At 41.2% G+C, this 72,089-nt stretch overlaps 1 protein-coding gene across 1 annotated transcript; it reads left to right on the plus strand.

The window, feature by feature from the left end:
* Window positions 1-9,142: 9,142 nt before the first annotated feature.
* LOC150099148 (chondroitin sulfate N-acetylgalactosaminyltransferase 2-like) lies at window positions 9,143-53,888 on the plus strand. The gene is made up of 3 exons (XM_090403631.1): window positions 9,143-9,483; window positions 35,943-36,204; window positions 52,387-53,888. The coding sequence occupies exons 2-3, from the start codon at window positions 35,968-35,970 to the stop codon at window positions 53,752-53,754; spliced, it is 1,605 nt and encodes a 534-aa protein (XP_090259757.1). The 5' UTR covers window positions 9,143-9,483; window positions 35,943-35,967; the 3' UTR covers window positions 53,755-53,888.
* Window positions 53,889-72,089: the final 18,201 nt, after the last annotated feature.

Below are 72,089 nucleotides of genomic sequence, written 5' to 3' on the forward strand. Positions count from 1 at the left end.
CTTTGTTCTTCTTCTCCCTCTAGTGGTACGGAATCACCCCTCCTCCCCGTTCAAAGGGAACTCCTCCCCTGCAGTCCTTGCTCAGATGACCTTATCCGCTGAGGGGTTTCTTCAAGGTGAAGATGGCTTCCTCACCATGCAACGGCACACAAACCTTCCTTCTGTCTCCGAACTCAAACAGAACAAAACAACGGTCGTGTACACCGTCAACCATCCGCAGTTTACTTCTTCCCCCAACGATTAAAGTGAGGTCGTCCTTCTCCCGCTGCTCCTCACAATCGAAGTTTATTTTTAGTGATTGAAAACTCTTTCACTAAGACGTTGGCTGTCTTCCTGGTGCGCGCATCTCCAGAGGAATGTGAAGCAGTTGACCCTCCCTATAAGTTACCCTTATTCATTCCCTGATGAACTCCCGTGGAGTTCATCTAAGACTTGTGAAACCCAAGCCTTTCTTTGTTTAAAGCATCCCCTAATGCCAGACAAGTCAATTCTCTTTTTGTTTCCTTTTCTCTGTACAGCATCCAGTCGGTCTCCTCCCTCCTATGGAGACTCCTTTGAGTTCGTTCCACAATCGTGTGTTTATTGCCAACTTTTCATCTTTCGTTCTTTTAAGCAACAAGTAGTTGTGTTCGACAAACAGAATTTCTCTTTTGACCGCCATCAGCAGCGCCATCTCGTTATTGATTGATTTATTTGGGAGGAAATATTCCCTGCTGGAAGCTCAACTGCGATGTTGGCTGCTCTTTGAGCGAAATGGAGTTTCCCGGATGGAGAACGAAATAATTGAGCTGAGAGGGAACGGGAGTGGGATATTCGCATAGGAAAACTACTTCCTTGATTTTTCTGTTTGTTTACGAGGAGGAATCTTACAAGGGAAGTGGTTCTCATCTCAGAAGAAACAAAACGGAAATCTTAGTTTATTTTCTTCTGTTGTCTTCGAAGAACCGTCTTTCGAGGCCCCCCCAGACTACTGTCTTCACCCCCCCATCTCCGCCAGTTCTTTTTATTTTATTTTCAAGATTTAATTTTCCTTTCTCTTCTTTTATTATTCTTCTGTCTTTCCCTTCCCGTAATGCGAGGTCAAATGACATCCATCCGTCAGCCCTCCCGCTACGGAGCCGCCAAGGCGGATGACAGCCTGCAGGTGGTCACAAAAACGGACTCGTTCGTTAGGAAAGGGGGGGGGAGCATTTCGGATGAGTGCGTCTGCTCGCGATCCGATCCATTTAGTGCGTGTTCGACTCTCCGTGTCTGTTCTCCGCAGTTAACCCCGACGGGGGGGGGAGCAAGTAGGAAGAAAGTTTATGCAAAGCGATGACCCCTTGACGATCCGCCAAGAATACAAATCTTCGAAGTTAAACGATGTACGGGATTGGCAGCGGAATCTTCGTTGGCTTCGAGGGACGCATTAGTAAGAAGCAGAAGAAGAAGGAGTCAGTCCAGTGATGCGTCATTAGTTACTCCTGGATGGCTGCAGCTCAACCGTTAACTGCTTCTCTAAAAGACCGCAAAAAAAATCCCCGCGAGGATGGGCACGTGCGTTTTCTCCATTGCGCACGGTAGTTACGAGTGGATCGGATCACTACCGCCCGTCACTGCAATGAAAAAAAAAAAAAACCTTCCATCAATCTACACGGAACAGAGGAGGAAGAAGAACATGCCACGATTCGTTTCTTTAAGAGTTTTTTTTGTCAATGCGCATTTAAAAAGACTAAAAAGTGAATTAGATTGAAAAATCAGTAATATTGAAAAGTAAAACAGGGGAACATCTTAGACGAGAGAGAGAGAGAGAGAGAGAGAGAGAAGAAATTCGTGAAGATTATTTTGGGATAAAAAAAAAGAATGACAGAATGAGATAAAGAAACAGAACGAAAAGAACCATGAGATAGAAAGAAAGATAGAGGCAATGCAAAAAGAGAAAACGAGAGAAACATCATGGAAAGACTGAATAAAGAATTAAAAAGAAAGAGAGACAGAAAGAGAGAGAAGATAGATCTTTCTGTACGTACTACTGAAGTTCTATATTTTCTCTGTTTCTGATAGACAGATAGATGCAAGTTAAAGAAAGACAGAATGAGGAAGGAAGAATGAAAAGGAAAAATTGAAATAGAGAAAGATAAAGAGAGTTAGAAACAGAAAAACAAAGAAGAGGGAAAAAAACTGTAAGAAGGAGAGAACAAAACTGACAAAGATGGAACGAAGGGTTGATAGAAGAAAACAGAGTAAGTAAAAAAAAAAAAAAAGAAAAATTAAATTTTATCCTTGAATTGGGAGCAAGAGAGAGAGAAAAGGAAGACGTCACGCACGCGCCGCGCACAAGCTACATTCTGTGCATCAGAAACCCCACCATGTGTGGGCGAAGCTCTTCATCTCTGGTAACTCCGGTTTTTCTCATTCCTTCAGTCAGCTAGAAAAGCTCAAAGAGACGTAGGCTTCTTTCGCATCCTCCCCCCCCCCCACACTCCACTGATGGACATTTTGGAATTAGTGATTTGTCGGATGCTTGAGACTGTTTCAACTGAACCGATGACGTCACCGAAGTCACCACAACCTCCGAACACGAGAATCTACTGAGCAGCAGCTGCAGCCCAATTTGACACATCTCGTTTTTTTTTTTTTTTTTTCTAATTCATTCTACTTGAAACAGAGAATAATTATGTGAAAAGCCATAAAATAGTCAATGTTTACGTCAACTTAAAAAAATGATAAAATACACTGGCTGTGTGTGTGGGGGGGTGCACTTCATTAAGTTCCTATTAAAGTGGGCATTCAGTGCATTTCCCACTTATGCGGTTTTCTACACGGAGTTCGATTCGTTTTTAAAATATCAAAGTTTTGATATTTTTACCTATTTTAATAGCAAATGGATTTTAGGAAATTATTTATTTATTTATTAAAGTGAAGTATTTAGTTTAGTATTAAGTAAAGTATTTAGGGTACAGTGATGAAGTCAGGACAGGACGGAACGTTGTTACTTTAGCAGAAAAGAAAGAAGAAGCTCAGAAAATGCTGAACGAACGTCAGAAGAGAAAACAAATAGGGGGAAGGTTTAAAAAGTAGAATCACGAAAACGAAATTGAGGGCAAATTCAGATCAAACTGAACTAAGATTAGCAGATAACCGCATTGAATTGTGGAGGATCAAATACAGGACCGATCAGTTGGCGTTCAAAAACCCCGCAGAATTTTTACGGTTAGCTTTTTCCAGTGCGGGATCAATTTTATGCAATCCCACCTCATCCTACTCTCAAAGTAAACAGCAATGGGAGGGAGAGAGAGAGAGAGAATGAAATGTGAATCAATTCTCGGAGCAAAGAGGTGACTCAGAGCATACGGGGGGGGGAACGGGGTACGGAATTACTCGAACTCCACGCGAGCTCTGCTGACTGCACACAAACCAACTCCCGCTGTTAAGCACCCTTTAACAACGTTATTCGCGTTCACCCAACGTCCTCACGTCCGCCACCTCGCGCTGCACCAACAGCTCCTTAATTCTGTTCATTAAACGCAACCCTTCCTCCGATGACCTCCGCACGCTCATCTTCACGACCGGCAAACAAAGGCAACGTCGGCCTGCCGAGATGAATCGTCTGGGGGGAAACTAAGGAGGTGAAAGCGCGCGCAACATGCAACAGTCATCTCGTGCGTGGTTTAAAATCCTCCGTCAGAACTTGATTCGTTCGAGCTGCCGTCAGGGAAAAACGCCAGGAATAAGTGAGTGGTGCGGAAGCGTAAGGAGGGGTCGGAATAAAATGCCCTGAACACGAAGGATGGGATGCAGAATGGCGGTTGAGGGGACGAACACCATTTCGATAAACGAGGCGAACATCCGCTGATGCCATCTCACGAAAAGACGGAGTGATCCATTGGTTACCATGACGACGCTACCTGTAAATCACAGAGAGAAATACTAAGAAAGAGGAAGAAATAAAGAAACGGAGGGAGATAAGAAGAGACAGACGAGAAGAAAGACAGAATAAAACAAAGGAAAACTGAAAGGGAGACAAACACAGCAAAAGATATCGAAAAAAAAAGACAAATCAGGACTTCCAAATAAACGATGAGAAATAAAAGTACCGAGAAAGATAGAAAGAATAAGAAAAAAGAGGGAATAAACGAGTTCTTCTCATTTCCAGGGAATAACATGAAAGGCTGGGAAATGAGAATGAACTTCTGGTTGCCCTCAACTTCTTCACCGACAACTTCCTCTGGTCATCGCGGTGCCCTTTACTTTTTCACCGCTAGTGTACTGTAGCCTCAGACCACATTGAGAGACAAACTTCACTCTTATTTGCAACCCGTGACTTTTTCTTTTTTTGTTGTTCTCTTAAACGTTAATCCACGGACACACGCGATCTAATCCTCTCGGTGTTCTTCTTCGGCGCGAGCGAAAGGGAGGCTCCATCGACGTGAAATTAACAAAAGTGTTCGCTGGCACGGAAACGCCGATCAAAGGAGGAAGTCTGAGGAACGCAAGATAAATGGAAGCTTGACGTGTTAGCTTGCTCTTCTTACGGTCGGCTGCTCGCGCGTGCACCGAACGGATTAGGGAAGTCGGTCGTCGATAAATAACAGCACTGCGCACTCTCCCTGCCGACTCCATCGCACAGAAGATCGACACGCACAAAAGCAGAAATAAACGAACGCTGCTTGCTTAACAGCGGAGGAGATGTTCGCCTTCAAATCGTCTGTTCCGTCGGTGTACGATAGATGGACGACCTGCGTCCAAATTCTTAAAGAAGGGAATAACACGAAGGGCTGTTTGTACGCTGAATGAGAAGAGGTGAACCCAAGCCGTGGATATCGCGTTCATCTTTGGGGGAAGAGGAGAATCGTATCGTCTGGTTTGATGACGTCAGAACTCGGTGGGGAAGAACCGCGTGAAAGAAACGAGCGGAACCGGGAGAAAGTGGGGAAGATGGATTGACACACCCGACGAATTTCACGATAGCTTCTCTAAAAACACAAACATTGATTTTTTCGGTATTTTTTTTTTTTTTTTTCATTTTTATACGGCGTACGATGGTCGTGCGTGTCCCTCACTAGTGCGTGCCTCCAACTCTTGAAAACTTTATTTAGGGGAATACCAATAAAAGAGTAACGCCATTTTCTTTTTCTTATACTTCCTAAGACGTCATTAACACATCGAAGGGGCAGAGAATGAAACCAATATATTACGACTGGGATAAAATAGTGTTGGATGCGGCGTTCTCCTCTTACTAAACGTAGAAGTCCTCTTACGAGCCTCCATAGCTCAATCGTTATAGAACAAGCCCTTTGGCCGGAAAGATCTGGGTTCGATTCGCGTCAGTGACGTAAGGAACCTTTATTTGCCTCTTTTGACTAAAGGTGAGTTACCAGGTCTCGTACGGAGGTAGAGGGTTTTTTTTTTCACTCGCAAACTCAGGTTTTTCGTTTCTCAGAACAGCAAATCAGCCCTGTAAACACACACGGATCTACAGTCAAAAATACTTAAAAGTCCCTCATTGGAGGGCACGACCTCAACCGGTCCTAAGGGACGGATGAGGAAAATTGAAGGGACCTCCACACGACAAAAATAAGTCCACTCACAGACCAGATTAAGAAGTTTCAAAACGGCGCAAAAAATTAATTAATAAATTAGATGTCTTTGTTAATAAGCCGTGGGACCACCATTTGCCTTTAATAGAGTTGCCAACCATCTTGGAAGATTCATAGAACTTTTTAATAGTCTCCAGTGGAATGTTGTACCGTTCGTTGATCAGAAGATCTGCCAATTGCTTGAGAGATGTTCAACGAGGGAATGTGCCTCTCACTGTGAAGTCAGGTGATTGAGCTGGCGAGGGAAGATGTTGAAGTCCTTGGTTCTTGTCCGTGCTCCTTGAACGAAGACTGAACTGTCCTGGCTATGTGTGTGTGTGTGTGTGTGTGTGGGCGCATTAGCATCTTGAAAAATTTCGTCATGTTGGAAATCAACATTTGGACCTTAGAATGCACCAAGAATGTCCACGTAAGCGATGGCAGTAACTCGACCATTTAGGGTTAGGAAAAGGCCAGCCGAATACCAAGAAGTGGTCGACTAAGTCATCACAGATCCTCCTCCCCCTCAATATTTGACAGTTGAAACGAGACAGTCCGAATTGTATCCTTGGAGGTACTCCATACATAAACCCGACCTCTTGTTCGGAATAAAGTCAATGCTGACCCATCGACCAATCACTCGTTTCCACTCATCAGCTGTCCAAGTGGTGCGTTCTTGACATCATCTTTTTCGAGTTTCGCTTTGGATTCTGGGATTAAAGATTTAACTGGGATTAATCGCAAATCGTCCATGGATGTTCGCTTTGTGAAGTTCTGTGCGGACTGCTTTGGTGGAAATAGGTTCTTGAAGGTGGATATTGAGTTCGGCTGTCACCTGCTGCAGTCTTGTTTGGACATCGCTAGTGTTCGAATGTTCCTCTCATTCAATTTCGATTTCCGGCCACTTTTCTTCTTCTTCGCCGATGAAGTCTTGCCATGCTTTGTGTACGCACTCATAACCATGGAGACTTGCTCTTGACACACCGACCAACTGGGATGTTCTACTAAACGGGCTCCCACGATTGGTCCTTCTGACAAGTCGCCCATTTTACCGACAGCCGCTGATGAAGACAACTTGCGGAACACTTGGTTCATACAACAAGCTTCGCAAGTCCTCAACGTATGGGAATTAAATGGTCACTCTGTCACTGTTTTTTTTTTTTTAGATTTTTTTCTCCTTTGGCTATTTAGATTGTTTGAGGTTCGTCTACATTGTGTGAGAGAGGTGAAGGAATCTCTCTCGATGACGTCACACTCACGTGATGTGGCTCATCAGAATTGCACGAAGTGGAGATGAGCGGGCAGACAATAAAAAGTGTTGCGAAGGACGATCAGCAAAAACCCGGGCAAGGGTGGTTAAGATGGATGATCAGCAATACGGAAGAGACAAGCGAGGGGTGTGACCACCCCCCAAGTGTTAACTTCGTGATTCGGCGTCTGATTGCCGCTTCGTGAACTCTTGATGTTTGCTTGTCGGACCGATTTTTTTCTTTTTTCTTTTTTTTTTTTTTAAGCGGACGTGATGGCATTTCTACGGGGCTTCGTCACAGCAGCCATGGAATGGAACTAACCCCCGTCCTCGGTGAATTCTTTAAGGTCCGGACCGCCTCGAGCCTCTCCACACCTTCTCTCGTGTTCCGAGGGACTCTTTCCAGAAAGGTCGCGTGTGTACACACCTCCGGAGGTGTCGGCTGATAAGGGGGTTGCGCACGATATGAATCTCTCCGTCCAGGGCAAATCCACGATCCCTCCTTTTTGTCTTCTCGCAGTCGGAAGTGGATGCCAAATCTAAGAAAGCGAATTTAAAGAAATGAAGTGAAACAAGTTAACGAAGTCGAAGTGATAATGTTTGTGTGCACGCGTCTACACACAGAGGATTGCAGAAGATCGCGGGACTGGTCATCAATCATGACGATGACCTTCGTCTCTTGCACTGGTAACGGAATTTCAGGAACCTCCCCCCCTCCTCCCCAGGATTTGCTAGTCTTTTTTTTTTACTTGCTTGCCTTTTTGAAAACGTGTACTCATCCATAGAGGGCGTAGCCATTTTGGTTCGTGTTCATGTTTACATTTTTTTTTATTCAAAAACGGTTTATGCGAAGAATGAAATGTATCGGAAATTTTAATTTTATTCTCTCCATCCCCTTCCCCCTTAGTAAGGATCCCCAGTGGAATTCGCATTTCGCGATATTTGTCGCAAGTAAGGTCCGGATAACAACAATGAAGTCTATTGGTGAAATGGAATTTGCAAAACTTTGACTTTATCATTTGGTAGGTGAAATAGTAAAGTCAGCGGGTACCACTTTTCAACAGGATTTGTCAATAAAATTTCGAACGTAATTTTAATGTTAGGAATAACTTCTTCTCCCTTCTACGTATTAGGCCTACTGGCCTGTTACAGAGCTGACTTGAGCTCTAGCCCCATGCCTCTCGGTACATCCCGTGGCTATAGCTCGTGTGTTCACGGGGCCGGTTTGTGGGAGGAAAAACCTCAGATGAAGTGGAGAAAAGAACCCTGCTGTCCACGCCCAAGACCGGCTAACTTGGTTATGTCTGAGAAAGATCCTTAAGTTCTTCACGTCGTCGACGGGAATCGAACCCAGGACACTCCTTTCCAAGGCATTCCTTGAAGTGAAACTCAAGTAATGATATCCTCAACGTTGGGGGGTTGGAATTGCAGGACTGACAGTCGCGATGTCAACAGACTGAGATACTTACAAGAGCCTTTCAAGGTGGTTTGAGTAAAGCTCTAAGTTCTGTTTGATTAATCACATTTATTCATGGTGCTGAGTGATACGCACGCACACACACACACACACACACACACACACACACACACACACACACACACACACACACACACACACACACACACACACACACACTCAAAACAGCCCCATCAATAAATAAAAAAACAAAGTTTGTAAAAGCTCTTTGATTTCCGGCTTATGCAAATAACCATTTTTGTTACCCAAATATCGGATTTCATAATTTTTCTGGGGTCCTAAACTGGAATCCTAATTTAGTAGCGCGTATATGACCCCATAGGGGACATTTCGCACCTGCTGTTGACTATTTCTTTATTGACTTGGTGTTCGACGCTGACGATGTCCTTCTTGGATGAAAATATCTTGAAGCTCCTTATATTGTCCCATTCTTCATTAACCCTACGATTAGCAACGGACGAGCCCTTTATTTGTGGCGGTTGGTGACTCAGATGACCTCTGTATTTCTTTTGTCGGCATCCAAGGTTATCTACTTGACCACGTGGATAAATCACGCGGACCTATCTGTTCGCTTGAGAAGGGGGGGGGGAAGTCTAAATAGGATCACAACGGCCGTCTGGATCACCGATGGTTACTTTTACTTCTAAATCCTCAACGCAGCCATAATTTTTTCTTCTCCGATAAATCTCAGTTGGTCGATTGCTAACGAATGCTGTTCATGGCTCTTTCTACCAACAGAGGGCGTCAGCATCTGCAGTCGCTTTCACTAGAGGCTCTTCTGCATTTGCTTTCTCGTTTTCTCAGGGCTTCGCAACGCCGATATCACGTGCGGTTCTCCTGCCCATCTGGGTGGAGAGTAGACAGCCGATCACTTGTAAGCGAACCGTCAGCGTTCGACGCAAGCGTTCGCTCCACTCGAGAGACACAGAGAATGTGAAATCCGTTCGCTAGAGGGCGCCACTTTGGAATCAGGTGATGCGAGTGGTGGCACGACGCTCGTGGTGGAAGGAACAGACGATCTCTGAACGCGAGGAGCTCCTGATGGGGCGTCCCCACCGGTACTCACAATTGTCGCACCGTCTTTGAACCCTTCGCCATGCCTCGCATCTACTAAAGGTCGGCGACGATACGAACTACGAGGACAGCCAACAAGTGCTCTCCGTGTTCCTGTGACGCACATCCCCATACAGGAGTTTAAGGTAAGAACGTCTTTAATGCATTCCTGGTGTTCTGTTTGTGTGCCGTGGAAGTATTCGATTGATTTCTAGGAACGAGAGAGACTGCGTTAAATACAGAGACTCATTGTTAACATGTTTATTCGTTTTTGTAAGCTTAACTGCGGTAGAAATGTGTCACCTGTCGGACACCGTAGTAGATTTATCAATGGATATTTTTACAGGATTGTTAGGTAACCATTTCGTTGTTGGTTGTTGCCATGGGTATATCATGGACGTAGTCACATTTCAACAATAAACTTTGAAACAATCGCGTGCTTATTGGTCGAGACTTTTCTCTGTTGCCTAGCAACCATTCTATTTCGTGTTGCTGGATGATTTCGCGAGCGAGCATTTGGCAGAAGGAAAAATTAATCGTTCTGGAAAGAACGAACTAAACAGAAGATGAAAGAAACAAAGCGAGGGATGTTGTTTTCATCTAGCTAAGAAAGAGGACTGTAATCATAAAGCGGAGAAGGAAATAAAAAGAGAAAATAGTAAAACATGACGTCAGTGGGCTTGTCGACACAGCAGGAATAGGATGAAAGAAAACGCGGCGTTGTACTTCATCAAAGACGCATTCAAGTGAGGAAGCCGTTTTCTGATGACCTTGCAGTCTGAAAAGCACTTCCTTCTGCCGTTGGGTGGCTACGGCGAGTGCATGCTTGCCGACACGCTTGTAAACAGCAAGAATCAACTGGGAGGAATGCCAGCGGACCAAATGAAAACATTGAGTGGCTGCGCTTATTCTGAGGAACGCATGCAATCAATTCTTGCTGTTTGCAGCCTGAGCAGCTCAATGGGATGCATTTCCAATGAAGTAGATGGCGCTGCAAGCAGCGGTTCTCTTCGTGATGAAGATGAATCTCATCCAAACGAAACAACGGGAGCCCCCTTCTTAATTCGGTGTAACAAGGGATGCTTGGGAAACACCCAAGGTGGTCAAATGTACGGAAGGAATGTGTGGCTGCACTGACTGCGCTATTTGACCCGAGGACCCCCACTAAATGCTACTCAGGGATCAAATGACGACATCCTGTCAGACTCTTCTACGGACTGCTTGTGCGGAACGCCCGCTTGAGTTTCACGCTCGTTTAACGTGAGACGGGAGTTCCGCTGTCCCCGCGTCCTTTCAAGGAGAAGTCGCATCCCAACAAGACGTGTCTGCATCGCGATTCGCTTTTTTCTTTCTTTCTTTCAGCTCATGTAACCCACTTCGTTCTCTTAACCCCGTGCGGGGGTCTTCTTTCTCAAGCTTGGCGGCGCATCTGTCCGTATGAACACGTGTCGACCTTCTCACGCATAAAGCAAATGTTCGTGGTGTCAAGAATTGCGTTGTTCCCCTTGTGCCACGCGCACACACTTTTTCGTTCTCCCAGGACCAGAAGGTCCTTTTCGTAAGGACTGTGATGATTCCTTTGGACTTTTTAAACTTGGAAAATGAAGGTGGGAAAAATTACTGTGAAGTTAGATTTAATTTAAATCGTGTTTTGTGCCTCCATTAAGATGACTTCATGCTAGTCGGTTCCCAACTCAATGAGAACTTGGAAAGTTTAAAATCTGCCGTAATTAAAATCGCTTCCTGGAAACCGATGACATGGAATTGCAATCCAAGCAAATAAGACTCAAAGACCTCGTGTTGGGTTTGCCTTTTTCGTGGGTTCTTCGTATTCTGGAAGAGATTCCACCTCGCGTCTTTCCAGTCCAAGTCCAAATGCGTTCGCACTCTCCAAGCCCTTTTACTTTGCTTTACATATGAGATGAGGAAGAGTCACGACACGACTGTGTTGCTGTTGCGTTTATTCTCTTTTAGAGCCGAAGCATCGCACGCGTATCGGCGTAATTAAAACGGTGAGACCAATGAGTGCTTTCAGCACAAATGCCTCAAATAAAATAAGAATGTACGCAGTTGTACGTAACGATCTCGACCCTGGTTATCGTGGTATTGCGCTATTTAAAAGACACGATCTCAAAAGATTCTTTACACTGATTGGCCTGTTTTCTTGTCGTTTGGATTGAGTTCGTCGTTACGATGCTAACCACGAACACTTCAAGCACAGTTTTGATCGTTTAGATTAAAGCTACCCAACCTGGAACACTTTACCGATGATTGTGATCTGAATAATGGATTACTAAAATCATTATTCAGAAACAAATTATAAGATTAGCGCATTTCGATTATTTACGTCCTAACAAACTCGTGAGAATTGGCCTCGCACAATTCTTAATAAATGATTCTAAGTAGCTGGTTCTGTGTGTCTGATGGGAATGGGCGGGTCGTTATCTTCTAATTATGCAATAAATGTCCAGGCTCCCTTATTTCATCTTCCCTTTTCTTTATATAGATTCAACAGTCTACTCAACGCAAATCCAATCCACATTTGTGCTGATGATGCCTGCACGCGACACTCTGCTATGTCATTTGACAAACCTTGTACTCCACATTTCCACAACCAGAATGTGGACGTCTACAATTTTAAATTTTAATCTCAAACTCTTCTTCAGTGGAGTTTGTATAACCATGTGGATCATCATAAATGGAGGGAAAATAGATGGCTCGTGATAGTACGCGTTGGATCTCACTTGCAATTACGTTATTTACCATTTTAATAAACTCGATCATAGATCGTATAATTTGTTTATATAAAAATCAAGGTCAAAGTAAACAGAGGGTACTCGTCGAGAGAAAAGTTGTCTGAGTTTTATTCCAAATCACTTCGGCAAGCAGCGGTCGACAAAGTGCTGCATTTATAGCTGTTAATTTCTTAAAAAGAGCCTCCGTAGCTCAGTCAGTATAGACAAAGCCGGAAAGACCTGGGTTCGATTCCCGTCAGTGACGTGAGAAACTTTTATCTGGTCTCTTTCGACTAAAGGTGAGTTAGCAGGTCTCATTCGGAGGTAGAGGGCTTTTTCACCCAGCAACTCGGGTTTTTCGTTCCCCGGAGGGAGGGAGGGAGAATGATGCCCACCACGATAGTTGCAATTCTCAGATAGAGAGAGCATGGAGGTTGTTCTGGAGAAAAGAAGTGGCAAGAGTGACCCTACGCAAGTGGTATTTTAGACCCCCCCTCTCAAGGGGATAAAAGTCGGACATCTCTGAAAGGCATGCGAGCAACAATGCAGTCTTCACCCGAGCATTACAGTCATCGTATGTTTCTTCGCTCGAGGGAGATCACCCCCTTATTTTTTTAACCTTTTCCTACCACAGGACAACCTTAGTTTGTTCAGAAATATTCTTTTTTTTCTGCTTTAGGGTTCTTCCCTTATCTGTTAGGCGCCTCCATTTTTTTCCCACTTGCTTGTTCCTCCCGACGCCAGATAGCATCTTAAGTGATGTATTAAGACAGGAAAGAAGGCCTCGTTCCAAGAACCCGCTGGAAATTCTCCCTCCAACAACAAGATAATTTTCTCCTTCCTATATTTATAAGCCACCACTTTTTTTTATTATTAAAATGTCGTAATTTGACTCCCTCCCAGGAACGCTTATCCCCTAAGCGTAGGAGCATCAAAGCTGGTCCGCTCCCTTCTTTAACCAAACATCTTTCAGATTTGTGCGGAAGAGTTTTGACAGCGTCGAAGTGAAGCTACGCCACCCACAACCCTCAGATCCCTACGATGCAGGCAGAGAGACAGCGCAATCCCTGTTTTCCGTCAGCCACTGGGGGGATATGACTCCCAGTGTGCGAAGGTTAACCAGCAGAAGCGAGAGAGAATCCAGCCAGAATAAAACATGACATTCACGTGGTTCCCTCCTCTACTTTCACGGGCTCACTCCCCCCACAGAATAGTTCTTGATTTCCTTCTTAAACTTTTGCCTCGGTGATTCTCCTCCACATATTTCGTCAAAATTATTCAATTCGCTTTGAAGCATTTTGAAACCCAAAAGGATATCTCGGAGGGCGCCTCATTCACGTTCAAAGGCTTCAGGATATCAATGCCAATAGTTGGAGAATATTTTTTGTGCGATTAACTTTATAATCTCAAAAAGAGGAGGTGAGGGTACTGTTTTAAATTAAGCTGATTTTCCATCCACAAGATGATCTTCATCTCACACCAGCCAATAAAACATGGGCTTCCACACAATTCGAATTACACCTGACCATGCCCTACTGGTTGGACAGTGAAGATGGCATCCGCTGTGTCATCCACGCCAATGCATTATTCTCAGCTTCCAACCCACTGCGTGTTTCGCAATTATCCAGCTTTGGGATACCTGTGAATAAGACGTGTCACACAATCTCAAGGCTTCGGGGATTTCTTGAGCGATAACATTAAGACATTTTAATTTCAATCAGAAAATATGAATCTGACTGCAGGCGTGACTTAATTTAGCTGTGTAAAACGCACCAGGATTTTTACCAGCCCATCGAGTCTCGTTAGGAGAATCATTCGCTCCATCTTTCGATGAACAGGCACCTGCACACGTCAGCATTTGTGAGCACTCCACAACAAGAGTCCACTCTGGACTTGTTTCAATAAAAAATAATCAGACCCCTGATGATAATTCCCATTATCGTTGAGTAGGTGGACAACACGATATTTGATCTTTGAATTTAGGTCAGCAGAAACGTGGATTCAAATCTGATAAAATGCGAGGTATGCTTCGCATGTAGACCTCCACCAGAATTTCTCCACCAACGTATCGTACAGTTTGTCGCAAAGATGAAACTTCAGCATTGGTGACAGACATCATCTCCCTGTGATGTACGGTCTGTCATCAGTCCTGGCTAAAGCTTTGACTCACATTCTTTCTCGGGGAAGACCAAAACAACGACCATAAGTTAAATGCAAATATTTATCATACTTTAGTAGGATAAATATTTGCATTTATTCGCACGAAAATCAGAATCGTGAAAGCAATGGTGTTCCCTGTGGTGCTGTATGAATGTGAAAGTTGGACCCTGAGAAAGAGTGAAAGAAGGAAGATAGATGCATTTGAATTAGGGGTTTGGAGACGCTTACTAAGAATACCATGGACTGCAAAGCAAACCAATAAATCAGTGATAGACAGAATAAAGCCAGATTGCTCCCTCGAAACTATGATCATCAAGCAAAAATTGTCATGTAATGGACATATCATGCGAGCAAATGACAGTCTGGAGAAGATGATGATGCCTTGCTAAAGTTGATGGAAGCGGGAGAAGAGGAAGACCAAGAATTAGATGGGTGGATGAAGTTAAAGAAGCAACAAAGATGTGACCAGTGACAGATCCGAACGGAGAGCGTATGTTCATAGAATCATCAGGAGTCGAAAGCGACTCGATGGAACCAACACACAGTGTGATAAATATTGACATTGGTTTTCGTCCCTAAACCCCAAACACATCGATAGTAGAACTCACGCCATTTTAGACAGTAATGTTTCATAACCACAAGATGGCGACAGTTGTCTGCCGCAACCTCTCCTCCCCAGATGCTAATTAAAATCACTTGTAATCTTGGACCGGCTATCTGTGGCTATGGGTGGACGCTAGCTGTCCACCAATCTTGAAACTTGAATGGCCTCGTTCACTCCCTTTGAGTAATAAAAGGACTGAGCGGTTTGTTCTTAAGTAAACTTTACACTCCAGTACCATTCGCAAGATTTGTTACTGCTGGATGCTAATTCTGCTTCATTTTTTCTTTTTCTTGCATTAAATTTTGTATGTAAATTGCGCGCATGATTTTGTGCAAAAACCTTCCTTTGAATCCTTCAAAATGAAATACACGAGCTTAGGAGAAAACGTCTTTCTTCCATCTACAAGATTTTAAGTCTTCACGAGAATGAAGCAATTCGTCAACACTTGCGACAAGTAATATGAGATTAATTTTGTCAAGTTGCAAGCAGAGGGCGCAGTCAGCTGTGTAGTGTTTCATTCGAGTAAGTTCCGTTCGAGGGAGAGCAAATCTAAAGGTTAACTCGAAGCAGAAAAAATTGCGTTGAAGATGGATCCGCTGGACCCAAAATGGCCGTTGGAGATCGAGAAATTCACGAAAGTCCTCCTGTCGCTTTCGGTCGACCTTTCAGCAGCGCAACGAACAGTCGTTCCTCCGACGTCACTGCGCCCGCTGTTCTTTACGGCCGTTTGATGCGTCTTGAGCGATGCTAATTGCAACTGCGTCGATTTCCTGAAAGCCGACACGACGGCAGAACCGGCTGGCGATAAGAACTTGACCTTCGCACTGCCACTGCTCCGTTTCATCGCGCTGAATGGGTTCTTTGATCGCGACAGGTCGGAAGCGAACATCTCGCGAACTCGGAGAACGCTGGCGACAGAAGGAATGGAAGTCGGGCCGCTGCTTTTTCACAAACACGTGCTCGTAAGTAAGCGACTCTGCCACTGACGAACGCGGTTTCTATTGAGGATGTGTCGTACGCTGCCCGACGCCGAGAACTAAAAGCACATTTCGAAAAACCACGGCGACGTTTCGATAACTTTAAAGCAACCTTCATCAGTTGTCACAAACTACAGAAGTTAATTTTTTTTTTTTTAGAACAGTGAAGTAAACTGCTGGGAAAGCACATTGCCAAGCTCCATCTGCTGGCGTAATGTGGAAATACAGGGTGTTCGGGATAAATTTGACAGTTTCGTAAGGAAAAAGAAAATCTTTGTATCTATTAAATTTAATGAATTGACAAAAAAACATTACAGGCAGAGTTAATTACAATACTATCAACAAGATTTACTCAAAATAACCACCATTAGCATCGATCACAGCTTCAATTCTGCTTCGGAACCTCGAACAAGCTGATGCTACAGTCTCCCTGGGAAGGGCCGCAAAAACTGTTTTAATTTTATCCATTAACTGGGCTTTTGTATTACTGGAAGTGCGATTGGTGTCTTTTTCAACTGCGCCCCATACAAAATAATCCATGGGGTTAAGGTCTGGGGAGTTTGGAGGCCAAACATTTGGACTGGTGAAGTCGTAGAAATTTTCAGACAACCATTTTTGACTTTTCCCAGAGGTGTGGCAAGGGGCCGAATCCTGCTGCCATACATACGGCCTACCATTAGCTACCCTTGTTATCCAGGGCTTGACTACAGTTAGCAACTCCACGAACAAAGCCCGAATTCCAATGCCAGGGTTCTTCAACACCTGTTCCTGCAGATTTGCGAGGAATTCTGCTGTACGAACGCAATCAGATCGTCTGCTAGGGATCTTTCTTCTTGCTACATCCTCGTAGTCACCATTGCAAGTCTCTAGTTCATACCTGATTGTTTTTACTGTATTCAGGGAGCATTGGGCAGCAGTCGTAATATCCTTATTTTGATGGCGGGCACGAATCATCATGATACAAGTTATTCTCTTCCATGATTCAGGTGGGTTCCAGCTATCCATCCTTTCTGACATCTTGTATATGAATGAAGAAGGGTCCAAACTTTTAAATGAAGAGAAGTGTGTGTTAATACATGTAACTTACGGAAAAATATAATTAATTATAAATATGTCAAATTTATCCCGAACACCCTGTACATATTTTCATTTTTGCACATCGCTACGTGCCAGTTGAATCCCAAGTGATATCCAAGCTCAAAATTTCGGTAACGAAAAAAGGAAAATGGGCGGCACTGTGGCGTACGCCTTCCATATTTCTTCCCATCAAATTACTATAATCATAGAAGTGTAACCATGGAAACAAGCGGAAAATAAACTCAAAGGAAATCCAGGCCCAACCCAGTGCGGCTATCACCAAGTGCCAGCATATTTGAATATTGCGTGTGAGTCGCAATTTTCTACCAAGACGAAAACAGAGTCGACGAAAAAGACACGAGGATGCCGCACAGACGAAGTATGCGCTTTGCAAGCCCTAGCATGACGTCACTGTGCATGTGTGTGTGGCCTTCATCGTGCATACAACGAAAGGTAAGCAGTGAACAAACAGAACTCAAATGATCCCACATAACAAAACAATGAAAGATTTAGTTCATATTATCGTCGCCAGGAGGAGATACAATCTGAATAAAACTCGATATGATTTTTAGTTCATAATTCTCTCCTTAAAAAATGCAGGGTCTGCTATAAATAATAAATAGTTTTTGAAGAAATAGCAACCTGGGAGTGTAAAATGCTGATGGAACTGACACTTAACAACCAACCAACCAACCTGGGACTTACTTTTAAGGAAAGTTGACGAAGTTCTTCTAGTCTGTAGCAACACCCTCCGTGTACCATTACCCTACTCTGGGGTGAGAAAATTGTGAATATTCGTTGATGTATCCCCTTAACCACTAACCATCGTATTTTGAAATCAGCAGTAGAAGTGAAAACGGAAAATGAAAGGCCACGCGCCTCTATCCTCTGTGGTACACTACATGAGTTTCGTCCTCCGATGATATCGCCACTCCGCTTATTTGGAGGTGAAAAGCTAAACACAATCTTCGGTGCCTTCAAAGTGACCCTTCAGAGAAGAGTCACTTCGAACTGTCGCTGTTCTTGCAAAATGGATTCTACGTGATGCCTTCAGGCATCATGGAGAGTCCTTCTTTCAGTTCGGATAGCCAATCTCACTTCAGCTCTTCAACCAGGTATGTCTGCATAGATATACATTACAAGAATGAAGTTGACAACTTTTTTATTTAATATCAATTCTGACAAGAGGTCTCAACATTCACAACACAAGAGAGAGAGAGAGAGAGAGAGAGAGAGAGAGAGAAACAGACTGACAGAGAGGGAATTTGTTGATGCTTTTCTTAAACCGACTGATGTGGCAATCTTTGTAGAAAAGAGCATGAAGAAAATGGATTCAAAGAACGGATGGATGGAATGAAAGAGGAGAATGAGAAGTTTGAAGCTCAGCTGTGTACGCATGCTCATTATGGATGTGAAGTGTTTGTTCCAGAGAAGGTAAGCGGTATAGATCAGCTCAAAAAAGAAAAGCCTGGTCTTCCCTGGAAATCTGAGTTTAATCATAAGAAGGGAAAGTGAAGAAAGATTCTTCTTACATTAAACAAGGCAGCATTGAGTTTACTGAAGAACGAAATTCACAACCCTACTACAGAATGATAAGGAGATTACTGCTTAGGAGGACAATGGCTATGGAAGATCTTAAAACGCGGATTATTTTCTTCCATTTCACGCTTGCCTGTGGAGCTCAGTGGACGTGGCGTTTGCACACCATAGCGCTTGACACGAAGAAAGACTTTGTTTCAAATCTAGTCGGCGAATAGAGGAAATTTTTCTAAGCCGTTTTTCGACCGGTTCCCGAGTTAGTCGATCTCTGGCACGGGCAAGCGGGTTTTCCTCTCCTCCCCGAAAACTCGAGGTTTTCGTCCCGTAAACTCAAGAAAATCAACCGTAGAACTCACATTATTTCAGACATTCGAAATACGAGTGTTAGGGTTAGGGACCACGAGATGGCGGCACTTGTTGAGCCATTCTCTTCGCTGCCGCTTAATTAGTGATATCCTTGGGCCAGCTATCTCCGATTGGATACCAATGGAGATTGAACTGCCCAATCAGTCTAGAATAGGATAGTTAATCCTTATTCCCATAGTCTCCCCTGTCTGGGGTGTTTTTCAGGCCGGTTTGCCTGTTTTGTGGGATAAAAAAAAAAACGAATTTCCCAGAGATAAAGCCTTTCTATCAATGTTCTCATAAATGTTATTCATATCGTGCACGTGTCCATCTGCTTGTCATCAGCAAAACTATGAATTGATAGGAGTTGATGGGAGGAAGTCATCAATATATAGCGTGGTCGAAAGTACACCGAACCCAGGAGGTTTCGGCATTGATAGAAAATATAGAAGAGGAGGAAAGTGCTGAATCACATAAAGGACAAGGGGGGAGGGACAACAACAAGAAGAGTGCAGCTTGGTAAGAAGACCTCGAATCCAGACGTGATCAAATCCTTGGAAATATCTCGGACTTGTCTGCAGTGCTTCCAAAAGAGAACTAAGCCTCCTGGTGCGTTCTTGTCCATTTCTCACCCTACCTGAGTAGCCTGTAGAATATGGATCGATCTTTAACCATTATTTAGTGTTAGTAAAATTTAGTCTGGTTTTATTATTAATCAAAGAAGAAACAAATCTTTTCAAACCCTCTCACCATTGACATGACACAGATAGTGTGGTATCGCCGTATATTTCTCTGGTGAACTTTAACTTCAAATTTTTCTTGTCACAGTCAAGTATTGGGTTCTCATCATTCAAGACACGAATGACTTTTTCTTTCGCTCAACGTCCTACTTACCCGTGAACAGCTGTTAACTCTATCCAAGTCACAAATCGCATTTTCTCACATCCTAGAGAAGAGGCTGTGAGGAAATTGAATCCTGTTTTTCCACTTTTGCAATGGTGTCTCTAAGAGCTTCCTAACACGACTCCACTCAGTATAATGATCCACCTCTCATCTCTGTACCCCGCAGTCCTTCATTCAGACTTTCAGTTTTTGTCAGCATTTTCTGAAATGTGTCCTTGCTTACTATTCACCAGCAATAGTTCCCCTACTCTCCGTTGAATCTGTTAAAACGTGCAGCAACTACTCCACCCTCTTCGTATCCAAGCTCACACAACCAATTTTTCTTCATCTTCATCCATTCCTTCTATCTTTTGGAATACCCTCCTCTCTTGAGCATCTCCCAAAAACTATAATTTGTAGGTCTTCAAATCCAATTTTATAAATGTTGTCCTTTCTCTTCAACCCATCCTCTGTATACCATACAGTTTATGACCATCTAAATCATGAATCAGAATACAACCATATAAACTAGAGTCGTATATTTAGTTCATACAGTTGTTGTTAGAGGGCGGTACAGTCTAGTAAACTTGTGACCCCGATTACCATCTTGAGAACTCTAATGTGCTGTTTTGTGTGTTTTGACGTCGTAACTTTTGATCCTCCACAGTGCGTTGTGTTCTTTTCGTGCCCGAGAAGGTCACAGAGTAAACGCGCTACTAAAATAGCTGCTTCCGTTTCCTGTGAGTGCTATTAAGATGTACGCGAGACCGCAAATCGATGAAGAGTGCGCCAAAGCCAATTACTTTCTCTCGGTGAGCGCCATTACTTTGAGAAATGACCCGGTCGCATGTGACAAGCCACCTCCAATACCGCAGCGGCAAATGAGCCATCAATTGTGGGACTACTCAGGTGCCGAAGATGGCGAATGGATGCGGGATTCTTTAGTCAAAAACGATTATAAAGAGCGCTAGTTGGCTTCTGCTTACTTGCGAAGGCTTTTTTTTTTTGTTGTTGTTGTTACGGGTGGAGGAAGCGATCATCAAAGAAAGAAGCAAACAGATTGCCTAAACGCCGTTGGACGTGTCTTTGTCGAAACTCCGGTGTGTGTGTGTGTGTTCGCAGCCATTGTGGACTACCCCATTGTGCAATCACAAGGACGGGATTTATTTACGAAAAAGGAATTTCCAATGAGCACTTTCCCGTGTTTACATCGGTGCTGTGACGTCACTCCCGGATTCTTTATCTGACTATTCAGGGCTACCTGACGATCCCGTACAAAAGGGGTAACCGTGCATTGTTGGCGCTCTCATAAACATCTTTTTTAATCTCTTTTACAACCTCTCAAATCGACAAAGGTTTTCAGTTGGTGGCGGAGCTGCATACAGCAGCGTTGAAAACAACCTTCTTTTGTCCTACCAGGAAGCAATGAATTTGTTTTCGCATTGAGTGTGCCTGTTAATCCTCCCATAACAGACTTCATTTATAATCTCGACTCCAAAGGTGGCTTTCTTCTAATTCAAAATGGCGGCTGTCTCTAAATAAAAGCACCACAGAATTCATTCTACTTTGTAAATTTGTGATGGGAAGTTTTTGTTCTTCCAGAATGCACTCGCGGCGGTTTACCCCTCCCCTCCCCCCAAAGGGGATGGAGACACTTAACTGTGTGTTGTCTTGTTACTCTTTTCCCTCTCATTGTTATCTGTCCTTGGAACTCGCTTCATTAGCCACACACTGTGTGTGTGTGTGTGTGTGTGTGTGTGTGTGTGTGTGTGTGTGTGTGTGTGTGTGTGTGTGTGTGTGTGTGTGTGTGGCGATTTTTTAAAGGTATTTAAAAAGGATTTATATATATTTATTTATTTATATAGTTCTGAACCTAGCTTATCTTCTCACCTAGAGAAGATAAGCCAGGTTCAGAACTATATAAATACGCAAGAACAAGATTCAAAGAAAGACTTATTATTTTTAAATAAAATTTATTCAGCTGGTATCCCCCCAATAGAATGGAAAAAAGCAATTGTGATTCCTATCTTTAAGAAAGGTAACAGAGATGACCCTAAAAACTACAGAGGGGTATCAGTATAAATTCCTGATACCTCTGTATCAAAATATACAGCAGAATCTTAAATAGCAAACTAATGAAATATTCCAAAAACTTTATTTTAGAAGTACAGAATGGATTTAGAAAAGGACGATCATGTATAGACCCGGCCTTTTGCCTAAAACTAATAATAGAGAAAAAGAAGAGAATACAATTTAGAAACACATATTGCATTTATTGACTTTGAAAAAGCATTTGATGAAGTTAAAAGAAACATATTATTTAACATATTAAAAGAAAGACAAATACCAAATAATATCCTAAAAGCTATCACAAGTATATATGAAAATAATCAAATACAAATAAGATTAAATCACGAGCTATTATATACGAGAGAGATAAACCAAGGGGTCTGACAGGGATGTCCCCTCTCAGCAACTCTTTTTAATATCTACTTAAATGAAATAATAATAAAATGGAGTAAAAATATACATCAAGGAATTAAACTTCTCCTACAGTGAACTTAAACACTCTCCTCTTTGCCGACGACCAAATAATAATTAAAAATTCTAAAGATAACTTACAGAAAGCTATTTTAAATCTAAATGAGATATCCAAAGATTATGGTATGATGATATCAACAGAAAATTCAAAAACTATGGCCTTTAAAGGACAAGATCCAGCAAGAACTAAAATAGTATTACATAACAAGATCTTAGAAGAGGTGAATTCATTTAACTATCTAGGATGAATGATCACTTATGAAAATAAAAAAGATATAAACGTAAAAATTGCAAAATATTTAAAAATGACAGGTTTAATTAACTCTATATTTAAACCAAACCTAGTTCATAAACAAACCAGGCTTAAAGTAGACAATACATTAGCCCTACCAGTCTTAATGTATGGAAGCAAAATCTGGACAATAAAACAAAAAGACAAACAAAGATTAGCAACAGCAGAAATGAAGTTTATGAGAAAAACTGCAAAGTATACCCTATTTGATCACAAAAGAAACGAAGATAATTATGAAAGAATTAAACCAAGAACCAGTAATAGAAAAAATTAAAAAATATAAACATAAATGGATGGAACACGTTCAAAGAATGAAAACAGAAAGATTACCAAAACAAGCCTTAAAGTACAAGCCATTAGGAAAAAGAAAACCAGGACGTCCTCTTAAACGATTCAACGATGACTTCTAAGGCCGGAACAGGCCACGCTAGGCCTAAATCCTTGATAATGATGATGATTTAAAGAGGAAAGCTTCTACGACTGCCATCGATCCATTTTATTCGGTGACTTCAACCCATCGATTTCACTGAGTGAGAGGATCGCACGTGCAGTCCAATACCCCTCAATTCCAACACAAAACTTATCGGAATAAGAGAAATGCTCCGAGCAACAGAAATCCAATTCCCCCCCCCCTTCGTTCTCAAATCAGGCTTTGTGCACATCACATCATATTTAGTGCGTGCTTTTTTATCCAGGTGGCACTACGTGTTTCTCACGAAGGTATTAATTCGATACGATGTGATCATTTTATTTTTAAATAAATAAAATGATTTCAATGAGGATCGACCCCTGCGGCGTCAATCCTCATTGAAAGCGTGCGGCACTAGTTGGAAGCCATCGGTTATAATTCTGACCTATTTTAAACATTATCAAATGCATTACATTCAGTCCTCCTGAAGCTTGATAGCAGGCACATCTTCTGATTAATGTCATATATGTGATGCATCAACGTAGTGACATCTGTTGTTAGAAAAACGAAGCTCACATTCGCTGTGCAATGCACGCAGCCACTCGAAATACGTTAAGCTGTTGCTGTGTGTCTTTCGGAGCAGCCCCATCTTATCTCCTCCCCCGTCTCTCCTCTCTCACGCTCCCGTCCTTAGCCGTGATTTGACACTCTTAATCTTCGACAGTAGGAAGGATCGCTCCCGTTATAGAGCAGGATGAGGGTGATGAGGATGTCGCGTCATTATCTAAATGGGGAAGCAGATCATTGTCGTTCCTTCCTAAGTGCCGCTAATTTGGCTGTTCGCTGTCGGTCTTCCCGCACTCCCACGAGCCCTCCGGCAGCGCTGGTGAGTAATAACCCCCCTAGAACACACTTGAGAATTCGTCCGAGCGAAAGTGAAGATGGGAAGCGTTGATAGCAATGAGAATGGCGTTAATGTTGGAGAGCTTTGTCGTCGGTGATGAATTAAGCAGCCTCCAGTGCAGCAGCTGTCGCTCTCTCTGAGTGCGTGCTAAAGATGGGCTTGTCCGTTCGACCGATAACGCCAGATTTCAGTTCTGTTTACTGAAAATAAAAACAAAACTCCAGCACAAAATCTTCTTGTGCATAGTTCATTGTATGGCTACGCAGGGGTACGATCTTCCCCTAACTCGGGGAGAGACATCCGAGGGTGTTAAAACGAAGGAACGAATGCATAAGAATAAAAAGATTACCCTCCGCTTCACACTGTATGTTAAGTGCAGCATCTGTGGTGCTTTATGTGAATGGAAGGGGGGGGGGGGGTCCAGTGAGGATTGAACTGAGTCACTAGAACACAAAAGAAATTCGATCTCTTCCCCACTCATTCTTGTCGCCGTCCTTTAGTGCGTCATTCTCACTTCATGACCTTGAATTGCCGACCTTCACTGGTTGCTTCCAGCGTGTCCTTGGAGAACTTCCTGAAGATATTCAAGTAGCACTTCCGTCTTGAGCAAACAACTCATGCATCACAAAAGGATTAAAATCTACTGTTGTCTCAAAACACTCTCTTTCTTACAACTAAGATGACAACAAGTGGCTCATAAAATCCTTTAAAACTTACAGTAGAAGCGAGTTCACACTGACTGTGCATCTCTGATGGCGGTCTCTCTGTTGTCATAGTAACAGAACAGTGAAAATGAGTGTTGTCAAGTTACGACCCGGAACCTGAATTTTAAACACATCGTTGGAGGCTAAGTGAACATCAATAAAAAATCGAATGAACAGGAAGTGATCCGTGTTTACACATGCGCAGTATTGGGATATTCACACACTCGGAAATGATCGGAGTGTTGCTCTTTCCCTTTATCTTTAGACCGGCTCTCAGATCGAGGTGAAAATCGTGATGAACCAATTGGGTTTCGTGACCGCATAAGACAATGGGCAAGTCAGAATTGCACCTGCTTGTGTCGAGCAGGTGTTTCACGAAACACCTGCTGAAAAGGTCAAAGGGGTCAGTTGCGGAAGGGTCATTCCGATCTCGTATACTTAAACAAATGCTATAAATTACCAATGGTAATCCCATCTCCCCCCACCCCCAAGAAATCTATTCCCTCTGTGATTATGACGTCACATTTTCATGCGTTCGAATTTCTTCATGTTTAATACCAAAGATGTAAAGCGTTTAAAACCAAAAAACATTTCTGATGAGCTTATTATAATACACATGCCGGCCAATGAATTACAAACCTTTATGCAGATGTATGCTCACGTGCGTCACTACGTGTCCTTGGTAACCTGATGATCCAGTGCATTGTTGCTGCGCAATGGAAAAAACTGATGATCTTTCGGAGTCCGATAATGGGCTTACTGCGGGTGTCCTGACTTGAGCCACTGGTTTGAAAACAGTAGAACTGACTGCTTCCTCAACAGGTGAGATATCCCGCGTGTTTAATCAATTGAAAAAGCACCCACTTTGCTTGTCTAAGAGGCGTAACTGTGTCCTAAAACAGTCCAGGAACGAGATCGCCGTTGTATGAGAAGCCTTGCACGGATAAACAGAACAGAAACAGGCGGTGGCGTCTGTAGCAATTGATTGAAGCATTTAATGAAGGCTGTCCCCAGTAACTGAATTAAGCGCAGGTGAAGAAGATCAGGATTGGTTGTTCTACGGTTAGAACAACCAATTCTACGGTTGTGTCAGGGATACCGTGACTGGACATCGGAAACTTGGAAAAAATGAGTCAGAGTACACCAAAGGTAGGCAGAGAGTTTAGAGGAGGGTCCCCTGATATTGCTGGAGAGTTGAGTGTCCTCCACGTAATATCTGTTGCCCATCAAGTCCATCCTGCAATGTTGGATTCTTATCTAGCAAGTGAGGGTTGTTTCATGGACGACAATGCTACTTTCCCTCGTGCAAGAATTGTTCAGCGACTCCCATTAACTTGCCTGGGCAGCACAAAGATGGGATGGGAAGCCCACTGAGAATGTATCAGACATTTTAGAAAAACAGATTCGAGACCAAAGTCCTCTTCCGTGAAATCTGAGCCAGTCAAAGAAGTGTCTGCCGAACACTTGGTATGTCGTAGATGTAGATGCAACCCAACACCTTGTGGAATCTTTGACCAACCGCATATTCGGGCTAAAGGAGGTCCAACACGGTATTAAATAAAAGTTTCTAATTTAGTGGCCGGTGGATACTCCTCCTTGTGTAAGTCAGGAGTTAATAAAAACGCGGAAACATCACTCTGATATCTTCGAATTTTAATACAAAACAGAATGATGAGGAAGTGAACTGTGGAAGTAAAATTTGCTTCCGCACCTGCAGGCCAACTAGAAAAGGAACTTTTTTCCTGAAGTCGGCGACCACGAGATGGCGAAATTTAACCGTGATCTCTGCCCTTAAGCCTAGGTTCATTGATAGCTTCGAGCTCACTCTCATTGATGGTTTAAGAGTGTAGACTCGGTGTCCTCCTTTTCCCGAATGTTTGTTAGGAGTTCCGTTCTGGAGAAATAAAAGGAGCTTTACTTTATTTCATAATTTTGAAATTAGTTCTACAGCTTTTGGGGTAGTTTTCCTTTCTGTTATGTCAAGCCCACCCCTAAACGGCTCTAAATCTACAGGACTGAGTACCACAAATGGACGAGACAATATGGAAACTCGCAGCAGTTTCCATATTATCAAAACATTTATTAACAATACATTGTATTAATATCTTTTTTTTTTCTTTAGTGATCTGTACACACATTTCTAGAACTTCAGCCCAATGAATACACTACGCTGTATCATCTTCATCACACACACACACACTCATGGTTCACAGTTCAAATCCATCTTCATTGAGCATCATTTTACTCCCATCAATGTTCATCTCTTCTTGCACTTTCTGTGTTAATCTAACGGCTTAATTTAGTATAATGCTTTTTGAAAAATGACACAATATGAAATGAAAGCCATCCTTCATGTTTATCGAGTTCCAAATAATGGATGCAAGGCATTAATTACTTTGTAAATTTATAATTTGAGTCAAGATCTTTAATCTTACAATTTCACAGATTAATTCCAATCAATGTTGTCAGGTTCATCTGATATTGAACATTTATTTACAATAATAATATTCTTAAATTGTACATATTTGGTCTGGTGTATTAAAATAAAGAACTTTTATTATTAAAAGACCAGAAGATAAATGATAAAATATACAAAGAGCCAACAAGTTTCACTAGCCACTGTCTAGCATTTTCAAGGCTGAACTGGTGTGGAAACAAATGCATTAAGTTACATTTCAAACATACTTTAGTAACTGTTAGGCCGTTACATTCGATCATTCTGTTTGAAGGCGTGCATGTGTTCGAAAGCTTCAGTCAGAATCCCGTACATGACCGCCTGTTGTGTAGTTTTTTGCATATTGTAGTTCTGTTGAACTGAGAGAGAGATGATGAGATTTTTCCATATGTCTTTAAGAACTTTTATTATTGCCTGTGCGTAGTACCACAGCTGCTTCTTTTAAAGTTCTGCCGGCTGTAGTCATTCTCGATGTAAGGCATAGAACTGTGTTTCCAATCTATAACGTGATTTGATGTTGAGAAATGATCTGCTAAACCAGATGTGATGATTCTATTATGACTGACATCCCCCACGTGTTCCTTCTGTCTTATTTCAAAACTTCTAGAAGTCTGACCAACGTAAGAAAGGCCACACGTGCATGGAATTTCATATACTCCAGGACATTTGAAGAAAGGTACCTCATCTTTAGGGGATCCTAAGATTTGTCTGATCGTGGTAGTTGGTTTAAAAACCACTCTGATGTTATGAGCTTTTAACATTCTCGCCAATTTTGTGGAAAATGAATTAATATATGGAATTACAGCTGTGGACACATATTGGGGCACCGTAACACGTTGTTGGTAAACAAATGGCTATTTAAAGAGTTAGAAGGGTATCCAGGGTATCATTCTTAAAGACATATGGAAAAATCTCATCATCTCTCTCAGTTCGAAAGAATTACAATATGCAAAAAACTACACAACACGTGGCCATGTGTTGTGTAGTTTTACTATACCGGATTCTGACTGAAGCTTTCGAACACATGCACGCCTTCAAACAGAATGATCAAATGTAACGGCCTAACAGTTACTAAAGTGTATGTTTGAAATGTAACTCAATGCATTTGTTTTCACACCATTTCAGCCTTGAAAATGCTAGACAGTGGCTAGTGAAACTTGTTGGCTCTTTGTATATTTTATCATTTATCTTCTGGTCTTTTAATAATAAAAGTTCTTTATTTAAAATGATGTTCTCTAATCCTTTTTTTTTTTTCAATAGAAGTCTTTTTTAAACTTTTGAAATTCGACAGGCATCCGTTCTCTACTCCCACTATCGTCGAGGTTGAATGCATTCCCACAGCTTGCTAGATAAGAGGCGATATTAATAATTCTAATTATATATCAACTCTACACCTAAAAAAGACCTCCGACAGAGGTCGCTTCTTCTTTTATCGAAAATGTGCTTCTTCCGTCCAAGTGAAACTCATCCAGACAATCCATTTATTCTGTTCAAAACTTCGAGTAAAGTAGCGCCCTCTGTTCCCCCCCCCTCAACTAAAGGGAGGAATTGTTTAAAACTTTCGGTCTAAACGCACGCTCTCAGTGTGTCGCTTTCCCTCACGTGTATTTATTTAAATCCCCAGAGAGTGTCAGTCGGTGATGAAGTGGGAGTGTCATAAATCACGAGGAGCTGACACACTTTGATAAGCGACGTTTATCTTCCTTCTTTCCTATTTGCGGCGAAGCCCCTCCCGCTTGTGGGCATATTAATCACCTCTCCCCCCCCCCCTCATGAAGCCTTCTGCGTTCCTCCAACTGTTGTGCGCTGCAGTTCTGTGACTTCCTTTTTCTCTGCCACACTTGGAACCTCCGACAAATCCAACGTTACCGCTAGATGATGTGGCCGATAAGCGCCATCTAGCGGCACTCTCATTTTTGTTTTGTTTCTTTTGTGTCGAATGCGAAAACCGATTAGTCGTTACCAAGGTGAGAGAAGTCGCCTCCTCGGCGAACTTCGGTTACCATGGCAACTGCACCCATTCCAATTTCTCGAAGCTATCGAAAGTTTTTGCGCCGAATCGACACCCGATGACCTTGTTGTCCTATTTGTTCGGGAGTATCGGTTTGTTGCATTTGTTGAGCGCTCTTTTAACCAAACGTTTTGTGCGGTAGATGTCACCGCACGCGAACGCAGGAGCCCGTGCATTGTGGGTAAAAATGTAAACCGTGGAAATTTCCCGAGAGTCGCGATTTAAGGGTTCTCGGATTGCTGTTGTCATGACAACCGTGGGTGGTGGTGCACGCTCAAAGGAGCGTTATGACGTGGGGAGTTTCCCCAAAGTTGGTGCTAAATGGGGTAATAATTCAACACATGTTTGGTGAAAGTTTTCGCAGTTAGTCGATTTCGTGCGGAGAAGTTTGAGTGCGACCCCCACTGCGAATGCTTACGATCACTGCTCTGTTCACCTTCAGTCAAGAGCGAAGCAAAAAATAAAATAAAAAAAATAATGACTGGCGTCATAGGCGCACTCAGCCTGCAGGGTTGTGACACTTCATCGGAACAATCTCAAACGAAAGCGAGATGAAGGCTTGAAAGTGAAATTGTTTTGCTTTTTAATTCATCGACTTCTTTCATTGGTCGTATGTGACAGTCGTGACTTCGTTGAAGATCATTTTGGATGTTTGTGTTACTTCAGTCTCATAAAAAAGTACACCAAGAATTACTTCTTAGTAATGAGTGAATTTTAAAAGTAACTACTTTATAACTGACACCATTCTGTTTAATAATTAGTGTGCCTTTGTAGTTGCTGCTGTTGCTCGAGTTTCAGAGGAAGATGCTTCCTCTGAAAGAAGTTTAGCATTCTGAACAAATTAATTTATCTGCTACCAACTTTTATTCCCTATAGAGAGTAGGACAGGCTGTGTTTTAGCCCTAACTAACTTTCTTGAGACTGAGTGGTAGTCAGTCTTCCCCTTTTGCCATTCAGGAAGGTGGTCCAACACTATCAATGATTATAAACGGCATCCGGGGAAGAGAACACGGCAGACAGCTACCGCCATCTTGTGATCCCTAACCCTAAAACTATATTATTGTCTAAAAAGTGAATTATATGATAGATTTTCTTTATTTAAGGATTAAAATCCGTACTTGCTGGATTAAAAATTCTACTTGTCCATGTGAGAGATCGACAAACTTCGGAGGGGTCGAAGAAATACTTAAAATATAGTGGTTTCCATAAATTAAGGAAGGGATGAAGAGACAAATCACCGATAACTCAAAAAACTGGACGATGAATTTTTTTATAATTCTGTGAAAATCAATATGATATGAGATGTGACAGAAACAGCCATAAAAATTGTAAATGAATAGTTTTAATCAGTAACAAATGAGTTCATTAAGGCAAGGGTCAAAAACAAAAGCCAAAATGAGATTGTCAACTTGAAAGAAGTGCTACAAATGATAACATAATCAATAGTGATGGTTGTTTTCAGCAATGCAAGTGATGATTGAACGTAAAAAAAAGTAATACTATAAATACGAACATAATACTACTTGAAACATGGTATCGCCACTTGAACAGTAATGCACAGACCGATATTTTGAGAAAAAAACTTATGATAATAAACAGGAGAAGGAAATATGAGGAACTGTACAGTATGTGTTAGCAAAGGCCTTAACCCTAATGGTTACTAGAAAAATTACGCTTAGGCTATACAGTCACTGCAAAATCAAACGACTGCGTCTATGAGGGCTCACGTACCATGGTATATACTTGTCATAATCTATTAGAGTCATAATTAGACACGTAGTATTCTAGTGATCTCTTATGATACACGTTTGAAATAAATATGAACATTATTTAGTCCCATGAGGTAGTCTCTCAATCTTTTTCTGAATGCTGAGGTTATACATTTTACCCTCATTTGGGAGTTTATTGGCTGCTTGTTGCCAGGTGTTCAAAGGATTTCTGAAAAATTCTTTGTTTGCCTTGGACAAACTAGTTTCTAGTTTCCGTGTCAGCAAGTTCCGACCATACCGTAAATCACAGTCTACATTATATGCCGAAAAACTTTCTTTCTTTTGTAAAATATACAACCATAGAGACAGAGTTTCTGTAATGGCAAAGAGATCGTTTGCTGAATGTACGAAGTCAGCGGTGGTTATAGCTTTAATTATTCTGTTTTGTATTCTTATTAATGGAAGAAGGTTGTTGTAACAATCTCCACCCCAACAGGTGGTGTATATATTGCACAAATTTGTGCAACATAAAACATTCTGTTAATTACGAACCTTCATTGATTTTTTTTTCTTTTTTCGCTAAGCTACAGTTACAGTTTTGGATATCACATTTCCTTTCATGCCATTTTATGGTTATATTGTGGTCTAGCTTATCTGTTGATACGAAGTATCTCGTTTTATCTGTATTAATTTTAAGACCATTATTGCTAAACCGCGTATTTAGTTTCAACATATCATGGTTAATCCGATTTTCTAGATCCTTGAGGGTCGTTTCCTTGTATACTAATGTCGTGTCGTCAGCAAACGATATCATTTTGCTAAAAAGTCTGTACTCAAGGAGATTCCTGATATCTTCAATATGATTACGGCCAGGAGACCCAGCTGGCCAGTCCATATGTACGAGAGTCTCTTCTTGAAAATATTGGCCCACGAGCTTCTTGATGAAGAAGAGCATTATCGTCTTGTACGATAAATATCTCGCCCAAAACGAACACAGAGGTCGAAAACCTCATCTGTATAAGTTGCTGCATTCATGGTTTCGCTAGGAAGCACATACAAATCGATGCCTCCACCCAAAGAGATGAGTCCCATCCCACGGCCTCCAGCATAAGCGTCCATTTCACAGGTATTAGGGGGATGATGACGTGTCCCTGATTCTCTCCAGATGAGAGCAAATCTAGTATCGCTTTGTAGAGCAAATTGGTATTCGTTTGTAAACAACATCTACCCCCCCCCCCCCATTGGTCTTGTATCCAGCTGATGTGAAGCCGGGCCCATTTCACTCCTGTGGGGGTGCGTATAGGGACAAGTAGACTACCGGTCGCTTAGCATACAGACCACCTTTGTGAAACCTTCTGCGCACGATGGCGGCTGACACCAATGCTGTAGCCGACTCGAGGTCAGATCGTAGCTGATTTAGGATCATTTTGATTCGATTGTGCTAAAACTGTCACGTGGTCTCTTAATAACTTAAGAGACACAATTGTGTTCCAAATTAGGTCGACATCTGTTGAACTGTGCAACGCGTAGAAATTTCTGGTGTGTGCGCGCGCGCGCGCGCGCGTGTGTGTGTGTGTGTGTGTGTGTGTGTGTGTGTGTGTGTGTGTGTGTGTGCGTGTGTGTGTGTGTGTGTGTGTGTGTGCGTGCGCGCGTGTGTCAAATGAATGAGAAGAAAGCTTTATAGTCTAATTTGAAAAAATAATAACTAAATTTAATTATTTGAATTTGGCAGACGATATCCTATCAAATTCCAAAGAGGCAGATCGATGGTGTTGAACTTAGAATCCTATTTACAGGAAATTTACTGGTCTTCTTTACGTCGAGTTGTCGAAGTGACTCGTAGGAAGATTACTTGATTTAAGAGGCACTGCCAAGTGACCTTTTGATAAAGCTCCCTCCCTTATCCACTTCCCTCGAAGTTTTCTGCACTTTTTCACCCGTGCTCGAATCTTCAAAGGCTTCTGGTGATTTGAGAAAGCAGCGAGATTTCTGACAATGGATTAAGCTCTTGTGTTTCCATTTCGTTGCAGGTTCTCTAGATCCTGCACCAAATCGCCCATCAGCGGAATCCAGGCAGAGTGCACAAAGAGTACATGCGCGTCCGAACCACTGCAAGACGGGATCCAAAAGGTCAAGTGACGTGCGTTAGATTTTGTGGCGAACTACGAAATCACGCATTAGGGTAAACTTGCAAACAACGCACGCGATTCCTTCGCGGTCTGGAAGGTTGCGATAACTCGGCGAACGCAATCTGGCACCGTCAGTGAGTTCGTTGTCCGACGGGTCGTCGCACGTGACGCGTGTTAGCCGCACGAAACAGCAACGCTCCAGCACCCCCGATATGGGAATTAATGTAGTGTTCATGTAGCGAGAGGCGGCTGCACTCTGTCGTCAGCGGAGCCCTTTTAATTAGCGCATGTTACTCCGGTCAGGGCAGAAAGCGAACACAAATCCCGCTGGAAATCCACGGTCGTTCCGCAGAGAGCAGCACGGGTCGACAACAGGAATCAGACAGATCTCGAGCGTGACCAGGCAACACGATTAAACAACTTCATAAAATTATTTCAAAGAGTCCCACATAACGCCACCAGATGTCGCCAACCGATCAGTCAACAGTTGGTGAGAAGGGAAGATACACCAGCGAACGGAAAAATCTTCAAGTCAATAATCACACGACACGAAGAAAAACTCACGAGTGTGCGCGCTTTTTCATGTCCAAGTATTGTTTGCTGAATGGCAAGCATCCTCTCGACAAGGCTGAACACGAGATCAGAACGTAAATCCGAATCAACAAGCTTCAAAGGTCGAAAACAGCGCCCTCTTTTGTGTGATAGCAGCATCATACGGCGATCTTGTGTTGAAGAAAACTGCGAATGGATGGTGGGGTTCACCCGAAAATAATTTTGAAATCCTAAATGATTAAACGTAGGCGTCGGTCGACCAAACCCTCTCTTGTGGATTGAGAGAGAGAGAGAGAGAGACGAGCTCAACATCATCCCTGACGTCATCCTGGGAGTGTGATGTCTCAGCGCGAGATTAAAGTGTCTGGCAGAGACTAATTGCCCTCGCCGGAGTGCTGGAGGCGCAGATAGTTCCTAATCGCCTCTCCCGAAGTATTAATGGAACAAGTGGATGGACCCAAAAATAAACTCTTCCGCGCAGGCAAGATAAGGACAATATTTTTTTCTGTCTTTCAATCTTAAGTGATTTCGGAACGTTACATGAACCTCGTTGCCACTTTTATTTAACCAGCAGTCTCATTCACCCCCCCCTCCCTCTCCCCAGAACATTACGTTCATCCTCCAGTACTAACAAAAGCTTGAACATCCACGAACCCGATCGTCCAGTGAATGATTTGGTTTGGTTGGAAAGCAGGGAAGACACAAGTAACCCTTTTATTGAAGTAAAAAGCTCAAAACCGCTTTAAATTCACTGTGCGAACATTTAAAGGCAATCCACAAAAACTAAATGCAACATCGAGAAGCACTGGCGACAGCCTTATCTTCATTAATGTAAGAGAAAAGAAGAGTACCCTGTCGACGGTCGTACGGAGTCATTAATGCACTTTAACTGTCCTTATCTCTCAGTAATGCTGAAGGATTTCGGTTCTCTCTCTCTTCACAGCTCAACCTTTGACCTTTACTGGAATAAATACGTCACATCTTTTGCTGTCTCAGCAGTGGAAAAGCTACACCTCTCTTTATCTTCAAAGTCCACTTTTCTCTTGAACTATCGTTTCCAATATTACGCCTCAATCCTCATTAATTTTTTTATATTTTTTATTATCAGATCTACACACGATCCTCACAAAACCGGATACTAATGGTGTCGATTGGGCCCTTGGAAAGCGTTCAAAAGAAGTGAATTTGACTAATTGAACCTCCCCCCTCCTTTACAAACTTAGTTTTTCAACACACAAAGAACTCCCCACCCTCTTCTCTGTTACGAAATACCCGGATATGCAAACTGTAATTTGAATATGTGAGAATGTGCTCGATATTGCATTTCAAGAAGTGTGTGTGGGTAATCCCAGCGCAACATAAAAATAATTCACCATTTGTTTGTTCGGCAAAGTCATCCCAAATTGCAAAACGTTTAGTAAACGACCATTTAGAAATCACGTGGCTTTTTTGCCCATCTTATAGATTAATGAAAGAAACACTCATGAGCACACTAAAAGTGATCCCAAGTGCCACACTACGCATGCGTGTCGCTGAGCGTTAAAAATGGCGTCGTTCACAAGTGTGAAAATGACACTCAGGCAGGAATCCGGACAGGATGACATCTGGACATGGAAACAATTGGAAATTGGCTCTTTGTTAAGATGACATACAGTTCATAAGAAGTGGATGCAGTTAATCTGGAGTTATTTTTACTTTCTGGTAAGAAAGCTAGTAGTTCTCTAAGTGGCAAAAGTTTTCGTGGAAAAAGAACTCCGTCACTTCCGTATTTCACCAACAAACTGACCTTCGGTTGAAAAGTCGTAAATACGAGTGCTTCCCTGAGAAACACAAACGTCTAGAAAACAATTTTCAAACTGAGCTGAAGAGGCTCTGGAAAGGGGACCTTCTGTTGTAGCAAGTCAAGGGAGGTCACCGATTGTAAGAAGAACAGAGTTTGGTTAAAACGAACGAACCCAAAAGGTCATCTGCACCCCTAAAGATAATCAAGACAGAGAAAAGTGCATTCTTTTGATTTTTTTTCCTGATATTTATAAAGGACATTTTAAGTGAATTTATAGAACTCGGAGACGATTTTGTTTTTTCAGAGATAACCGCTTCCATTTTGAAAAGAGCGCGTAATTCAAAGATATGCAAGGTAAAAATAAAGAAATCTCCGTCTAAAATCAATGCTGTAAGACACATCATGACTACATTAAAGCATTTCGACATCACTTTTTATGTAAACTTCGCTTTTATTATACTAATAGATTTGTTTGTTGCTGTTGGTTACTCATAGGTAAAATGCTAATCAAGTTGCATAATAAAGATAGCCCTACAATCTTAAAAAATAGTAAAGATGACGAAATTCGTATCATTCGGATGTCGCTGGGTATCCGAGATGCGTTTAGCATATTTCTGCTAGGATTGTCATCACTTTAGTTATCAGAAAGATTTTTTAAAAACTATGAATCATTCTCACTTTCCAGTGGAAAGACACTCCCCTTAAAAACACCTTTGCCCCTTATTTTCAACAGAATTCATTTCCTAACTCAGTCACTGTAACCATGGTGACACTGACTTTTCCTTTCTTTCTTGCAGATGACCAGCTGACGATGCACAGAGCATGAGACTGCTGTCGCGAGCACTGGTTCTGCTCTTCTCCGTATCCTTGGCGTTCCTCGTCTTCATCGGACGCTGTGGACTGAAGCTCGAAGAAGAACTCCGTGCTGCCGAGGGGTCGGTGTCCGGCATCCAACCGCCCGAGGCGACGGCGCCCCACGAGGGTTATTACGTCGAACTGCTCCGACAGAAAGAGGAAGAACATAGGAGGGAGACGGAAAGGTTGCAGAATGAAATTAAGGTGAGTCATTGATGCGCACTTTATGGCTTCCTCTCTTTCCCTTAACTTCGTCTGTGGCCCACTAAACTCACGCTGTACTGAACAATCACTGCACAGCCATCCCAAACAAAAAATCGTGGCCATCGTGCTGAGGCCACGATTTGAGTTCAGCAATATCGCTGCTTGTGTATGGTCAATAAAGAAATCATTTTTGCATATAGCATCCCTCCCAATTCCGAATGAATTTACGACCACGAAATGTTAAGCAAAGAGAATGAATGACCTGTGGATAAAGGCAAACTCCCAAGCCTTCCAGATTTGCATCCAATAGGCGTGGTCTTCTTTCCCACCTCAACCAACTTCATTGATAAATCAGTTGTGATTCATCGACTGGAGCTTTTGGTAAATCTCAAGCTCTTCATACCTCTTTGGCATTCGATCGGGTTTTGCAATTTTAGTAAGCTTTCATCGTCTTCTGATTTCTACAACTGAATTGCCCCTTTGTCCATGGATGCATGTTACGCACGATGGTCGACGGATCTTTATCCTCAAGCTCTGCAACTAATTCTGGAGTTTCACAAGCCCAATTTCTACAGTTCTTTCTTTTCGTTAATATATTACAAATACGTCTCCTCACATTAAAAAAAAGGTAGATTTTTCTCAATTGCTCAAAGCGTCTTTTTACTTCTGAACAGCTATTAACCCTTTATGAATGGAACATCAGTCTCACCATTAAATGCCGATTTGACATTTAGGATGGGGCTCTTAAGAGCTTCCTAAAACATTTCGTACACTAGAGAGCAATGAGGTTGATTAATGACCCATTTCTCATCAACTGAGAATCTGTCACAAAGGAATTCAATTTGCGCTGCTTGCATTAAAAAGTTCCATGATTATTGTTAATCCGAATTGGAATTAACATATCCCCCGCGCTCTTCTGAATGTTTTAAAATGCACGTGTAACAGCCATTCAACATCCCTTCACAGTTCATCTCCAAACTCAAAGAACAAAGTTTGCATCCTCCTCATTCGAATGTATTGCACTAATGTACCGTAAGTTGAACAGCTTCTTGGGATTACTATGAAAGGAAAAACATTCTTATTTTTATCCTACCCAAGAAACCCTGTAAATTCGTAATGCCCTGGTAACGTGGGTAGACTGCGGCTTAGTAATGCATAAAGCTTTCTTAAGACACCAAACAGGCAACCTTTTCAAGCCTCCAATAAACAGTACGATGTTTCACACAGACATCCACCCCTGGAATATCATTTGAATCTAGTAGAAGCCGGGTGAGTACGCTAACCAACTGAACCAACCAGACTGTCAAAGAAAGTTGTATCAGTGGAGAACATATATAAGGGCTTCAGAAAAAAAGTGAACCAGTAGAGGAAAGTGAGGAATGCAGGCAACTTTAGACAATACTAGTGGAAGGTTGGCCCATGAAGATTTCCTTATCTCTTCTCAGCACTTTTGCTATGGAATGTACGTGCTTAATGTGTGCAAAGATGACTTCATAACGCAAGCTGCTAACCTGCATATATATATATATATATATATATATATATATATATATATATATATATACACTTGACCCCCCCCCCTCCCCGAAATCCCTACCTTGTGTGAGATCCCTACCTTGCTTATTTGGAAACAGCAAGTGGCTTGAGAATTTTTTAACCTTTCAGAAATATTTAATCCTTATCTAATCCACGGCACTAATCCACAGAAGAAACTGAATTATAATGCATTTTACCAAAGTTTCAGAGCACTTGAGTGATTTCCTTCCTCGGTCATTCACCTTGGTTAGTTCTCCGGAGAGATTAGAGATTGCAATCAGGGAAGAGATGATCGCCACTAACAGGAACGCAGGCTTCGTAACAAACACCTGGTGGATAATCCACTAATCTACGAATCTTTCGGGTGGATTTCTGTACTTTTACGTTTACACAAAAGACAAGCTTCCTCCACTGGCATCCGTTGGTGTTTAACAGATCCCCTGCACGTGTGGTTCATCAGGAGGAGATATCTTATGTTGTTCGTTAAGGGGGAATACAAAGAATACATCAAGCACCACGTGTTGGAACAGTCTGGGTTTGCAGAGTATGTCATCACCTCCACACACACACACACACACACACACACATACGATTTGTTGAAAAAGCATTGAGCAGTTTAGCCTTGGTAAGGCTGTTAAAGGACAACTTTGAAGCACATCTCAATAATCTAAACACATCCAGTGAACCACATTACTATCCATTGCGAGAAGGAATGTCACTTAATATTGGTCATGAGTGACCATTTTTTTTATTCTTTCTTACTGTATACCTTGCTAGGACTACATTTTTATTTCGACAGTCCTGCGCTATTCCAACTCCTGATTTCAAATCGGCATGTTAATCCTTCTGTCACTTGCCAATATGGAGCTGTTTGATCACTTTAATCATGTTGAGTGAAATTTTATGAATAAAGAATATTTCTCGCTTGAGTAATCCTATTCAGTTTTTAATAAATCGTGAACTTTAAGTCTCAATGAGAAGACAGTACAATTTGTGCAATTTGGGATTCAACACAGTTTGCGAAAAACGAACTAACAAAAAGAAAAATATTTATAACTTGGTCAAATTCGCAAGGTATTTGATGGTTCTTTCCTTTCAAAGTAATTTTGATGTCACTTTTCACGATTTCCTCCATTATTTTGCACTGGAGCCACAATTCGTAGTAATAAAATTCGATGACCATGCAGATAAACGGTTGCTTTTTGAGCAGAAATAAAGGCTGACGGACAAGATCGATCCACTGAATACGTACAGCTGGAAACAGGAAAAACTACATTTCATCTTTTTTATTCTTTCAGCTGCACGCACTGCAGTCAGAATATGAGAGAGAGAGAGAGGTGGGGGAGTTCGCGGCGAAATCAGTGATTGCTGCCATCAGACACTTTCTTAATTGGAGCAAATGCCAACAGGACTCTCCTCTAAACGGTTCTTGAGAACGTCGTGAAAACACTTTTCTTTCTCCTCTCCGATTGAAGGCGTGATCTTTTCTTGTCTCCCGCTGATTCCTAGAACTAAACTGACTAATACTGTTGGAAAGCTTAATAGTGGGCTGCAGCATCCAGATCTCCCTGCATATCAGAGTAAAACGTGATCGCACCAGTCGGTCGCTCTGTAATTAGCACCCAACCATCAACCTGAAGTAAAGCATTTGGAAGTGTACTGGAGCAACACGTCCTGCACAGGCTTACTCGCTAGGGATGGAGTAGAAGTTCCTCTCTTTTTTTTTTGGGTGGGGGGGGAATTTTTCCCATAAGATTTTCCGATTAAAATGACTGAAAAATAACTAAAAATAACTGAACTAAAGACCAAGTAAAATCCTAATAATCATAACCCTCCCCACCCCCCTTCTCCCAACAAATCTTTCGATTTTATTCACTCAAGTACAACATCCGATAGGAGCTATTTTAGAGATGTACTAGATGAATCTTTAGATTTAGATTCTTTTGCCTGTCCAATGCCTGGAGCCTCCGAATAACAATGTTCCACTAGCGCCATTTCTTCCTTGCAGTTATCCCGTGATGATGACGCAGGTCATTCCTTCTCTTAGCATATCTTTTTCCTAAGAATTTCCATTTTCCTTCTTCTACTATCATTCCATAAGTTTCATTTACGAACTTCGTTCTTCGTGCTTGTTCCTATGTAGCTATTTTCCATCCATTTAATCCAAATCATTCTTCTTAAGAATAGCAACGTCTTCATATCTATCAGTCTTTTTTTTTCATTGCTTTTTTATTTATTTATCTTTGTTTGGAAAAGACTGTTTCTTTTTTTTTTATGTGGATCGATCCCATGGTTGAATAGTACATTATTAGGTATTAACACTGTGGATGGAATGATGATTAAATAATCTTCAAATCCAACTCTAGAGACAGAACCATTTCAAAGCACCCTAGGTCTTCGGTAAGTAGGACAGCGATGATTTCACAAGTGAGATGTAACTCAACTCAGAAATCCCAAATATCCATGCGCACTGCTGGAGTTGAATCCATAGGCTATTAGTTGGAGAGCTGATACGCCACCCATTCTACATCCATAGGGAAGGTGATCTGCACTCATATAGGCTCTCCAAGTCAAGTCAAGCCTATCTTGTTTCCACAGATGATATTCTAGCAGGGATTCTAGATGCCTTTCATCGCCCTGTTAAACTCCACTACCATGCTTCGTGGAGGCAGGAAGTGGGTACTTCTTTTTCTGAAGGGTAAGGTACAACACTTCTGTCCCTCTTTTCTTCTCATGTACGGTAGACGATGGACTTGTTGTGTATATGATCAACAACATCATCATCATCATCACGAACCATGGGCTTACTGCCCGTTGGTGTCCGAAGCCTTCTTCACTATCTTCTTCCACCTTTCTTTGTCCAGTGCACAGTGTTGCAGTTTCTGTAAACCCATTCCACACCAGTCCTTTATGTCGTCTATCCATTCTCTGTATGGTTTACCTCTTCTGTTTACACCGTCCATAATACCAAACATGAAGGTCTTTAGCTTCTGTCCTCACTCATCCTGCAGATATGCTCAACAGACTGTTATTAAAAACTTCAGGAGCGAGTACTTGCTCCATCTGCAGGTGCAGCAGCAAAGCTGTTTCCTCATGCCAGACTCCAAATAGCGCACGGGATCAGAACTGGTGGTGAAGCGCCTAGAGGCTGCTGGATCAGCTGGCGAATAATCCTACAGGTGCTTACTCTTCCATGTAGTGTCCGTGGGGAGAGTCAGGGCATAAAAGCATGCGAGGGACACTGTCTAGGACAAGGTTTCCCAAACTGTGTGTCCGCGGAACACCGGTGTTCCGCTGAAGGTGAACAAGTGTTCCGCGAGAAATTCTCCTGGAATTTGTCATTTTAGTTTTCTAAGCATATTTCAGGAATAAATATTTTATAGTGAAAATATTCTGAATATGTCGTGAATTTGTGAATATGTCGAAAAGCTCAGAACCAGAATCGCCTAATAACATCTGTGTATCGTTAATTATCACACATCGAAAGCCTTTCAACATTTGGGAAAAAGGATAACACTGTTTATGACCGGTCATAAAAATTGCCTGCAAGCGGATTATAACAATGGGCGGCGTATCCTCTGTTCTCAAAACCGAAGGAAATGACATCTGTGTTGCAAATGTTATGACCAATCAGCAAGGAAGTATAAAGAAAATTTTTCCACTAAAATTGAAGATCAAGGTAGTCTGTATCCGGTTCTCAAATCGACTGAATACTTTCTTCCCAAGTTCGTATTGTAGGGTGAAAGTTTCGAAACCGTTTTGCCGTGATTTTTTAAAAGTAACAGGCCTGCAGATTTCGATTTTAATATGAACAAGAGACAAGGGACTTTGCTTAATTTTGGTGTTAAGAAATCTGTTATCGAAGGTGTTTGTGATGCAATAGATAGTGATTCATCCACCACCAGCCTACAAAGCGATCTCCAGGATGTACAAAGGGAGGAGAAACTACCAGCACACACGAGAAAAAGTCTGCATTCATCGTAAGTACTTTTAATAATATTATAAATTTTTGGTGATCACAATGGGATATCTCAATGAAAATGAGCACAAATGAATTTAATGATGTTTATGTTTAATTGATGTTTAATAATTATTAATTACTAATTAAGGATCAATTATTAATTAATAATAAAAATCAGATAAATCAACAATTAATTATTAATTAATACATTATAACAAAATAACCAAGGGGTTCCGTGAAAATTTCAGGATTTGTGAAGAGTTCCGTCCTAAGTATGGGAAACGCTGATCTAGGACATGCTTGAATTGGTCCCTGTATGGAAATTAGAGGAGTCTGAGGGAAGTCCCTCACCTCTGCTTCTGCTCCATTCCCCTGTTCTATAGTTACTGCTCCACGCAGTAACTCTAACTTGAAAGATAAGCAAATAAATGCTAGGGTTATTAATAGGGTAAATAAATGCTAGGTGGAAAATTATTGGCACCCGTAGTAACGGGTGCCAATAATTTTCCACAAAAAGCAACAAAAGTCCAAGAAATATGAAAAATACGAGATTACAGAAAGCAACAAAAAATATACCCGTAAAAAGCAAAATAACATTAAAATTTCTTCCAACAAAAAGCCCAATTTGCATCCTCCACGTCAGCACCTCAGCTAACCCAACTACACTGATGTCCAAAAGTTAAGGACCAACAATATTTCTACCTGAATATGAAAAAAATTTCACGAATTCAGCCAAATGCGGACATAAATGTATTGCCAGATTAGCAATTCTTTTGTAGAACAGAGAATTATGATGGCCTGGTGAGCGCATTCGTTCTCTAACTCACAGGCTGCAGGTTCGAATCCCGCTTTGGACTTGGATGTTTGTGATTGTCTTTAAGGAGGAGGTGAATTTCGCCGCTTATCAAAGGCGCAAATTGTGTTTGGTCTTCAAAGCAGGGTGTCCGGACTACGTTAAAAGAAATAAAAATACAAAAAATATATAAATATATATATATACAGTATATGTAAACCATAGTACGGATGTGGTATAGTTTCGCAAAATGTTTCGTGGAGGGAAGTTACGTTTAAAAAAAAAAAAAAAGTGAGGACCGCTTTTTCCCAACTCCCCCCCCCCTCTTTTAGGAAGAGAGATGTGTTTCTGTTTCAGTTTCTCGCATGACCTTTTTATAAACTACGTATATTCTTACTGCAGATCGTGGACTCGAACTTATGGCTTTTTATCTTGTCCGTAAATATCTTTTACCTCACTGATAAGTCTATTTATTGTTCTTTTTGTATCACTTACGTACCCCCTGCCCTCCTTCCATTCTTGATCAAGAAATGTGGACCAGATACGAGGGTGGGATGAAATATTCTTGGCCTCGACCATAGATGGCAACACTCCCAGCAAGATTTTTATTTTAAGTTGGTACATCTGTCGTAAGCAGCCACGTAAAATTGCAAGTCGTTCTATCAAGTAGTTTGTTTTATACTGTCTGAAGCAAAAGTATCCTTGAAATGGATAAAATTGAGTATCGTGCGGTTATAAAATTCTTTGTAAAAGGTTTAACGCCAAAAGAAATCATTCCAAGTTCATAAAAGCTTATGGGCATTCTTCTCCTTCGTTTTCGACAATTAAGAAATGGGCTGCGAGTTTAAACGTGGCCGTACCAGCCTTGAAGATGATCCACGTGAAGGACGTCCAAAAAGTACAACACCAGAAATCCTTGATCAAGTGCACAATATGGTATTGGATGAATGGCGAGTCAAAGTGCTTGATATTGCTGAGACTATAGGCATTTCAAAAGAACGTGGAGGATATATTTTGCATGAAGAATTATGAAAAAGCTTTGCACAAGATGGGTGCCGCGCTTGCTCATAGCAGATCAAAAACGCACTCGCATGAAAATCTTTGAACAGTGCTTGGAGTGTTTTAACAAGAATAAAACTGATTTTGTGCGTCGATTTATTACTATGGATGAGACTTGGATTCACTATTACACACCAGAATCCAAACATCAGTCAAAACAGTGAACAGAAACCGGTTGCTCAGCGCCAAAGAAGACAAAGTCGGTTCCATCAGCTGGAAAGGTCATGGCATCGGTGTTTTGGTATGCTAAAGGCATTTTCTTTATTAATTATATTGAAAAGGGTAAAACAATAAATGGGGAATATTATTCCGATCTTTTAACCAGACTACACGAAAAAATTCGTGAGAAAAGACCCGTTTGCAGAAGAAAAAAAATCATCTTTTATCAGGACAATGCACTTGCCCATAAAGATGTTAAAAAATGGGAAAATTAAGGGATCTGCAAATGAATTCTTTGAACATCCACCCTATTCCCCAGATTTGGCTCCCTCTGACTTCTATCTCTTCCCAAAACTAAAAGTCTTCCTCGCTGGTCAGTGTTTTTCTTCGAATGAAGTGTAGAGGAGTATTTTGTAGATCTTACTGAGAACCACTACAGGGACGGGATAATGGCGCTCGATCATCGCTGGAATAAATGTATTAGTCTTAAGGGGAATTACGTTGAAAAATAAAAAATAATGCTGAAATTATAAATTCGTTTTTTCATTGTTAGACTGAAAACTTTTCAGACCACCCTCGTATTTCGTTGCACTTTTTTCGTTGGATGCCCAGCGAAACCAAAGAAAGAGGGACCGATGTTTTCTTAATAAGGGAACGATTGTCGTAACTTCGGATGTGTTTTCCGATTTAATGCTTCCTCTTCCCATCCGAACTCTTATTCTGAAGCACCACTAAAATTCTTTTTCATGAGACGAACGCCTTCGTCCCCTCTTTCCGATTGAGCGCTTCATCGTGTGGTGTCAAGGCAGTCGGTCATAAAAATAAAACACTCCCATACAGCAGGTTTAATGCAACATTCCCAGTTTTTTTTTTTTTTAAATAGAAAAAAACTGTAAAATCCCCCTCAAATAAACAAATATAAATCCGACTTGAAACAGGCCAAAAATACAAAACTTCTCTCTTGTTGTCCAAATCGCAATCATGCATTTTGGATCCTTTCCAAAGCCATTGGCCGCAGTTTTGCCCATCTGCGCAACTCCGCTCTCTTATATCAAGATAAGTCTCTATCGGTCGCTAAAAACTCGATTTCTTGATTATTTTTTTTTTAATTCTCATGAAACTCGCGCCCATAAAATGAACCCCCCCCCACACACACACACCATCAAATGCCTCACAAACAATTCATCTTCATTTTTTGTCACAAAGAAATCCAAGTTTTCTTTATAATAAATCTTGTAGCTTTGATATCTTCAGTTGTTCACCAGATCTGTCTGTTAACCTTCTTTTTCTAGCATCCAATCCAACTGAATTTACTACACAGCCCAAAGAAAGAACAGGAGAAACTTTTCCACCATTCACCAACTCGTTTTTTCTTACATCAGCAAACTATTGGAGACAGAAATCAACATCATACCGCATAGAAGACGTACCCAATCGATGGGGGATCCAAATCAACAGGAAAACGTTTATCATCACTCTCGATACTTAGAAAGAAAGAAGTCTGGAGAGATTCAGATGGCCACTTTGAATTTTCTCCAAGACATGTTTCGTGTTTGTCATGAACCGAGCAACTAAACTATGCTCTCATCTTTCTTCTGCACTCTGCAGTTAGGGGTTCATTGGTGTGGTTTGGACTGCTTTATTCTTATAATTTCTACTCCAATGGCAGAGCCAAGAATCCTTTCTTTCATTCTCACCCCCCTTCGTATTTTATATTAAAGATTTGCAATCTTTAATGTTTTTCCTTTTATATGTCCGATGTCTCAATAGAATATGCATTCTGTAACTTCCAGATTTGCTAATATGTATCAGAATATTCAGGAATCGTCCTAATCGTTCTGCGTCTTTTAACTGTACTGGAGAGAGAGAGAGAGAGAGAGAGAGAGAGAGAGAGAGAGAGAGAGAGAGAGAGAGAGACAGAGAGAGAGAGACAGAGAGAGAGAGAGAGAGAGAGAGAGAGTTCTATACTATAGTTTGGTCTTGGTCTGCTCTTTCGTCTTTCTACAGTTCAAAATAAGTTTTAACACGAGACAATTTCCGAGGAATATTTCGTAGAAAAGTTTTGTAATCTTCAACTTTATTGAGATTTATTTTTATTTATATATTTTTTTAGATTTCTCTCCTCTTTTGTTACGGTTGCGCTGCCACTTCAATGATTAGAAAACAAGGATTTTGTTATTTAAAAAAAAAAAATGCACCCCTCATCTATAATGCAATACCGAGACAACTCATATTCATTGTTTGTAAAACGAGGAAGCTAAACGTGTAAATGTTAGATGTTTCAACAACAGGACGGGATAACGAGTAAATTCTCTTGAGGATGGAGCTCATCTTGATGAAGAGAACAGCAGCTTCCTCTGGCATGCAAATCCAACCAGGAAATCTCTGAATTTTACATGAGGTTGTCTGCGAAACATTCCTACGTGGTTTATAGATGAAGATAGATTAGTGGAGAGGATTCGCTGTTACACGAACACTGCATTTATGGTGTCATAGTTTGGAAAGGGGAGAATAGCACGGAGATGAAGCACATAACGAGATGGCGAAAAGAACGGACAGTTTATTGCCGAATAGGTCACATTTACAGGTTAACACGAGTGTGGAATTGGTGAAATTAGAAGCTCAGAGAAAGCCTTTCTCTCTCTCTCTCTCTCTCTCTCTCTCTCTCTTTGAACAACCACCAAAATAGACTAAAAACAGGAACCAGTTTTTAGCTATGAGGATATGGAAAGCGCCATATCGTAGCAGCTTGGAGAACCAAGAATCGTTCGAAATCCTTCAAGGATGCGAGGAACATTCTCGATAGGATTTGATGTGTAAGTGGTTTCAACTAAACGTAGTTTTAGTCAGTCTCAAGGGGGTTTTCCGCTGAAAAGCGGACACAAGAATTGCAAGTTTTTGGGATATGGCTTCGTTATAATATTAAAAGGAAAAAATGGAAAGAAATTCTCGGGGGAGGGATATCAGCTGAATAAAACAAAAGTTGAATTTTTCATATCAAAATAGTGCTAGTTGAGAGAATTCAATTTAACCAAAGTGCGAAAGAAAATCAAACTGAAATCCAAAGGGAGCAATAAAGGGACCGTTGTTCATTAGCAATGCGTGGAGATAGGATTAAATAAATATAAATAATTCTTGCGCACTCACTATGGAACATTTCTTATTCTTCACAGGAAGTCTTTATTACGTCTCGCCTTATTCTTCCCAGGGGGTTGCATCCAATAACACCACCTTAATATTGAAGAGGGAAGACAAACGCCAGTTTTAAATATTAACAACAGCGGTTGCAGCCGAAGAAATGTACCCCACGGGGTCCTCTTCTAAAGTACTTGTATAAAAAAGGACAAAAATCGACGAAGGATTACTGGAATCAAACAGATAATATTATAGGGAGAAGAATCAGCCTTTTATTTCCCCATAGGGAAGACAGTTTTTAAGCTCTAACAGAGATATCTAGCCCATGACAATCACTAATTATAAACGGCTTCCAGTGAAGAGACGGCTGACAAGTGGAGCCATCATGTGGTCCTTTATCCCAACACTATATTTATTGTCTGAAATAGTGTGGGTTCTACGGTCGATTTTCTTGAGTTTGAGGGACGAAAAATCCGCCTTTGGTTTCTTCTCAGAATCGGCCAAAAAAGGCTTTAAAAAAAGCTCTTAGTAGGCGACTAGAATGGCAACGAGATCTTTCTTCTGTAGAATTTGTTTACAAAGTCTTTTGTTTGGTCTTCCAATTCTGAATAAGATTTAGCAATAGGATTCCACGAAGTCTGTTCCTGTACATAAGTAATCGACGCCTGTTTCCTCAATCAGTTCACTCAATGAAGATGAGTCGCGGTTTATGACCTTCCCGGGCATTCAAGTACAAACTGAAATCTGCTTCGATCAACTAAACCGGTGGTTCTTAACGTTTTCGAAGTCACGGAACACTTTTGATTGTAAGAAAAATTTGGGGAACACCAAAAGCATGAGGGTCATAAAACTAACAATAAAAATAGGCATGGACTTGCCTTTTATAAAAATGGAACTTATTTTAATGCGATACTTGAGCTTGTCGGCTTTTGCAGAGTTCAGCAATATCAGGTCTATATTTGTCTATGTTAGTAAGTCTTTCACGCTTCTTAGTTTTTATATTGGTTAATATTGAGAAACCGAGTTCACACAAATATGATCTTGAAAACTAACACATTTCAGTGCCCTTGTGGAGAGAGTTGGGTATTCGGCTTGGGCAAAAATCCAATATTCCTGAAAAGTTATTTCAGGGGATTTCATTTTGAGAGTACGATCCGTTAACAAGGCAACTAATTGTTCTTCTTCTTGTTACGAAAATTCACAACTCGATGTATTGACTGTGCCAAATGGATTTCGTGTCCAGTCATAATTGTGTGTATTTAAGGAAGGAAAGTAACTTGAACTCTTTTCTTTGGTTTAGAAGTCAACGCGCATAGCAGTCTTCAGTTATTAGGATCACAATAGCCAATTACACTCAGAACTGTATCATGTGACATCTTTCACCGGTAGCACACTTGTAACCAGTTCGCGGAACACAAGTGTTCCGGAGAACACCGGTTAAGAACCACTGAATTAAACCCACATATTGATGATTTATCCCACTAGAGGGAGCATCAATCAACCTTTTATGAAACACTTTGGAAACGACTGTCAGTTGGCTCAGATACAAACAATAGGAATGAAGCAGCCATCGAACCTGATCACCATGACAATGCACCAGCGCATTTGACTTCCTGTATTTACTTTGATACCCGGAGATTTCTGCCTGTTTCTAAACTTTCGAAGCACCCTTCGCTGGTACTTTAAAGAGTGAAGGGTGGCTCTGCATTCATTAGAGGGAATTATATCAAAGGAGAATAAAGCAGAAGTCTTTGTATGCAACATGTTATCAGCAGCAATAAACTCACTGTTTTTATCTGAATGAGAAGCAACTCACTGCGTATCTTCAGTCACTCCAAGGGATCGAAATGCTTTTATAGGAAGAGAGAGCAATGGATATATTAAACTCCGTGGCCTCTTTAAATTGTACCTTTTCCACATTCTCTCTCTCTCTCTGGAAGAGATACATAAATAGAGAGAGAGAACGGTGAGGCAAGTCTTTGGAATAACATTTTCGATCGAGGCCCAAACGGTCTCGACAAGGCGATGTTTGCGTTGCCGGAATAATCATGATCGCCTGCAGCCAAACCCATCTTCATTCCCCCCTCTGCCTACAAGCGCGCACGAGCAGTCTGTTGGCACTCCGTTAGCCGTGGCAGCAGTCGTGCATTAATCACCTTTCCACCGTGTTGGGGTCGTTGCCATGATTTCCCAAAGGAAATTAATGAATTCTCGCTTAAACACGCTACAAGCAGCCCATACAACAGTAAGCGCGCGAGCTATTTGGACTACCGAGCTTTTCCGCGCGCGCTTGTGACCCACCGAAAAGGAAGCGGACAGCTACATTCAAGAAACTAAGCGAAAAGCCACAGTTCTCGAACCAACCCCCCACTAGGTTCAAGGGATCCGCCAGCACACTTTTATTTGGCAAAACGCCAAAGCACCACACTTATGTGAAGTGTTTAAAAAATGGCTGCGTTTAGTGCTTGTGGTGAACACCAGGAGTCATCATTATCGAATTCCTGTCATGTACCCTTGGGGTGTAGGGGATATTACGGAAAAACTGCACGAAAAGTTACATCATTGCTAACTTCCTGTCGATAATTTTCCTCCAAATCACTCTGTTATCTGTCAAGACTCCAACATTATCAGATCTTGTCATTTATTGTCTTGGAGACAACTAGGCTCGGAGGCCAGTAAATTATGTGTCCAATTCTGGCTGTTGTTTTCAGTTTTACGGGATTGAAAAAAAAATTTTTAGAAGGAGAAAAACTTTTCTTCTCCGTATGAGAGCGGGCAGATCACTTTCACCGAAAGGGCATCCTTGATATCGTCTCTATTAAGAATACAACGATTTCGTTTTTATGCCTCCGTTCATAGTTTTGTTTAATGTTTCAGTTTGCTGATTTTAATATCAAATTTATTACAACAGCTATTCAATTTAGTCAGGAACCCTGCTGACGTCCACTGGATTTATTTAGAAGTAAAAAATCATCCGCATAAAGCAAAGAGCTGACATTAACATCTCCAATTCTGATATCATGTTTAATACCACTTTCCTTCATAATGTGATCCATATAGATAAGGAATAACAGAGGGGATAATGTACATCCTTGTCTCACACCAGATTTAAAATCAGACCATCATCACGTATACTAACTGCTAACTTCACTAAGTCTTCTTCTTCTTCTTCTTTCACTCTGCCTTATCCCATGTTAAACGGAGTCGGCGCACCGATCTTTAACCTTCCTCTTCCAAGTTCTCCGGTCCAGAGCATCCTTCGGACTCCATCTTTTCTCCCTAAGATCCTCTGTCATCTTATCCCTCCACCTGAGCTTGGGCCTGCCTCTTTTCCTCCTTCCCTCCAGCTCCATATACTCCACTCGTTAACCAACACACTCCTCACCCTTCCTCTCTACATGTCCGAACCACCTCAGCCTACTTTCTTGTATCTTCTTGCCAATTGGTCCCACCTTAACCGTCCCTCTGATGTAGTCATTCCTTATTCTGTCCTTCTTTGTCACACCACTCATCCATCTCAACATCCGCATCTCCGCGATCTCCATCTTCCTCTCCTGTGCCTTGGTTATAGGCCACGTCTCCGTGCCATGAAGCATCGCCGGCCTCACCACCATCTTATAGAGCTTTCCTTTCCTCTTACAACTCACTCTCTTGTCGCACAGGATCCTGCTCATCTTCCTCCAGTTCATCCAGCCTAATGTTATTCGGTGCTGTATTTCCTCATCCAGGTCATCATTCCTCTCGACGACAGACCCAAGGTACTTGAATTTCTTCCCTGAAATTAGCCTTTCACCCTGAAGTCGTATGATCATATCCTCGTCACTCCCCATTGACATATATTCAGTCTTCTCCCGGTTAATTTTCATGCCTTTCTCCAATCTTCCAGGGTATTTTCAAGCTTCTCTCGGGATGGTTCGCAAAGAACAATGTCGTCGGCAAACAGCATGCTCCATGGTGCCTCCTTCTTGACAACCTCCACTAGTACATCCATGACCAGGTCAAAGAGGTAGGGGCTCAGAACTGACCCTTGGTATTGCCCTGCGACAATGGGGCTAACTAACTAAGTACAGGCTAGATATTGTTTGTATAAAGTTCCATTTATCCCATAGAACTGGATTGTTTGAACACTTTTTCCACGTCTGACAAATCTGAATTCTGGTTCTTGTTATATCTTCGTGTTTTCTTGGCTATTTGTCTTAAGGTGAAAATTTCACCCTGATCATCCCTATCTGGTCAGAACCAGCTTGATACTGCGCATCTTCATTTTTACTGATGTTGAGTTGAAGCTTGTTCCAGCAACAGACTTTTTTTAGTGTTCGGCCTCGTTCCCTGACGAAAACATAGCTTAGGCATTCATTCTTCAAGTGGATAACTTCATATTTCGCATTAGGTTGAACCACCTTTGGCTTCCAAGAGTGAATGTAATTTTGTCAGCTAAATTCAAACTGCAAGCCCATCCTGGTTCGTTCAGTATCCTGGTAGATACCACGACTACGTAGGGATTGGGCTTTGTGTCAAAAGTTTGGTTAGGTTAGGATGCGTGGAAGAACCTCGCAACTTGAAAACGAAAACCTTTTCGCATTTTCAGGCTGAAAACTCAGGCGGACTGAACTTTCTCTTGATTGCTTTATTTCCAGTCTCTTCTCATTCTTGACGAAGACGCTTTTTACGAAAGAAGAGAACTCTCAGCATCGGGAATGATGTCATGAGAATTATCTTCAGCGCGAGAGTTGGCTGTCACATCGCTCCAGCTTGTTAGGGCTTGAGGTATTCTTGTCAAAAAGACGCCACGGATTGGAATTACACGAAAATGAAAGCACAGCTTCAAGCTAACTCCGTTTTATTCTAAGGAGAACCTCAGTTTTGCATACAATCGGATATTTCGAGTCCGTCCAACCACCTTTTTCAATTCGGATTATGAGGCTCACATAAATAGTTCTGATCACGGCGTTGTCTACGCACAAAACTTCCGATTCAGATCCGCTGAGGAGAACTTGCTGATAGAAATTCAGAAACTCAAGTTGGCCCCAGGACAGACTCCTGAGGGCTCCCTTTTTTCTAATCCGCAGGGTGATTATTAATCTGTCGGCTTCTTCCTATTTGACATGGAGTGAAGACACTTTGGGAGTGGTTTCAGCCCCTCCCTCGATGACACACACCATTTACTTAGGAGATTTCGCATCATCCAAAGAATGGGGGCCATTCTGTGTGAATTATTTGAGCGAGATCCAATTCACTTGGGTGTTAGGGATTGTCGAAACCGAACTGCATACATAAATAGCGATAATTTAAGAAATTCGGCGAAGATTTCCCCCTCCTCTCTGCTTTCTTTCCCATAGAAAGCTGCGAACAGTCTGTCGCTCTTAGGATTTTTCTTTGCCGAACACTTCTACGTGAGAGTCAATTTTGTCACATTCCAAAGGGGATTTTCAGCACAGGGACTGAATAATTTAAGTGCATAAACATCGTATATTTGAGGGTACTTTTTGAAAGAAATTGATTCCTGAAATGTCACTAAACTGCGGCGTTTTCTTTCCAGGAACTGAAGAAGCAGCTGACGCAGGCGCAGAAACCGGAGGACAGCATCCAACCGATCGCCATCAAATCCGGGGAGAGCACGCCATCTGGAGGCAACGAGTGCGTCGAGTACGTCCGCAAGCAGTTGAACAGCGCCGAAATTCGTCACGGGGTGCAGCTGAACAACGAGTACGAGGTCGTGCCCTTCAACCACTTCACTTTCAATCGCATCTACCCAGTCGCTCTCGGCCTGGGCAAGAGGGTGGTCGAGAAACCCATCGGCTACAAGAGGAAGGACCTGCTCGAAGTGTTCGTCAAGGCGCTGGAGGTCGTGAACAGGGACCGTCGAAACCGGCAACGCTACACGGTGGACGACTTCGTGGAGGGGATGTTCCGCACCGAGCCGACCACGGGCGCGCAGTACGAACTGTACTTCAAGGAGAAGAACGTTTCCCGCGTCTACCACAAGGTGTCGCTGATGAGGCCGTTCAGTTCGGTGGTCACAGTGTCCACGGAGAGAGCGCGCACCTCCAAGGACCTCATCAACGTCATCTTGCCTCTGTCCGGGCGGCTGGACACTTTTCGCTGCTTCCTAGACAAGTTCGCCAAGGTGGCCGTCAAACACGATCGTCGGGTCTTCCTCACCGTCATCTACTTCGGCGAAGAGGGGTTGCACGAGGTGCGCGTCATGCTGACGCAGATGTCGCGAGCCACCAAGTTTCGCAACTTGAAGCTGCTCACCCTGAACGAGACCTTCTCCCGAGGGAAGGGCCTCCACGTGGGGGCTCAACACTGGACCAAAGGGAACGTGCTGCTCTTCATGTGCGACGTCGACATCGTGTTCTCCGCCAAGTTTTTAGAACGCTGCCGCATGAACGCCTCCCCCGGCAAAAAAGTGTACTACCCGATCGTGTTCAGCCTGTACAACCCCTCGCTCGTGTACTCGCTCCAGGGGAAGGACACCCCACCGGAGGCGGAGCAGCTCACCATCTCACGAGACTCGGGTTTCTGGAGGGACTTCGGCTACGGCATGACCTGCCAATACCGCAGCGACTTCATGAACGTGAAGGGCTTCGACGAGGAGATCGTCGGATGGGGAGGCGAGGACGTGATGCTGTACCGGAAGTACGTGAGGAGCTCTCTGATGGTCATCCGGGCCACCGATCCGGGCATCTTCCACATGTGGCACGAGAAAACCTGCGACCCCGGCCTCTCCATGGAGCAGTACCGCGCTTGTTTGCGGTCGAGGGCTCTCGGAGAAGCCTCCCACGCGCAGTTGGGCTTATTGGCCTTCGGGGACGAGCTCCGGAAACACCAGGGGGCGACCAATGTGGGCATGAGCGTGGTCGACGAGGTGGACATCACTGGGACGGGGAAAGACACCCGATAAGGTCGTCCATCGCGATTCCAGCATCCACCCTCTCCATGGCAACCAGAGACAAGATGGCCGCCGAGGAGCCGACGATTCAGTTCACCTTTCTTCTGTTGGCAGCTTCGAGACTCGTTCGATACATCCACGGATGAACTATAGAGGGAGTCACTGCTTTGATTCCAATCAAAACCTTGTCGGAGATTTCTAGTCAAGTGCCTCTTTCTTCTCTGGCTAAACGAAAAAAAAAAATGTCTTCCATTTGCATAATTACAGACTGGCTAAGCTCTTTGACGAATGTGCATTTGTATATAAAATAGAAAAGCCTTCTCGCAATTTTTTGTCTTCATTTATCTCCCCCCCCCCACACACACAAACTGCATTTTGTCTTTGGGGATCAGGAGCCAACGTAGCATCTTCCCAAATGATCCCAGTAAGAAAGGAAGTAAATTCTGCCTCCTCTTTCATCACACCACTAAACCTCTTCAGTGATGACCTTAATAGCAGGTTATGCCAAACGTGTGACGACACCCCCTTCATATGTCAGTTCGTGCTGACACTGAAAGAATTTCAGAGGACATACGATCGTAGAATAAGTAAAAGCCGTTTACAAAATATTACGAACACCACCGGACATCGTTCCACCCAATTTGTCCTTCTGATAGAGGTTATTCCCCCCCCCCCTCCTATTCCTGACCCACTCTGGGGGCTCAATTCATTGCTTTGCCTTTCAGAGCTTCGTAAAAGGTGCCTCGTGGCGACACATTAGTTTTTATTAAAGGACTTCATGTCGAAATCTCCTCGGATGTTTCTTAAGAGCGAACCAAAATAGCTAAGATGACGTCATTCCCAGCGCCACCCATGAAGCCCACACTCGGCCTGGAGTGCAGCCAACTAAGAAGGTTGCCAAATTTGCCCGAAGACTGGTAGCAAGTGAGCGAGGCGTTCCGTCGACCCCTTTAGCAAATAGGGTGAAATGAATGAGCACGCACCTCCTAGCCATCCAAGCAATGAATCGGTGGCGCCATCTATCCGCTGGAGAGATTTCTTCGGCATTATCTAAACTGCCTTCTCAAACAGCGACTGTGGCTAATCAGATAAGAAAGAGTTCTGCAAAGGGCATCGATTACTGATACACGAACAAGCCGGAGGTCACTCTGAGCAATAAACAACCAATCTCGTTCTGTTCTCCACCCCTACCTCAGAGACCTTGACCTTCCCACAGTTTCACTTAATTGCTGGATTGCAGCAAATAAAACCAGAAATGGCGTGGGACTCTTCGTCTCTGAATGGAACACACTTGGTGGGATTTCTTGAAGATCCCACGTCAGCTGTTAGAGGACATTTTCAAACACGATCTGAAGATATTTTCTTCGATAAGATCTCCCCCCCCCCCTTGTAATATGCACAATTCGAATACAGTTAACACACGCAATTTACAGACAATGACAAGTGGGTAGTAGATGGTGAGTCCAATAATAACATTTTGTTGACTGTAGGGGAAGGCAACCACACGAAACAGTCAATAAGGAGTTACATTATTAATAATAATAATAATAATAGTAATATATTATTATTACTAATAAGGAATAATCTCAATCGGTATGGTCACTTAAACAGAATGGGAGAGGAGAGATCAGCAAAACAAGTGTTCTTTGGGAAAAAGACCCAGAGGAAGACCGAGATATAGATGAATTGATGCATTAAAAAGTGCCTTAGACGATAGAAATATAAGATCTGATAATGTTGGAATCTTGACAGGTAACAGACTGATTTGAAGGAAAATTGTTGATAGGAAGTTAGTAATGATGTAAGTTTTTCATGCAGAACTATCACAGTGGCGCACCTAAAGGAGTGGGGGGAGGTCAACGGTTCCTGCTCCCCCAAAGAAAAAGAAAAAAAAAACACTAGAAAATTTTCCAAAAATGTTTTCCTAATTAAAATTCATTTTTTTATTTATGTCGTGTCTTCTATTTCTATGCTACTTATGAATTAGCGATCATTGCAGATGCTCAGTCATAGATCGTGCGATGCGTGGTGTGTATTTTCAAATCGTGTGCTCAACTCGCCCCCCCCCCCACCAAGTTTAAATGCTAAGTGTGCTGCTGTACTATCACATCCTGTACATCCCCTTGAGGTTACATATCAGGAATTTGATGATGACGATGTAATTCTACAATTCAGCAACTTGAATTTCATCGAAGAAAAACATTTATTCAGGTGTGCCTCGATCTTATTCCAAAATGGAGTCCGTTGCGGATGTTCCTCGTCGGAGTTTTCACCCCCGGAACACTCTAAATCAGCAAGAAATCTCTGGTGCCAGCAGAGGACGAGGCAGAGAGAGAGTTTTGTGTGTGAGGAGGGGGAGGCAGGACTTTCCATCCCGAAACGGGTTTTTCACCTCTCCAAAAACAGCAAACCACCCGATGAACGGGGGCAGTTCAAAACACGAACCCACCACCCACACAGCCGTAGTTGTTCAGACCAAAGCCTTCGTTTGGAAGTCGTTCCGAATTCTCTTCAGCATGTGTGTGTTGCTCACACTTCGTCTCCGGGGTCAAAGGTGCTGATGTGGGAGCAAAGTTTCTTCGTGCGTTCAAGTGGACTTCGCACGCTATCTCTCGATACCCCGGCAGTTATCTGCTCGGGACAGAGCCGCAAGTGTGGTGTAATTCTGCGATTAACGAGGGGTCGTAAACTTGTCTTCAAGAGACGGCCTTGTTGACACCGAGCGGTGCGCTTCTACGATAAACAAAGCCGACGTTTTTGCCGCCAGAAAAGGAAATTCCGCGTAATTATTCACCGCTTGCCTTCTTTGGATCCCCCCGCATGACAGCGGACACTCGCGTGGGCGCACTCGCCATGGGTTATCCGTAGGAAACGTTGTCATGGCAACAAGCGGCTTTATCGGAAACCCAGAGCGTCGAATATTTTGAGTTACGGTCGTTCTCCCACGAGTTTCACGTCTCGCGCTCGGTAGCCAACGTTCGCAGCATCTCCGGTGACCCACCGTGACCTGTGTACCCACAAGGGAAGCTTCTAGCAGGGTGGTCTCGCTCGCAGAGCTCATCTGGGAGAGATAAAGTCTTTCTACGGTGGCGAAAGATGTTTGTTTGGAAGTTCCCTTCCCCCCATCCCCACCTCCTTTCGATGCGACGAAGCAGCCAAATATAAATTGCAAACACAGATCGTAATCACGTGACATATGGAGCTGCTCTTTAAACGTGTGGAACATCGAAGTACTGTGAAATATAAGAAGTCCAAATCCTACAGACAAGTAACGTACTTATCTTGACTACTAAAGCGTTAATCCAATGGCTCGATATTTAATGTTTGTTTTTATAGGAGATGTTGGCGATTTGCAGACTGAATCAACTTAACAAATATCCAAGATTTCTTTCTAAAAACATTAACAAACCGATTTAAACAAATTCTACGATTCCTGCATCAGTGGCGTTATAAATTGAAAGCTACGTGCAGTCATCATAAAAATCAAGTGGATGTTAAATCCAGGATTATTTCAAAGCCGAAACTATAAACGTTTCGTATGAAATAGGAGGCGAATATATGGACTCTTGGGCCCAGCGATCATATCTCCCATAAGGCCAGACTAGCGCAACTCAGAAACGCCGGCGAATGTATTCCCGTAAGCTGTCTGGTCAAATTTCATACGAAACTTTTAGAGTTTTTATCTTAGACATTGAAATAATGATTGATTTAATATCACTTGATTTTTATAGATTTTGCATCGTCGAACTGAAGCCTTTGGCTCTTTATTTTAGTAGCTACGTTCAGTCTACTGCGGCAAAAAACACATTGCGACGATTAAAGCCAAGGCCTCGTATTTTTGCGTCCCGAACAAGAAATTGTCAACTAATTACGCCTCCATTACAAGAACGCCCTTATTTTTTTTTTTTATTGTCCTGTTTACAAGAAACAAATCCCCAAAGAACACAAATACAGGGGGGAAAAAAAAAACATCCAGAAATTGTTCCTTTTCGTGACTTGGCTACGCCCAAAGCAAATGTCCTTGTCGCAAATCCTTAGTCGTGACACTGTCGTCGATGACGTGCAAATAGGTGGCTGCAGGACAAACGCCTCGTTACTTTGCAAAGTCATTTTTTAGTTTATTTTTTGGCACCGTCGTCTTGTTTCGATGTGTCTGCCTCCACGGAGCTGTTAATCTGTCATTCCAATTGGTCATTTGCATGCCCAAGTACTTGCAAATGCGTGTCATTTGCAACGGGTGCGTTTTATGGGCGCGCGCACGCACACGCACACACACACACTCTATTATCTGCATCGCGATATGCACAGCTGCATGTTATTGGGCCCCCTGCAGTTATCAGAGAGACGGTTGGTGGTGCGATGTCATATGGCATCCCAATCCCAACACGAACACGTCCTTGGAAAACTCAGAGTTCTATATAAACAGCTGCAAAGTTTTATATAAACAGCTGCAAGTATAGGTCCCTTCTTTCTTGCAGATGTGCGCTAATGGTGGGTGGGGGGGGGATTACAATGTTAGATTCTAACTGTCGACTTAAATGCATACAATAAGAAAACACAATTGTTCTTGTCGGATTCGTTGCTGGAGAAATGTTGCGTTGTGCGTGGCGTGAGAACAGAGCTACCAACAAATTTTCCAAAAAAAAAAAAGCAGGTGGGGAGATACAGGCGTGACAACCTCGAGATCTGCCACGCGCATAATGGCCAGCATGCACTTCCGTCAGTTTCACATTCCGAGAAATGACAAAAGACAAAAATGGCAGGTCGAAAACGGCGGCGCTTTTACTAGGGCAAGGGGGCACTCAACGGTCATTACCGTGTGCGCTTGAAATGGGCGGAGGTCTTTGATTAAAAAAGAAATTGTAGCAAGAAAGAGATAGAAATTTGCAGAATAGTTTTTCTTTATTATGAAATGTGTGTGTGTGTGTGTGTGTGTGTGTGTGTGTGTGTGTGTGTGTGTGTGTGTGTGTGTGTGTGTGTGTGTGTGCGTGTGTGTGTGTGTGTGTGTGTGTGTGTGTGTGTGTGTGTGTGTGTGTGCGTGTGTGATCGACTTTGTTGGTGTGCCGCTTTGAAGCGAGGACAGCAACTGAATGAATTAAACCTGATGAGATCACTAATGCCGAAAGGAAATAGAATTCCAGGCCAACAAGTTTTGAACATTTCAGTCTACGAATCGGAAAATGATTCTTTGTCAGTTGCATCTTCTCGTACACAAAATTTGACCTTTTTTTTAACCCATAAAACAATCCGCTTTACTAAACGCTGTGGTTGTTTGTAATTAGGACTAAGCAACCAACTGAAATCGGTGTATTTTGATAGTTAATGAGTGTGTTCTACTGACCGCGCGCTTGTTTTCGTGGGATGAAGAACCGGAGTTTTCTGAAGAAAAAACACCCCACCTGCATATGACACTAGCTAACTCACCTTCAATTGAATAGTCGTAATAAAAATTCTTCGCGTCCTATACGGTATTCGAAATCTGGTGTTTCTAACCAAAGGGCATCGTCAGAACTTCGAAAATTTCTTTTTCTGGGTAAGAACACGAAATTTATAAGTCGAGATATTCTTCTTAGGGAAGGTCGTGGGAATTTGAGGCAAAGTCTGGGACAAAAGATCAGATAATGCCCTTCACGTATATCACTGCAAATGTACTCTTCTTTCTTTTTCCCTTGTTTCCCCCCACACACACACACACATTTCATGCAATGGGGGAGAATACATGTGCGTACAGCGCAAACCCAGGAAAGAGTATTTGAATTCGTATCTCGTTTAGTATTGCCAACAGTCTTCATAGAATTCGATGATGTATTCTATTGGACCAAACTGATTTCTTTCTTTTAAAATATCTGTATATGGTGGATAATTTTCGCGCGCGCGCGCCCGCACACACACACACACACACACACACACACACACACACAGTGGCGGCCCGTGAGAATTTGTACTGGTGAGCTGTAGCAATAAAAGTAAAAAAAGAATCAACATGGATTGAAAAAATTATATCATTAATAAAAGTAAAATATAACAGAATTTAACAATATTTAACAGAATTCTTCTCTTCGTTCATTTCTACAAAGATATAATTAAATGCTAGAATTAAATAGAAAAAACAAACCTCACAATATTTACCTACGGCAACGACGATAATTTGTGTTGTTTTTGCCCGTGTAGTAGCAACGTATCTCGGGCCGCAATGCTACCAGCCCAAACTGCACGAAAATCACGTGTTACCCCCACTACGTTATCCCCACTAAGTAGCGATTTGATGCAGTCCGCAATGAATGCAACCCCAGTTGAGTATACTAGCCAGTACTGATAGTTCGCACAGCACATCGACTATTGCAAAATACAACTATTTCTACAAAATGAATTATATAAAGTACTGTCGAACGGCATTGTATTACAAACAAAAAAATAACGGTGTTTAGATAAATATATAAAAATGAAAAACGGCGATAATAAAACAGGAACTTTCATTTTATACTGGAGGGGCTGCAGCCCTTATGGACGGGTTGTCACTGGTGTATGATAGCGTGTTTTTGTATTTCTTTACATAAAACCGACACACTGTATTAGAATGTGTTTTTCAGTTACCAATACAGACACACATTTTTCTATTTTAGAAAAACATGTTTTTTTTTTTTTTAATTTTTATTTGTCTGTCCGACTGGACAGCATGCTCGCTTTCGAAGCGACAGTCCCACCATGAGAATGGACGCTTTGTGAATGTCTTTAAGGTGAGCAAATTTTATTGTGTAGAATGAGATCGTGAGCCTGCTTATGGTAAGCCTGGAGTTAGGAAATGTCATGAGATGGGTCTGTAGAGCAAGGATTATCCCGAATTATGTGACGTTCAGACCACATTGTACTAATGTACTGGAGGTTTATAACCTTCTGTTGTTGGGATTCTCATTGAACAATAGCACTGCGCGAAACGCATGCTTTTGGAAACACGATTTAAACAGAATTGTAAATTTTTGTAAGTAGATCTCCTTTTAATTTTAGCAACAAACAACTAATTCTAAATATAACAAGCCAAAAGGCTATTTTACCGGCGACATAAGTTAAGTTTAAGGGAGATGGTAAATCCCGTATTATTGTACAGCCGGGTACGAAACTCGGATCGAAATCCATCGAATCCTAGAGTTTCATGCCAAAAAAACTATCGGCGATAGTTCTTTTCATGCCGATATTTTTTTCGGCATGAAACTCTAGGATTCGATGGATTTCGATCCGAGTTTCGTACCCGGCTGTACAATAATACGGGATTTACAATCTCCCTTAAACTTAATTCTAAATATGTTTCATGCATTTATCAAGAGACACTGTAAAAATGCTCAAAATCAATGTGGTCGATGGACGATGAAACTTCTCATCATCATCGTAATCAATCCTTATCCTTCCACTGCCGGAAGGATAAGGATTGATTGGAAAAAATCCTTCCATACTGACCAACATACCAAAAACTTATGGATTATGGATCACCTAAAATCTGCAACGACAAGATGCGTTCGCAAGTTGTAAGTTGAACCACGCACGAAGGTCCATCAGTCCCTGATTGTGGATTGTCTGCGGCTACTAACCCAGCATTTAAAACAATGAACATTCATTTATTTAAATGAAGGGGATATTAAATCCCACATTGTTTCAAAGCCGAATAAGAAACTCAAAGATCGGAATCAGAGTTTCATGCCGAATATAGTAAACTATAAAAGTATCGGGATACTAGCGTAAGCTAAAGCACGTAGTATAAACTAGGGCAACTCGTAGCAAAGGTGGATAAAGTTCTGATCGCTATTCTTAGTATTTCCCATAATGTAGAACACATCTCCTAGGAGATGTACGATGTTATACATTATGGTGGAAGGTCGCTACCCAGACCGGTTTTAACCCTCATGGGGGGCTGAAAATATTAGTAGAAAATGTTACATCGCCGAAGTGAAGCCTGTTGGCTCTTTTATTTAAGTAATTTAATGTGTGCACCTTTTTTGACAACTCGTATAGCAAAGTATATAAGTTCTTTTCGCTATACCCTCAGTATTAATCTGGTCTACCTACTCACCGATGAGACCCCAATGAGGGTTGAAACCAGTCTGAGTAGTGACCTTCCACCATAGTGTATAACATCATACATCTTCTAGGACAGTGTTTCTCAAACTTCAGACATCCGCGTACCCCTTCTTAAAGTTTCATTATTACCAAGCACCCCCTAATTAATTCATTAAAAAAATAAATTAATTAGAATTAATACATTAATTTAAAATATTAATTAAAATTAAATATCTATTTCATTTGACTTTATATATTCATGTAAACAAAAAATATGATTTATTTTTAAATGTTGGTTCTCTGGAGATGTCAAACGACACACTCATCAATTTCATTTGATGCAATATCAACGTTTTCTTGTTGCTCACAGCTACTTGTATTTGCCATATTGCTCTCTTTTGGGGGTTTTATAAATCCAATCTTTAACCAATGATCCATACGTAAGAATTTGAAAGCTAAAAAAAAATACTGTATTTACTCTTGTATAAGGCCATAACTCTAACTTTTTTCCCAAAATTAAAGCTAAAAAATCGTGTTGCGAGATACGTGCGGGGATTTACGGAAACTAATTTTTTCAGAAAAAAAAACTGAAAATGGTGCGACTTACCAAGGAGCTCCTACTCGCTATCACTACTTTTGGCATCGAGAACAGTTTCTTTGTGTGCATCATCAAAGTTATCTACCCAAATAGTGTCATCTTCTTTCCCATTATTTCAAGTAAAAATTACCAGTAATTTACAAGACTTGAGATACGTAGAGCAGCGAAGAACTGCATATGATTGGTGCGGTATTAACAGAAGATCGCGCGAACCAAAGACAAATTAGCATTTCAACAGTTGAGTTGAATTGCTAATTCCCTTCCACCAAATTCCATAATATCTGAAACACATTCACTATATATTTCTTAGTTTTAAGACGTTAACGACGGGGGTGGTGTCAAGCAAAATCATATGTTTTATCGGCAATATATGGTTTTGCTTGATCTATATAGCAGTTTCTGTTGGAGAGGGGATGTGATTCATTAGCCAGTGCCGTTTTATCCCGGTTGTCTCTAATTGCACTGTTGGTTGAAAAATATAATGACTCCTTTAATTATGCATAGCCGTAAATTGCCACGTACCCTATAAAGACCTTTCGCGTATCCCCCGGGGGTACGCGTACCACACTTCGAGAAACACCGTCCTAGGAGATGTGTTTTACATTATGGGAAATTCCACGTATAACCTTTGATTTTCCAAAAACTTAACTGCTAGTAGCCTACTGTTGACCGGAAGCCGTGCCGATAATATAAACAGTCGATGAACACATCGACTGTTTGATGAATACAGTATATGATACATACAATAAAATAAGCTAGAGAATACAAATGTTATTAAGAAAAGCATAAGAAGGAGAAAATACATTTACAGTACTGTATTGTGCTGTTATCGATACCATAAGTTTACGTCGTCTGTTTACAAGATGAATCGTATGTCTGTATCCTAGCCTATACACTAATGAATGAATCGTTATAAATTTTTTATGTTATACTAATTAATTAATTTAACTAATTAATTTTATGTAGTTAATTTTATGCAGTTATGATTTAACACTGCATCCTTACGTTTGTTTACATTTCTCTCGACTGCGAATGGCGCCATCTACGGTCTGTTAGTTTTGATAAATTTTTAACTTTTTGTAAGTAGATTTGTGTATATTTTATGGTGGTAAATCACAAATTAGACTAAATAGTTTATATATCCATGATCTAATGAAAAGAAAAAAAAATCCAGCTCCTTTATGTGAAAATCAGAAAGAATGAAGGGAGAAGAAAAGGCATCTCATAAATATAATTCTTTGTTGGAATTTGTTTTTGAATAAAAATTTGAAACAAAAATACACACATATTAAGGCGAGACGAGATTATTTCCTCCTTCCTGCTTTTCAACATTGAGAAGAGATGGATTTTCTCTCTCCAAATGTTTCTCAGAGCCACAGTTGCTTCTCTGCATTCCAACCAAATGGAATCTTTTCAGGCCACCTCAGAAATCCATTTTCTTATTTTCTTAAAATCACAAAACATCAGCTCCGGTTCGAACCCACATACTGTTGGTTGGACAGCAGAATCACTCTCCACTCGGGCATCGAATAAACTGTAAGAAAATGTCCACGAGCATCTCTTCCTCCTCCTCCTCTTTTCACGTATTAGGCCTGGTGGTCCGTCACGATCGTATTAGTGGAACTACCATGTTCCATTTTTTGGAAACCAAAACAAGATTCATCATCAACAGAATCCACGTTAAAGATCTGTCGGTGTAGCATTCCTGAGATGCCGATATACACGTACCACTCGTGGATAAATTCCTCTCTCTGGTCGAGAGGAATTTATCCACGATAAATTCCTCGTGGATAAATTCCTCTCGCTGGGGTGGAGATTATTACAGTGACTTGGTGCCCTGATAAGAATCCAAAATAGCAAAAGCATTGCTTATTATCTATCCAGCGATGAACTGTAAACCATCCTTCATGTCTTATCATTATGGAAACTCGATCTTTACTGCTTTTTACTAAACGCCAGGAAAAACATTAAAAACTTTTCCAAATGCAGATTATAATCTGCACTCTGGGTACAACTAATTCTTATTTCCCAAGTTAACAGAGAGATATTCCACCAAACTTTTCAACATATTAAATTACCAGAAGATATAAAATAAGATATAATGTACCGTCGGACGACATATTTAAAAAAAAAAAAAAAAAGATTTGATGAATTTATCGCGAACTTAAATGTGACCGAAGTATATTACAAACACGCAACAAAAAAATCCTTCACAGATTGTAATGTATAAATTGCGCGTAATCTAATTATGCATGTAATAATTAATGTGATTAACAGTCACACATCTCCAGCCATGTAAATATCAGTCACACTGCGCAACCTGCCCATAATGGGTATGCATTTTTTCCCTTCTGGTGACCCATCTGGCAATCTCCCTTCGTTGAACGTGCATTTTACGTTTATTCTTATAAAGTGTACCTTGCAAATTGCGTCATAAATTTTGCCCTGATAGACCGCAGGCAAAATAAAATCTTTTTTTTTTTTTAATTTATTTATTTTTAAACTGATCAAATTTTTGGGAGCCATGCGCTTTCCGTAACCATCAGTTATTTCATTGTTTTGGTCTTGGTCACGTGGGGTGAGAATTATGGCCGAATCAACAGCCATAAGGTATTAACGGTGAAAAACTTCTACAGTAAAAAGCTCTGCTGAGGTTGTTTTAGTTGCCTTCAATCAAAAATAGAACGCATATATTTGAAATGACTATTGAAACATAAATCATTCTTATTGATTAGGTGTTGGGATGATTCAAGGTGAGCGATGTGAAATAAAAATATTTCAATCCGCCTTCTTGCACCTTTCGTTTTCTGTTGTTGCTTCAACTACGCGTGTCTCATTTAAATGGTGGTTTTCATTGTTGAAAAGAAAGCTAAAGTTCACCAATTTTCGATCATTGGGTGATTTCGTTTGTTGTAATCAGAAAGTGAACAGAAGATGGAACTCTTGAGTTTTCCAGAGAAATCGTTGCTATGCCACAAGCGCATTCACCAAGATGGCAAAAACAGTGGAAGGGTCAGGGTGATGGCGGTAAACTGCATGCGAGGGAAATGAAGGGAGCCACAATGATGTGCACAGCAGAAAGCAGATTTTATAAATTATTCTGAAGCATGCGATTTATTTGAGTTGTTTTTACTCGAACTTTGATGATAATTTTACGTATCAGTTAATAAGGGAAGTCGACGTTGTGTAGGTTTTTCTTGTGTTGTGTTTGCAGTCGCTTTTCTTTTGTACGAAGACGATCATTCTCATTCGTTGAGAAGTACCAAAAAAGCACTGCTCAGTTGGAACCCAGCACGGCCACGAACGATGGCCGTGCTGGGTTCCAACTGAGCAGTACTTTGCTGTAGTCGAATTTTTCTCATTAGGAGCTGGAGGATAAGGCCACTGTTCCTACGCAGCGTCTTGCGTAGTTGAAATGCAGCGTGTCCATCCCGAAGGGGTTCGTCCCAGGCAGTGTAGAGCCGCTCTTCTGAGCTGGCAGCCACGAGCCAATTAGTTACGTAAGTTAGGCTGAGTATCGATCAGCACAACCGGATCAGGACAACGGAGTGGGGCCACCAGTGCAGCACATATTTGCCCTTTAGGAGGGGGAGGAAACGGTGACACTCATTGTTCGTGCTGGTGACCTGTCGAAAGGCAAATCCCGTCTAAAGATCTGGTTGAATCATGATTTTTGTTTCTTTGTACAGGTGTCGCAAAGAATTGCAGTCCTGCTCAACACCCTTTTTTCCCGACCACAAAGGTCCTGTTCCTCCGCCTTTTGTTTCTCAAAGGAGTTCCTCCAGCCCTAACGTTTTGAAGACAGTTTGGCAGCCAATCTTCACCCTTCAAGACTTCATTAAAGCCAGCGAATGAGAGAATCAGAGAGCTTCGGTCAAAGATGGAAAACTCGCCAGTGTTCAATCCAGACTTTTCCTGAATCTAAAAGAAATTATTGTTGTGGCTTTTAGAAATATATTTGCATAATATGAAGTGTTGACTTGCTGTAACCGAAAAAATATTAAAAAAATTTCTAGAAATTTATGATCTCTGTTTTACTTCTTTAGTTCTGACTCCTTTGATTATTCAAGATTGTAACTGAGAAATCCTTTAGCGTTTGTACAGTGATTGATTTAATATATATATATATATATATATACAGTTGATCCTTGAACAACGCGGGGATCAGGGGAACCGACCCCTGTGTTGTTCGAAAATTCGCGTATATCTTTTGATTCCCCGAAATCTTAATACTAATAGCCTATTTTTGACCGGAAGCCTTACCGATAACATAAACAGTCAATTAGCACATATTTTGTATGTTATGTATTATGTACCGTATTCTTAAAATAAAGTAATCTAGAGAAAAGAAAATGTTATTAAGAAAATCACAAGGAAGAGAAAATACATTTTACAGTAAGCTATTTATTGATATCGTAAGTTTACGTCGTCTCAGAAGCGTAGCTAGGGAGAGGCGGAGGGAGCCATCCGCCCCTGGCGACACTTGGAACCTTTTTGAACTTTTTCAGTTAATTCTAAAATACAGTCTCGAGAACTCATTTCCAAATATTGCAATACTGCTGCGAATTTTCCTCACAATTGCTGTAAGTATTGCTAGTTGTGAGAGGAGTTTTTCTAAATAAAATTGATTAAGAATTACCTACATTACTATGAAATAGACTTCGCCAACGTCATCGACGATTTTGCTAACAGAAAAACAAGGAAAACAGCATTTTAGAATGTCGAAATGAAAGGTTTAGTTAAAAAAACATAGTTTTTTTATTTATTTTCCTCCACGTGGTTTTGACTTTTTTATAGTATTTTTGGTGTATTGAGAGGGGCGGCAAACTCAGGGACAGCCCCGGCATGCAACAACTCTAGCTACACCACTGCGTCGTCTGTTTACAAGATGAAGCATCTGTCTGTCTGTCTGTCTGTCTGTTAGTACCTTCATCAATATTATCTTATATGGTACAAAAATACTGTGGATGTTTTACGTATTACTAACACTAGACATCAACAATGAAAGATAATGTGAAAATGAAATTCATATTTATTTACAGGTATAACGATTCATGCATTGATAACGAAGAAGCAGCAAAATGATCGCTTTATGAAAACCTCGTGCAATCGAAACGATTGCTTCTTGGTACCCTAGCCTATACACTAATGCAGGGTTTACCAAACACTAGTGTTCCGCGACAAAATCCTGGAATTTATCATTTTAGTTTTCTAAGCATTTTTCATGAATAAATATTTTATAGTAGAAATATTCTGAGGAGAATAATATTCGTGAATATGTCGAAAAGCTCAGACCCAGAACGCCTGATAACATCTGTGTATCGTTGATTTTCCCACATCGAAACCTTTCAACATTTGGGAAAGGGAATACCGCTGTTTATGACCAGCCACAAAAATTGCCTGCAAGCGAATCGCAACAATGGGCGGCGTATCCTCTGTTCTCAGAGAAAAATTTTCTACTAAAATTGAAGATCGAGGTAGTCTGCATCCGGTTCTCAGATCTAATAATACTGAATACTTTCTTCGCAAGTTCGTATTTCAGTGTGTAAGTGCTTGTTTCGAAACCGTAGTGCCGTGATTTTTTAAAAGTAATAGGCCTGCAGATTTAAATTTTAATATGAATAAGAGACAAGGGACTTTGTTTAATTTTGGTGTTAAGAAATCTCTTATTGAAGGTGTTTGTGACGCAACAGATAGTGAGTCACCCGCCACCAGCCTACAAAGCGATCTCCAGGATGTACAAAAGCAGGAGAAAACTACCAGCACACAGGGGAAAAAGTCTGCATTCACTCGTAAGTATACTTATTTTGTAAGTACTTATTTTGGTGATCAGAATGGGATATGTCAATGAAAATCAGCACAAATTAATTTAAAGATAGTTATGTTTAATTGGTGTTAATTAATAATTAACAATTAAGGATCAATTATTAATTAATAATAATAAAAATCAGCTAAATTAACAATTAATTATTAATTAATACATTACAAAATAACCAAGGTGTTCCGTGAAAAATTCAGGATTTGTGAAGCTTTGTGAAGTCGGAAAAGTTTGGGAAACCCTGCACTAATGAATGAATCGTTATAAAATTTTTATTTTATTTTAGTTAATTTAATAAATTTAACTAATTAATTAATAACTGTTAATTTTATGCAGTTATGATTTAATACTACATCCTTATGTTTGTTTACATTTCTCTCGACTGCAGGCGCCATCTACGGTCTGTTAGTTTAGGGAAGATTTAACTTTTTTTTTTTATAACAGATCTGTGTATGTTTTATGGTAGTCAATGGTGAAACAGACTAGTATCTCTATCTTTTATGCATTCATAAAACATACCTAACTTTTTTTCTTATTTTTTTTCGATATTTCTAGGGGCTGCGCGGTTCGCCTGAGTTTTTCAAATTGTCGCAAATGTCCGAAAATTTTTCCAGTATATTTATGGAAAAAAATCTGCGTATAAGTGGAACTGTGCAGTTCAAAACCACGTCGTTCAAGGGTTAACTACTTTGTTTGTTCAACTTTCTGCAAGTATGTTGACCTTGCTTGCATAAGAAAGTGGCACCCCGAAGTGGCGATGAAGAAAAACAGCAAATGCGGGTGAATTTCAAATTCACCTAGAAATAAGCAAAAAGAACACAACCCAAATTAAATATTACGAAGGTCTACCTGGTTTCTTCAGTGTCTTTTTTTATTGTTGTTGTTTTTGTTAGAAAAAAATATTCCCCAGAATATTTTTTCTAACAAATCTTTTGTGTGCAATCCAAAAATATTTTAAAAACCTGATTTAACCCTTGTATTATACCACCGAAAGAGGTAACAGATACCGACTGCTGTGCCACCTGACGGAAGCAAGACCGTCTCTTATGGCCATGGAAACCTGTAAGCATATTTGTGACGTCATATCAATCCTAAACACAGCGAACTTTTTTTTAGTACAGCGAGAAAGTGAGAATTAAATAGTTTAAAACATCTAAGGCTGGCCACAGTGATAGCTTTATTTATCATCGTGTAGCAATGGATAGAATGAGGAAGTGCAGATGAGTTACCGATAGAGCTTTTGAAAGCAGGTGGCGCACTATGCATGACTATATTAAGTAAAATTTTATGCAATTATAGGAAAACACACTAAAAAAGAACAACAATTCAATTGAAAGCGTCCAATATTATGTGCACTATCGGCTGCAGGAGAATAGCTCCCTCTGCATTCATATATCCAAAATATATTACAATAAAATAATTTAGTTAATAAATTATTTTTAAATATAAACAAAAAATTAATTACAAATTAAGGAACATATGACTGGCAAGTATTAGTCAGTATAACTTCGCAAAATTAGGAAAATATTTAGACTTATATAGTCTTTCCTGAAGAAAATAACGTTTGCGTAACATTTTGGCTTTGTTACAAACCAAAAACCACTGAATCCTGTGTTTGGTGGATAATGCGCGGCTTGCTAAATCGGATTTGTTGGGTTCTTTAAGTGAAATGCATTCCTGATGTTTTTCAAGACGAATTTGTGCAGAACGACCAGTTTGTCTCTCATAACACAAGCCTCAAGAGGAGGGGATTCTGTACACTCCAGGATAAGAAAGAGAAGGAGATTTATTTTTAGGCGAGATAAGGTAGGCCCGAACTGGACGGAAAGAGACTTGTAAGTCAATCCGTCGCGTAGTCTTGCTATTTTTTTCTGAAAATCCTTTAACAAATGGAATACAAATTCTTGTAATTTCTTCTTGAGGCTGGTTAAGACGATGGCCATAATTATTGATTATTTTTCCGAAAGTTTTTTGCATTAATTATAACCATTAGAGATAAAGGTAGTTCCGACATTAAACAGTTCTTTGTTCAGAAGAGAACTTTAGAGCATATTTAATGAGCTCTGTCGACTAAGATTTGATTACATCATCTTTCTGACAACGGTGATCATGTGAGTTGGAATCAACGTATTTACCAGTATGAATTGGTTTTCTATATACTGAAAACTGTCGACTACTATTTGGTGAATGTTGAATGAGAACATCCAGAAAAGGAAGACAATTGCTGTTTTTTACTTTCAGGGTAAATTTGATTCTTGGATTTATCAAATCAATTTTTTTTTCAAGAAATTCGTGAAGTTTGGACAAGGAGGAGTTCTATACAATAAACGCATCATCAACATATCTACCAAATCGATGGTTTAGGGTGAAAAACGCCCAGAATATGTTGTTCGAAATGTTCCATAAAGTAATTAGCTAGAGTTGGGGAAAGGGGAGACCCCATAGTTGTTCCCTCTGTCTGTTTGTAGAGTTTGTTCTGGTAGCTAAGTAATCTGAATTAATCACAAAGTCAAATAATTTTACAATATCAGTAGGAAAGACTTATGTAGTAATTCAATCGTATTTGTATTGATTCTAACTCACATATATGCAAGTGATTTATACATGATACAACTCGTATAAAATAAACAAGATTTTTGCTAACTTCCAGAACAAGCAGGATTTCTGAAAAACTACAGCACTATTGATCGTGTATATGCATGAAAGATAAGATTAAAGAATAACGTGGAGTCATTTCAATAAATGGCACGAGAATAAACTACCTGTGCTTTGCAGATGACGTCTTCCTAATTGAAGAAGACGCAACAAGGCAGGAACAGACATTGCAAACACTATACACAGAAGGAAAAAAGATATGGACTAAATGTCAACTTTGAAAAAACAAAAACAATGATTTTCGGACAACAGGAGTTACTGAACAGAGTTACGATAGACAGATTTCAACTGGAAAATGTGGAACACTTCGCATATCTTGGATGCCACATGACGAATGACTTGTACCCCAAAAAAGAGATAAAAATTAGAATAGCCAGAGCAACAACTATTTTAAAAGCCATGGACAAAATATGGAAGAGCCGAGCTATGAAGATGCAAACTAAACTGTGCATTGTAGACACCTGTATCTTCAGCAGCATGCTCTATGGATGCGAGGCCTAGGTACTCCTGTAGGAAGTGCTATAGAAAGATCTTGAGGATAAGCTGGATCCAGAAAGTGAACAATGAGGAAATATACAGACGAATACAACCAAACGAAAGCCTGATACAGAAAATAATCAAAAGAAAACTACATCTATTTGGCCATATATGTAGAATGAACGATGAGAGAAAATTAAAACGGTGCTGTTTGGAATGATGGAAGGAAAGAACAAAAGAGGAAGATCAAACAGAGAATGGGGCGATGACATCGTCAAATGGTGCGGAAATTCTATACACAAACTGAGTCATCTTGCACAAAATAGAATGCAGTGGAAGAATCTTATCAAGATGGCATCAGACACCTACGGGCGTTGGACCCATGGTTGTTGATGATGATGATGACATGTATTAAGACAAATCATTCAAAACACAAATGAATAAAAAAAAATCAGGTCTGGCATTTATTGATTTTGTAAAGGCATTTGATTCAGTCTTAAAGTTATATATTTAGAAGCCCTAAAAAAGCAAGGAACTGAAAAAAGGAACTTAGATGTTTAGGCGTATATATAAAAATTCACCTGCATCTTTAAAATCACTAACAAATACGAAATTTTCTAGAAAAGAGGCAGTTAGAGGGGAGAGAGTTGCCATTTCACTTAAACTATTTACATCTTTCGTCTACGATTTGCTGATGACATTATTCTCTAAGGAAACTCTGCAAAAGAACTTCAACAAATGATCAGGGAA

This window comes from Typopeltis vanoorti, chromosome 14, assembly GCF_054136105.1.
Source record: "Typopeltis vanoorti isolate ZY-2024b chromosome 14, IOZ_Tvanoo_1.0, whole genome shotgun sequence".
NCBI lineage: Eukaryota > Metazoa > Arthropoda > Arachnida > Uropygi > Thelyphonidae > Typopeltis > Typopeltis vanoorti.

Excerpts from the sequence above, each read along its gene's own strand:
- LOC150099148 (XM_090403631.1), top strand. The coding sequence starts at position 35,968 with ATGAGACTGCTGTCGCGAGCACTGGTTCTGCTCTTCTCCGTATCCTTG. Across the intron at positions 36,205-52,386 it reads GGTTGCAGAATGAAATTAAG|GAACTGAAGAAGCAGCTGAC; the intron begins GTGAGTCATTGA and ends TTTTCTTTCCAG.